General features: G+C 43.3%; 2 protein-coding genes across 3 annotated transcripts in view; both read right to left on the bottom strand.

Annotated features, from left to right (window-relative positions):
- Positions 1–14,283, bottom strand: part of TRIM16 (tripartite motif containing 16) — a 173,761-nt gene extending 159,478 nt beyond the window's left edge. For both annotated transcript variants that reach the window (XM_044453913.1, XM_044453919.1), the window contains exon 1: positions 13,671–14,283. The gene's annotated coding sequence lies outside the window, so the exon portion shown is untranslated. The remainder of the gene's footprint in view (positions 1–13,670) is intronic.
- Positions 14,284–40,816: 26,533 nt separating this feature from the next.
- Positions 40,817–69,284, bottom strand: METRNL (meteorin like, glial cell differentiation regulator). Its single transcript, XM_044453797.1, has 4 exons — positions 68,984–69,284; positions 63,016–63,404; positions 45,223–45,282; positions 40,817–42,462 (listed from the first exon to the last, which is right to left on the bottom strand). Exons 1-4 carry the CDS (start codon positions 69,112–69,114, stop codon positions 42,146–42,148), a joined length of 897 nt encoding a protein of 298 aa, XP_044309732.1. The 5' UTR covers positions 69,115–69,284; the 3' UTR covers positions 40,817–42,145.
- Between the last annotated feature and the right edge of the window lie 2,805 nt (positions 69,285–72,089).

Below are 72,089 nucleotides of genomic sequence, written 5' to 3'. Positions count from 1 at the left end.
CCTCTCTCAACAGGAAGTGAAGGTAGATGGGATGTCCTCCCAGGCAACTGGATGTGCTGGCAGAGCAGGCTGAGACGGCAGCCTCGCTCACCCCCTCCCCTGCCCCAAGCATCTTTCTCCCAGCCTGTCACCCCACCTTCCTTTCCCATTAGAGCCCACAGTAGCCAGTGGCCAAGATGAAATTCTGGGGCCACATCCACAATTAGCTTAAGGTGACTGCCTTTTTGTTCCTCATGTCATGCCACTGCTAGGAGGCAGGGAGTTTATTTGCATAATTTGGCTAATTGGCCATTTACATTGGCACAGCTGGTGGATATGGTGTGGCCCAGAAAGATAGCAGTGTAGCATACTCAGAAGAGGCAGCCAAAGTATCGCCGGGGGAAGGGAGTTAGCCTGTTCACAGGTAGTCAGGGAGACAGGATTACTACAAGAAGCCCCCCTTAAGTTTTTATTTATTTATTTATTTATATTGCGATTTATATCCTGCCCTTTTCCTACAAAGGGCTCAAGGCAGCTTACATCATCTCTCCTCCTCCATCTTATCTCCACAACAACAACAACCCTGTGAGGTAGGTTGGGCTGAGAGTCTGTGACTGGCCCAAAGTCACCCAGTTGGCTCCATGGCTGAGCGGGGACTTGAACCCGGATCGCCTGAGTCCCAGTCCCATGCTCTTAACCACTACGCCACAAGTTCTGCCAGGTTCACCACATGCTGGAGCTATACCAATGGGGACTAATTTCAAGCCCTGGCCTAAACCTCCCCCTGGCCACACTCAAACCACTGACTGTTAGTCATCTCCTATTTCTGTGGGAAATCGTTTTCCCACCTAAAACATTGAAAAGCCCCTCCCTGGGCATAGGAAATGACATGAAAACATCTTCAGTGACAGCATGCTGGCACTTGGGCATTTTTGCTTTTATCTTGTCCCACCTTTTACCTTTGGTTCCACTATATTGGAAGGATTCCCCCCAAGAGCTTCCCCAAAATTGCATCCAGCCTTTGGGTTGAAAGAGATTCCCCAGCCCTGGGCTACATAACCATGGCACAGTGGGGCAGCCAGGGTCACCCAGCAGTCGGCCTCTTTGTGTACTGGTAAGGACAGGTGTCAGCCAGACAAAGCATCTGAAGCAAGGGCAGACTCTCCCATGGCCAAATGCTCTCCCAGTTTGTACCTGAAGAATAATGGCTGGTCCTGCAAATTAGGTAGCAAATTAGGTACCATAATGTTAGGTAGCAAACATTTCTGTTAATAGAAAGTTCCACCTGCTGAATGCCTATATGGAATTCCTGTCTTCATGCTAAATGGGTGGGTAGCAGGGGCTTCTCCTTAGTAAGTGTGCATACGTTTATGCATTAAGACAACTTTCCAGAGGGATAATATATTCTGCAAACACTGTTATTTAGCCTCAGGCCAGTGAATTCACCTCTCTCTCACCTGCCTTGCAAGCAGATTTGATCTTCCATGTGAAAGGATTTGCTGATTATACAATGGTTCTTTTGCCAACTTGGTTGCAGTCTGTGTATCCGTCACACAATGGCCAAAATAACTGTTCTAGCACCATCTGAAAATTAAATTTGTCTAACGAACACTTCCAGGAAGGTAATACTGTCTTCTGTGTGCAGTATTTAATCGTGATATGATGATGCATTTTGTCAGTTGCTTAGAAATCTCTTCTAATATCTCTTATTTTATGTATTCAGTGATATTTACGACTTCTTCTAAACCAAGTCATAAATATCACTGAATACATAAAATAAATACATAAGTAATAGCTATCTGTGTTCTGTTTCATTTTTGCATTTTGTTAAGTGCATTTCTTGTCTGGTGCTCTTTTCTTACCTGGCTTCTACCTTCAATGAAAGAAGACTGATTTCTCCCACCACTCACTGATAGTGCTTCACTTTGAATCCTAAGATCTCCTGGAGTCATGGAGACAATAATTGTGGAGTGCATAGCTCAGTTCCCTTGTTGAATATTAACAATATTACACCTGCGCAAATCTAAGACTGCAACCCATATGTGCAATCATGTTCCAGTGGGATCGGTGGGACTGCCATTTAATGCCCAAACACATTAGTGACATCCAGGTATATATTTACATGAAATTGCCATGAATGAGCCAGAAGTGAAGCCATACTTGTCCCACCCATGTCAACTTATTTCAGTTTATAACATAACTGCCCACTTAATGAGGGTCTCTAAGTGATACTGACCATGCTTCAAATATATATTCAAATATATTTTCCATAAAAAAGTATGACTTGATGACCATTTGCCCAGAATCTGAATATGTTTAATCAGGGGCAGATCACACATTTTTACATGTATTTGCATGGGATACTAGAATGCCTCCCTTTTCCTAAAATGGCCTCCATTGGATTAATCTATAGTAGAGACTCATGGTAAGGTGTTTGACACAATACTTCCAACTTCACTATTTTGCCTCTGATTTTCAAGTGAAGTCTTGCCATTTGAAATGACAAAGGCTCCAACTGGTTCAGGCTTACAGCCTGAAAGCCAAGCAGGGCCACATATCCTGAAGCACCATAAAGGCTGTGATGACAAGGTCATAAATTAAGAAAGCAGCATGGGCTACTGAAGCTTGTGTCAGAGATCAACGGGGAGCTTATAAATCATCCCCTCTCATGTCCAAAGACTTTCCTGAGCACAGTCGATAATTTAGCAGATCGTCCTCTAACCTGCCACCCTCAGAATACTTCTCCATGGGGCTGAGTTCTTGAATGCAAGAGATCCCCCTTGCCTGAAATGGGCCACCAGCTGAGTTCTTGCGCTCATTAGCAAAGACAGTTTCTTGCCTAGGCACAGCCTTAAATATAACATACTGTTTCCTTGCACAATGCTTTGCCCTGTCATCTTGGCAGGCGATTTGATATAAAACATGTGTGCTGGGAGATGAGCAGAGGCATTCCACAGAGGATTTCAGTGTTATTTCCGTTCTGAAGCTTTACCTGGTGTGTTTTCCAATGAATAAGTCTGTTCCTTCACCACTGGTTTATTTTACTTGTAATAAGGAAGGCATGCACATGCAGAGTTCATCAAAGTTGCCAAAAATGTGTCTTAGAATGATAGAAAAGCAATGTAAGAACTTGAAAGCTGAATGCATGACTGTACAGGAAGTCCACAGTGGGCCATTGATGCATCTGACACAAAGCTCCCCACGATGCACTGAGTAAATATAAATCACTCGTACAAGTTTGCTTTAGAATATTCTAGTAAACACAACTTTCATTCTGCAAACACAGATATATTTACTAGCTGCTAATGGAAAGCCTCTCAGGTTTTTTCAAGGGACAGTGAAACTCAGCTCTGATAAGAATTTAAGAGGCTCCCTGCTGGATCAGATCAAAAGTCTGCCTAGAAGCATCTTTCTTTCCTTAGTGCCAGATGACTCTAGGAAGCCCACAAGCAGAATATTCTGTTGACAGCTGATTCCCCATAGTGACATGCCAGAGAACTGGCATTCAATTGCATATTACTTCTAACATAGAGATTCCATTCACTCACCATGGGTAAAGCCACTGTGGAAGAGAACATGATCTGATGCTAAATATCCCAGGACCTATCCCATCTCTCCAGGCAGTACTGGAAAAATACCTGTCTGAAGCCCTGGGGACCTGCTGCCAGCCAGTGCTGGGGATTTTGAGCTAGATGGACCAAGGATCAAACTTAAGTAAAGGCAGTGTCCTGTGTTCCTATTTTATTCCATTTGGATGTTCATTTGAAGGATGTGAGGGCTGGAAGCAGGGATGGGGGATGTGAACTACACATGAAGCACCTGCAGCTTTCTGGTGTTGCACCATCAACCCTCCCTCCAGAATTCAGGACTGCCCCTCCCCAAATTAAAAATGCAAACAAACTGACATCTGTAGCCAGTGCAGGCTGTCCCCTTTTTTTTGGGGGGGGGGTATGTTTTAATTTCCCCTCTACCTACTTTTATCATCTGGAGAGGGGTGGGCATGTCAGTCCAGAGGAAAAAAAGTGGCTTGCAGGCATCCCAAAGTTGCCAGTTCCTGGTTGAACATGTGTAGTGGGATAAGGTCATGCATGCAAGCCCCATTCCTGCATCCCTGTGTACCTCCCTCCACTCAAGTGTTGAGCCAGTGAAGTCAGAAAGGAGCCCCCTTTTATTTATTGGATCCCATTTAAACCTATCTGTGGGCCAAAACAGATGTGACAGGGACAAAAAGCATGTTTATGCACATGCCTGTTGCATTCAAGTATAACGAAGCGGGTGGAGAGCTTTGTTTTCATAAGAGGAAGAGTGTTTGGGTGGGAGCTTTACATGTGCCCCTCCTTGCTTTGCCCTGATGCACACTGTTGCTTCGGACCATTTCCCTCCAGTCCATTATCCATGCACTTGGCTTCTAAAGGCACACGAAACTTGTCTAGGTTGAAGGAAAGCCCCAGGTAATGTTAAAAGGTCAAAAGGTGACCTGCCCACACCATGGGAAATGAAGTAGGGTTGTCACCTTTTCTGCGAGGTATATTAATTTAAATGTCTGGGAATGTAAGCTGAGGTCAAGAAAACACAGCCCAAAAAGAAAAAGGAAAAACACCCAGTTGGGCTTCTTTAAAAGCGAACAAGTGCTGATAACCATAGATAAATGTAATCCCTGGAAAATATATCCCGAGCCCCGGAGAAGACCATTTGCATGACCATTGTCTCCTTGGGTAATGCCCTTTATCCTTTCTAGATATCATTTCCTTGAAAATCCCCACTGTACCAGTTGTGGAATATATTGTGGAATATATTGTTCCAGTGTGCGGGATATATTTCTAAAGAAAAACTGGGGGACTGGTGTTGCAAACTACATATTCAAAATTATACCATTTATTTCTAACTGCATGGATCCTGAATCGCCGGAGCTTGCATATTTTCAGCCCCTGAACACAACACCCATAAATTCCTGTAAAGTGCTCCTAAGTTCTAGAAAAGTAGCAAGTCTTAGCCAGTTTGAATAAGAATCGTGGTAGGATAATAAACCTGTACTCAATAGCCTTACCTATATACACTTGGCGCTTTTATTCCTGGAAAGAGGCTGAGCTGCGGACTTCACTGTCTTTAACATGCCCAGTTCTCCCTTACTCAGGAGAAGAATACTATTCCTTGGTGGCTGAACTCCTTGGCTCTCTTTTAGCCAGTCTGGGCTTTAAAACCTGAACTGGAGGCACTATTTAAGGGGGATTTGCCCTCCTATGAAACGGAAAATGCCTGCCATTGTGTCCAGCCTGCATTTGAAGTGGTAGGAGAGCACTAAGCGACTCCGACTGAGGCTGTGCCCCCGTGGCTCGTCTTGTCCCTCTTGTCAGCCTGTAATTAATAACAGATACCCATTTCTGTCACTTGTGATGTTATCATCAGGAGTCTTGTGTTTCAAAGTGAAGAGAAACATGTAAATTAGGGGCAATTTGGGTTCTGAAATGGTCTTTATGGGGTGGAGATTTTAATGTTGTCAAGGGACCAAGACGCCTGGAGTCTGTTGCAGGAAAGCTATTCAGGAAGGCACAGCAGAAGGGGGGTGGGGGAGCTGCAGAGTGGCGTGCACACACATCGTCAAGTTGTGCCAGTCATTCTCCAGTGTGTGAGTCTGTAGTTGTGTACACGTGTGTTCCGTCCCCACCCATGCACCTTCCAGATGGATTGCCCACAACTCACTTCATGCACAGCATGCAGGGCAATGCGTGTACTGGATGGAGATGACGAGAGTCACTGCTGAACACACCAGGTTCCTAGCTAGGAGGTGCTGCCTGAGAGACAAGGTTTCTGCAGTTGGGTTGTAATAGATTTAATCATTTTAAAAGCAAACAAACTTCCCAGCAGGAAATTAATTCCTTTTCTTCCAAAGAAATCAAAAATAAGGCACTCGGTCTTTCAGCTCAGTCACAGAGCTGCAACTGCATCTCATATGTAAGTTCAGCTTGAGGAAGACCAACACTGTAGTGGCTCTTGGGTGGTTTTCCCACTTTCTCCCTCCCTTGTCGGTAGGTCATGAGAGCAAGAAGTGCTAAATATTTCTGTGTGGCTCCAGCGTGACTTCCATTTGGTTGTTTGGGCCCTTCGCCAACAAGTATGCACACAGCAGATGAGATAAAATTCTCGTTCTTCCAGAGTCAGTTGCTCATTTGCGTATATTACATGTGGCCAGTCACAACCGATGGACACGTCACATCATTAGACATCCTGTCTATTTATTTAATGCTTCAGGGCAGTTTTCTATAAGCTGGTGCCCTGCAGATACCTTGGACTGCAACTCCAAGCATTCCTTGCTATTACCCATGTGGGCTGGTACTAACAGAAGATGTAGGTCCAGAACATTGTGAAAGCACCAAACTGGGAAAGGCTACCCTAGAAGGAAAGAGCAAGAGACCACCGCAGAGATGGGTTCAATTTAACTTTTAGGAAAAGTACCAAAGCTCAGTGGCAGAGCACATTGTGGAAGATCTCACGCTTCTCTTCAGCTAAAATGATCAGGCAGCATGCAAGGCCCATCTCTGGGACCACCAGCCATAACAGGTCATCCTTCACCAACTTACCCATTCCAGACCTTTTTAACTTCAGCTCTCATCAGCCCAAGCCAGCATGAGTGAGTATTGCGAATGCTGAGAGCTGTGGTCCAAATCAGTTGGAAGGCACCAACCAGGTTGGGAAAGGCTGGGTTAAATAATACTGAGCTGGGTGGGCCAACAGTGTGCGCTGGCAAAAGACAAGATCCTAACATTCCTCAGTTCCATTTTGACTCTACTTCATATGCAAGGAAATGCTTCCCTTCAGTCCCTTTACTGCCCCTGCACCCCATAACTTCCTGTTGCCAGATGTGCTTGAATTGTAGGTATCCTGTGATATATTCACCCAGTTCTATTGTCACTGTAAGCATTATATCTGTGTCATTAAAAATTACTGAAGCCAGTTTACGGATACACGCAGGCCCACACATATCCACACCAAATGTCTAGCTCTTCTCTTCATGAAATGAGTTCAGGCAGGCTTCACTCATGTTCTTTGATCATTCAATTGGCCCCTTTAAAATATTATAGATAAATGTGTTATCTTCCTCTAAATGAAATTTAAGTTATGTTTAGAAAAGAGTTAACTCTTGAACCCATTATGGTTGCAACCACATCCTCAGGGCTGTTAACCTAGAGCTGAACTTCTAGCTAAAATGGAAGGGGTGGGGGTGGGCGGGAGACAGCCTAACCTCACTCCTTTGCAGGAGTCAGTCGACAACTGTTGCTTTAACTCCTTCTTGGTTATCTTGGTTTCTTTTCAAGGATAGACAGCTATTAAATCTTAACTCCATTCCAATGTGCAGTAGCCTTCAACTTCTCCCCAGCTGCAACACTTTCCCAACATCCCCACTCTCACTTAAGCAAACATGATGACACATTTGAAGGGCTTTAAACAAACTTTATTGTTCAATGTTCCTAGGAGAGCAGAGTTTTTTCTCTTCTCTTTTCTAAAAGAAAAGGCAATAACCTTTCCTTGTCGCTTTATGGAAAGGAGGATCAGCTAGCACTATTAAGGCACAATCCTGTACATGGAAGCAAATGCCTTACCTTTGCATAGACATCTAGAAGACGTAAGAGTAAATCTTTCACATGCTATTCTTTGGCATTTCTTCTCACCTGATTTTGGACCTAGCTACACATAAAGTGTGTGAAATTGATAATATTCCCTCACAATGGTTAAGAAACTCTGCATGTTGGACATACAGATCAGTAAATGCACACCTAAATTGCTTTTGCACAGAATCCCTTTGGCTTTCTGTGTTCCTTCACAAAGAGCGTGTGAGTGAACCCAGGCTTTGGTTTCCTTGATTTTGTGGCTCCTCTCAGATGCAAACCAAAACTTCCATGCGGAAAAATGATCAAGATGCTAATATGTTGGAAGAAATTATAAGTTACCTCAACATGGGAATCATCCTGCAATCACCTTGAACTTTAGCATTCCATTGGAGAAAATGCACCAATTCAACAATTTAGGGTAAAATGAAGCCAGCAGACCCAACTCTTCATCACCCTCCTGACAAAAGCAGCTCCAAAAAGCCAGTGCAACCTCTCTCCTGGGTGACTTTCTCAAGAGCAGGTGCCAGCAATGTGGTTTACTTCTGGGTAATTACCATTAAAGATAATGTGACTTACTTCTGAGTAGATATGACTAAAGACAAGTTTTAATCTTGGGGCCCTTCTTTTCAAGGAAGATAAATTTACATTTCTTTTAGCTCACAGCTTAGCACCCACTGAAAAATATCCGCTAGGAAAAGTACAAGAGCTGTGATATAGCTCATCTGAAAACAGGCAGGACATAATGGCAGGAATGGTGCATGGAGGATGGTTTGGGACCCGACACACCAGTGAGCCAGGCATTACAGTGCCAATAAATATGCTCATCCAGACTCCCCTGGGACTAGTCTGTGAAAATACGGGGCAGCTCTTTGTGCCAACTACATGCTAACCATGCTTCTAGCCTAACTTCCAAGTCAATTTTCTCAGGGCCTTCATTTAAATGTTTGAAAAGTATAAGTCCTGTTGGAGGGGGCACATGCTCTCCTGGAAGACTTTCCCCACAAAAGGAGAAGTCTCCAAGCATGTCCTTCTGGTCCTGCCCACAGCAGCAGTGACCCTGCAAGGGGTGCCCAACATTGCCACGCCTTGCCGATCCCCCCAACAGGGAAACAGTGCTGTTTCCCCAGCGGATCACTAAACTTGAACACTGGGCTGAAAGCAACAGAATGAGATTCAGTAAGGACAAGTGCCAAGTCCTCCACCAAGGAAAAAGAAATCAAATGCATCAATACATGACGGGGAATACGTGGCTCAACAGAACTGAAAAAGAAAAAGATCTCGGAGTAATTGTGGACAACAGGCTAAATATGAGTCAACAATGCAATGCAGCTGCCAAAAGGGCAAATGCTACTTTGGGATGCATTAACAGAAGTATTCCTTCCAAATCACAAGAAGTAGAAGCTCCCTTATATTCCTTACTAGTCAGACCTCATCTGGAATATTATGTCCAGTTCTGGGCACCGAGATTTAAGAAATTAGAAAGGGTCCAGTGGAGGGCAACAAAAATGATCCAGGGCTTGGAAACACTGCCCTATGAGGAGTTTCTGAGGGAACTGGGCATGTTCAGCCTTGAGAGGAGAAGACTGAGGGGCAACTTGACATACTCTATAAGTACGTCAAAGGCTGTTCCAAAGAGCGGAACCAGTTGCCTAGAGAGGTTGAGGATTCTCCTACACTAAAGACATTCAAAGCAAAACTGGACAGTCATCTGAGTGGGATGGTGTATCGTGGTGTCCTGCAACAGCAGGGGGTTGGAGTCAGTGACCTTCATGGCCTCTTCCAACTCTACTATCTATGATTCTATGATTCCTCATGTGCAGTAGAAACCAGATCATTTTTTAGACAGCCATTCACCACCTTTAAGACCCAGGTAAGTCCAACCCTGATAATATTAATAGTCAGGAGAGGTCTGATCCAAAGAACAGGAGGAAAGTCTCAAACGAACAAGAAATGTGTCCCTATCACAAGGATGCACAAGGCTGAAAGTTACCCAAAATGAGTGTAGTGTAGTGGTTAGAATGTTGGATTGGTACTTGGGAGAGCCTAGTTCAAGTCCTCATTCAGCCATGAAACTCACTTTGGACTACTTTCAGACTCTCAGCCTCAGCCTAGACTCTCAGGGTTGTTGTGAGGATAAGATTGAGAGCACAAAGAGAATTATTTAAGACACTTTGAGTTCCTTGCAAGGTTATAAATGCAATGCTATCATCATCATCATTTAACAATCAAAATACCTAGAAGGAATGCTGGGCTCATCCATTTCTTGCTCTGCCAAAACAATGGCATTCTAACCAGAACAGATAAATTATTTTGTTCATGAAATGTAATGCAGAGTAAACATAGGGAGACTCTCAGGGTTCAATCTTACCCTTTTATCCCACAGAAAATAAACTGTTCAGACATAATGAGAGCAGAGAAATAAAATAATTGTGTGCCAGCATCAATGTAACAAAAATAAGCCCTAAGATGGTTTCTCACACCTGTGTCATCATGAGGGTTTCTGCATTTTTGCCACCTATGTTCTAGCTGCCGTGCCAACTCAGCTATTTCATAATCACCAGTTTCTCAAAATACCAGTGTTGCTCTTTGATTAGATTGAGGATGCTTGGGAATGATCCTGATGATGCCCTAGGTCTCCCCATTCCAAGCAAAAAGCAAGACCTTAGCTAAGACTGAAAGAAGGCCTTCAGGAGATGTCAGAAAACTATACAATACTCATTTGTCCATAAGGAAAGCTATTAACATGTGGCCACTACCCCTGCAAGGGCTAAGTGTAGCCAGTAGGTGCAACTTGGCATGTCCAGAAAAGGGATCCATCTTAGTGGTAGCATGAAACAAAGCAGCAGATGAAGGCCAATGTCACTCCATTCCAGAGTGATGTTTCCAACTTGAGTGCATCCAACTCACTAAACTGGACAATTCCCTACTATTCCTTCTATTGCAGTTAGGGAAACTATTGTTACTCCCCAGCCTCTGTTTCTGAAAAGTTGTTTCCATACTCAAGAAGCAGGATAGCTTCGACAAACACTCATAAAGTGGTTTCAAATATTTCAGATTATATATTAGGAAGAACTTCCCAATGGCCCACTGTTTGAAGGGGACCAGATCCAGAAGGAGATGGACTGTCCTTCATTAAATCAAATTTTTAAAGCAAAGATGGAATGGTCATCTATCAGGGCTGCCATAGCAGGGGATTTCTGCAGCAGACAGTTGGACCAGATGTCCAGATGAGGTCTTTTCGAGTCATCATTCTATAGAAGAACCTTTAAGAAGTCAATAAACTGATCCTCCAAACTGTGGAGGGAAGACATGGAGCAGGTATCTGTGTAGGAACAGATAGATTTTGGTAATATCTACTGGGGAAACTGTTCTTATCATGCATCATACAACAAAATTCATAGAACTTTCCAAAAGAAAATGAAGAATTGGTGTTTTAGTGACTTACACTGATACAACTTTAACTTTATTCTGGATGTTGTGTCCATGTGCAATCAAATCTTATGCATGCTTGCTCACAAGCAAGTCCCACAGAGATCAACAGGAACTGTGAGGGGCAAGGAGCCAAAGTATATAACCAATAGGTGGATTGTGCTAAATGCAATTCGGGTGATAGCTCTGTCCAGTATTAAATCTTGCAATCTCACCTGGTGGATTCCTTGTAACCTCAATTTCTTTATCATTCTTAAGAGATTGTATGAACGGGGAAAGAAGCCAAGCTGCCAACAAATCAGCTGCATTAACAAAGATACACGGATCATCCTTTGCTTTGGTCCTGGTATTTTGAAAGCAATAATGTTATGCCTAAAAAGCAAAGCAGCAGGCCACGTGCCCCTCTTCACACAGAGCAGGAGCATGGGAGGTTGGGCAGCGCACACAGAGGGAGGCTGCTGGAACAAGAGGAGCAGTGATAGCTGATGAGATGTGTCACTTCGTACGCAAAGGGAGCAGATGAAAACCATCTGCTTTTCACCAGCTCTTAAAAAAAAGATGGGTGGGGGTGGAATAAGACGGGCTTGGAATGGACTGTTATCTGGATTTACTGAGAGCATCTGACCCACAATGGGGACTTTTTCTTCTGAAATTTATGATTTTATGTCTCATCATGTCATGACATCATCCAGCATGATAAATTTTAAGCAAGATGCATTCACATCTTGCTGGAAGCCAGTAAAAGACATCCTTGCAGCACTGGGTCAGCCCTCCCGACTCCCCCATTTCTGAGACTCACTCAGCACATCTGTCAGAGATAAGCCTGGAGGAAGCTGCCTGCCTCCCAGGCTGCACTGCATCTAAAAGAGCGTGTGTGCTGCATTTGCTGTTGTGTCTGTTTGCTCCACCCTGAATCTAGACTTTTCTTGCAAGGCAGCCAGACAGATTTGGGATCATGCATATGATTTGTATTGTTTTTCTCTTGGCAGCAAAGTGCAACCCTTCTGAGACTGGGAGGGAATCTGAAACACCATTTCTCCATCGCTCACAAAGAACTTGGAATCAGAAGGGCAATGGGGTAAAGCATTTGACACATGTTCTGATTAAAGAAGCCATTCAGGCCAAGATGGGACAATGCAAAGTTCTCAGGAGCCTAGAAACTAAAGACATCTTGACAGTGGCTAACAATGTTTTCTGTAACTTTTCTGAACCTCACACAAAGTTGACAAGTAAAACTGGAAATCATTTATGGAAGAACAATAAATGATGAAGAATTTGGAACACACAATATATGAAGAAGTGGGGAGGAAACTGAAGGCCAGTTTCACTTGACACAGAAAGTTGCCTCTGTGAGATGCCCCATCTCAGTCACTGGGACATGATGTTGCGCCAGTAGACATAGGACTAGGTGAGACCTTGCTGCCTCAGCATTTCTGGAGGGAGTGAAAAAGAGGGAGCTTCTATTACTAGATAACTGTGGCTTATCATCAGTCAAGTCTCCATTCTCTTTTTGGAGTCATGTCCTGGAGCAGCTGGTGATCGCTCAGCTCCAGGCATTCATAGATGAAGCTGATTATCTGCATCCTTTCCAATCTGAGTTCAGGCCCACTTTTGGAATGGAAGCAACTTTGGCTAGCTTGGTGAGGGGGAGTCCATTCCAGTTGGTCCTGCTAGACTTCTCAGCAGCATTTAATATCATCAGGCATAGGATTTATTTATCTATTTATTTATTTTATTAAGACATGGTCTAGAAGGATCCTTCTAGACCATCTGGCAAATATGGGGCTTGGGATCACCATGTTGTGGTAGTTCTGTTCCTATATGGTTGAATGTTCCCATAATGTGGTGCTGAGCAATTATTGCTCAGCCAGTTTGTCTATGAGTTCCCTCAGGGATCTATACTCATATTATCTACTTGACTTCTTAACATTGGCATTAAGTTCATAGAATGCCTATCACCAACAAGTTATTTTCCTGTAATCAATCATCCTTTTGTGGTTCTTGTGTGATAAATTAGCCAACCCCTTTTGGAATACACTTCCTGTGCCTGCAGAAGATACTTATTAACAGCCTTATGAACTTGCAACTGATTACGTTCTCCTTCTGAAATCCTGCTATATGTCAAACCACCAAAAGAGATTAAGTTGGTGGGAATGTGAAACATGGGTCTTTTCCGTGTAGCACCCCAAATGTAGAATTTCCCCCAAAGGAGACTGCACTGGTTTCTATTTAGATTCAGGCTAGCAGCAAAAACATCTTTATTCTTACTAATGTACAGCCATTTGGAGTTAGCAGGCCTGGCTAACATCCAGACACAGGTCATGTGTGTTAGCAAAGCTAGTAGCCTATCCATGCCAATTTCTATCATGTCGTTGTAAAATTATAAGTTTGGATTGTAACAGGAGGAATGCTGAAATTCACTGAAATTCCTATGCATGGTCCAGTCCTGTTCATCATGGTTAGGCTGGTTGACCCAACCTTTTACTTGTTTACTTAGAACTATACCCTGTATTGTTTAGTGGTTCAATACATTTTAATACATTCCACTTCAGCTGATTTTCAAGACAACTGTTTATAATTTTGCAGATACATAGTGCATATTATTGCATCTGCATTGACAAGGGGATACCTTCTGAGAACGTTATATTCACCTACCTGAATGATGAACCTGAAGTACATCAAGTCCATAGATCTGTGGAAAAAACATTATCTGTCATAAGTCACTTGCACTAAGTTCTGTAACTGATCACAGTTATGTTTCACGCTTCCTCAAAAGGTCTCTGGTTGTACAGAGCTACCCCATGGAAGGTGAGAGGCAGACATAGAGTGACTCAGCCCCATGAAAGAGAGGCCCACTTCCCTTGAAGATGTCACACTATGAGTGATGGGATGACATGGAGCTCTTCTAATACGAAAAGCTCTGCTGTATTTACTTTCAGTTTTGTTGCAGCACTGAGGACAGGGCTTTACATGAAGAACATTTCCTTTCCTGCTTTCCTACTACATAGCCCCTCTTTAAAAGCAGAAGCAAAACTGGACAGTCACGATGATGGCTAAAGAAACTGCAAAACAACCCATGAGCAGGCAGTGACCAGAGCACAATAAATGCCTCGTATAAAAAGCTCGTGACTAAGTACTCCTGCCTGCTCAGAGTAAACTAGCATACCAGGAAGGAATTCTAGAATCTTCTCTCTCACATGCTGGTTTTCTACATGAAGGAATATTTGTTTAATAGAGAAGCACTGAATCATGTGAGCTCCCACAAAGGTCAGGGGTGGGAATCACATGATTCAATGATTCTCTATTTAAACAAATATTCCTGCACATAGAAAACCAGCATGTGGGAGAACCAGACCAATGACTTGCTGAAACAGCAACCTTCATGTTGAGCAGGAACAGGGACCTGGGCTTCTGAAACCCCAGACCAAGGGTCCCTCTGCTGTAAAAGAGTGGCCCTCTTTTGGTGGAATTCTAATCTTCCAGTTCAGACTTCCAGTTCTAAAAATGTTTTTTTTTTTCTATCTAAATATTTCCAAGATGGAACTTGGTCCTTGGTGAGCTGAAAAACCTTGAAACCATAGATGGAATTATGCAAAGCAACTATACTTTTCAGTGCCAAGGGAACCCTAGAACTGCAATGAAGCAACTAGGGTGAAGTAACTTTGTGGGAAAGTGAATAGTCTCAAAAAATTAGGGGAAAAATTGTAATTTCCAGAATGGCAGGGGTGTCCTTGTATTTAAGCTTCTGGGTGGAAAGCACGGCACTCCCATCTTTGTGGCTGATTGCCTGAAGAGGAAATATTTGGATGACAAACTTCAAGAGACCCAGTGAACTATTTTAATCCAGTATATAGCTCTGTCACAGATGCAGAACCTGGCCTTTGTTTGCAGAAAGTCCCATATTTGATCTCCAGCTAAAAGGATCTCAGGTAGGTAGGCTGCAAAAGATAAGAGAGTCCAGGGTTAAATTGCAAGTGGCATGAATCAGATGAAGCAGCATTGCATGTCAGTATGAAAGGCTATTTCTGCCTGATCCCATCTGATAGAGATCTCTTAGAAACAAGAGCCTTCCCGCTGCAAGTGTTGGAGGGAATGAGATGGGCTTCTGCAGGCTTTTCCTACATGGCCTCATTTCCATGGCCTCCTTGAGGGAGGAACAAACCCTTTTAGTTCATGCACCAGTTCACAACCTCAGGATTTACAAGACATTATTAAATTTTAGCAGATGAATTACAGCATTATAGATGAACTTCTGCCTAAGCATTTGACCCAAATATAGCATCATAATCAAAGACACAAAGGCTTCTTTTTCCCTTCAAATCTGGCTCACTTCCATCTTGTTCCCAGGTCAATAAACATGGTGAATATAAACACTGAGTTGCTTTTTTTCAGAGTGTGTGGCAGGGGAAATAGCGTAACTACAAAAAAAAAAAAAAAAGTCATCTTCTACTCTCACATCATTAATGGCCACAGAGAAAACAAGTTCATGCAGCTTCCAATCGGTGCTGTAGTAGTAGTAGTTCTGCTGTTGTTGTTTGTTGTTGTCTTATGAATTAGTTTCACATTATAAATTAGTTGCATACCACATAGTAGTAATACTTCTTAGATTACATTACACAGGCTGCTAAAGCAGCAGGGGTGGTATAATACAGCCTGTGTCAAGTCATTAAATTCTCTGCATTCCTTGATTTCCCAGGCTGTGCCAAATGTCAGATTTCTTGCTGCACTAACCCAAGCAAGATCCAGAGTTAGAATTATGTGGCCTTCAGCCAGCTTGGGGCATTTATTCAGCTTTATTCATGGCTGAATAAGGATGATAACCCCAATCTGACATAAACAATCATGATCTTCCTTCACAGAGTGGAGTCTCATTTCATATCTAAACCCCCACCCAGCTTAAGATTGCTTGTGTGACCTAGCAGGAAACTCTTGCTTCTCTTATGAAGCATCATCAACAAATTGCTTTGGATTTTTAGGGACCCCTCTATGACCTTTGATCCTGGCCATGCTGATGGCAAACCAATGAAATCAGTTATCTGGAGAGAGTTGTGGAGTGGTTAAGCACATACATTGCAACAGCTTGGCTGTGAACTCATGCATGAGTTTCTTTTCTTACACAAGGTATTTGTTTCATTGTTGTTGTGTATTTAGGAAGCAGATTCATTTCTTAAATGACTTCATAACTGTAGGTGGAAACACTGCACTATTCCATATTGTCAATAGGTATGAGAAGTTCAGATTGAAATATATATGTACGTTCATATAGAATTTTTCTAAATCAGACCACTGAGGATGGCCACTGGATGAAACATATTTAGTTATTTCAGGCACTGAATGATATGATTGTAACAACTTGATTTTACTCTTCCGTTGCTTAATGACTGCAAGTTTGCAGCCTGTATAGATAAAGTAGCATTACCAGACTTCTTGGATATTATTGCTCTTCCCCAGTTTACTCATCTGAATTGGTTTATTGCTTGCTACTTTGTAGTGCCATGTCAGAAGCAATGCTCAGTGCCTGTATATCTTCAGGATCTGCAGGTAGCAGGAAACTTAAGTCGCATCCCACCCTCATCCAAGCTGTCTCACCAAGCATAGCATTCCTCCATGAATCATCTGTAGCTCTCTATATTTGTCATGCATTAGGGCTGGAACACGACTTACCATGTTGTTCTGGTTTTCCCCTCTAGCAAAAATCTGATGGTCCAGAAAAACACAAATGAATGCTTGAAGTCTTACTTTATTTCAGACCAAATGGTGTTTAATTATTTCAGTATGTGTGTGTGTGGGGGGGGGGTTAGGGGGGAAGTCCTATGAAATAATCACACTGCCAGATTTCAAAACTTTCCAAAAAAAATGGCCCAATAATTCATGATATTGAGATTCTTTGTGTCAAGAGCTGGAGAACAAGATCGCAAAGAGCACAAGGGAAGACTACATTTAAATCTAGTCGCAATATCAAGGCAAGTACCTCTGCTTCAGATTGCTGTTCTCCTTAAGATCCCAGGGTGCCTGTACTGCATTTTCGGCCAATAACCACAGAAGGCTAGAGTGGCCGTGTCTCTTCTTCTCTGGAGGGATGCCAGGGTACTATCTTCTGTTTGGAGGTATTTTCTGTTTGAAAGGCTGTCCTGTCCAAGTGCAACAAAGAACCGTAAGAACAGTTGCCCATCCACACTTAGCTCCTGGGCTAAGCTGGACTGAGGAGGCAGGCACACAGGTCATCTGGTGACAGGCTTCATCCGTAGGGTGAGATGTACTATATTTTGACTTAAATTACAATAATAATTTATAAATTGGCATCTATACATATATAACTTAGCAGATGCCAATTTTATGCAAAAAGGTCTCCTTTTGTGATGTTTTCCTTCTTCTTTTTGGCACTGCATAAATGGCCATTCTGCTGCTTACAGCTGGAAGGATGGTATGATGAGTTCAGTGGTTACCTTATTCTGGGCTTCTTTCCTACAAATGCATTCATGAGGATGGGGTGGCAGGAAAGACAATATATGAAGAAAGCATGGAGAATCTAGTTATATCTGAGCCATTTCATTCATTACATGACTTATTTGGACCGGCACTGCAACTAAATATTGCTTGCAGTGAATGCTGTTTGTTTTTATTGATGATGATGATGATGATGATGATGATGATGATGATGATTGAATAGTATTTTCCACTGGCCTAAAATTCAGCCACTTTGGATTTTGATTCCAAAAGAGAGAGGGTGAAGTAATGCTGCCATTAGAAATGAAATAGGTAGGCAGTGCATTCCTTAAGACTTTCCCCCTTGCGTTCTTTTTTTCAGAAAAGAAACCTTGCATCATAAACCTTTGGTGCAATCAAGGCAAGGGTGGGGAGAACTGTATTTGCCTCTTTTCATTTACTCATTCAGGAAATGCAACTAAGGGACAGCTAATGCACTATATCAGCTACATTTCAAGAAGCTTAAGAAACCGCAAATAAGGCCTGTGGATTTAGACTTCAAGGACTCTGACCAGCTGTGGCCAAAAGGAAACATCTGCAGGGAAAGAACTGCCCATGTACTTTCTGAAATGGTAGTGAAACCCAAGAGTTTCAGAGTGTAGCAGTTCTGCATACCTCATGTAACCCGGCTGGTGCAGCTCTCCAACATAACTGATTTGCACTGCTTCACTGCCATATTTAAACGCTTACTCAGCTCACAGGAAGTACACTTGCATGCATGAGAGAATTGTCGTCATTCCCTCAAAAGAATCAGACTTCAGTTAACCAAGACATGTGAAACCATCACACATTGGAAGGAGGAGTGGAAGTGTAACGAGGAGGAGAAACTACCCTAGAGCCCCATCTCTTCCTCAGGCCATGCTGTCATGGTGTTTATGCCAAAGGCAGGCATGGTGTTGGGGCACATGCCAATGAACACAGCCCACTTTCCACTGTGTTAAAACGTGATCTAGCGTCACACACAAATTCCATTGCAGAAGTGGGAGGAGTGGGGAAAGGGAACTGTGCAGGGAAATGGCCCTTTAAGGGTTGTTCCTTTTTGTTTTGCTTTGCTTTGCTTATGTACAAAGGTTCCCTGGTGTGCAGGAGCAAAGAGTTAGCAAAAAGTAACATACAGTTCCTTCCTGAAAGCCAAAGCAACACCCCCTCTCCCCCACGCTGACCTTTAGAGGACCTCTGAGTAGACATGTATATCACAGTATTTTTGGCTGGTTGTTCCTTGCAGGCCTTCTCCCATGCTGAGTTTTGCAGGAGTACGTGCCATAGGAAGACAGTGTGATTTACCCTGGGTGGATGTGTATGTCAGGGCATTTTTAGCTAGCATTTTTAGCAACATGAGAGGTTTGTGCTATTCAGCAACTCCGACCTCTGAGCATGCATGCTGGCAAAAAGAGAACCCTTCCACATTGCGGCCCCAAGCCCCTCCACTCCCAGTCAGAACAACAGTGCAAGATCAGCACCCAGGGAATGTATGCTGCAGAAAAATGCAACACAGAAACAAGTTGAAACATAGCTGGTGTGAAGAAAACTGGGATATAATAGCAGAAATGGTGCAAAGAAAATGGTTTGGGGTCTCCGTTGTATGACACACGATCAGATATTACATTACCAGAAAAATCCCCAGTGTAGATCTCCTCCACATTTGATGAGAGCCAAACTGGATTGTGTAACAGAAATAAAAGGAGAATTGGCTCCTGTCCCCCTACCTGTATCTCTCTGAATGAGGAAACATCTGGTTTTTCAAAGAAAGTGATCTATAGGTTAATCACATTTTTCATTTTGTTTCCCTTAATTAAGAAACATATACTAAATTCCCTCTCAAATGTACTTGAGCATCCTTAATATTAAGGAAATAATAATCAGACATTAGAAAAGCATATCAGAAATGGGAGGTATTCTTTTAAAAAATAGATACTGTGACCCATAGCATATCCACTCTGTGTTTTATGTTTTATGACTATAACATGCCAGTTCGCATGAACTGTGCTCTCACACCTTCACAGTGTTGAGCAAAATTTACCTGCAATAGGCAGAATGAACCAGAGTCACCTAGAGAGCCGGTCCCTTGCTCCCTCCCTCCCTGTGTGTGTTTGTGTGTGTGTTGGAGGGATGTTGAGAGTGCTGAACTAGGTACCTAGAACATTCAGGTTCTGGTCCACGCTCAGCCATGAAGCTTCCTGGGTGACTTTGGGCCAGTCACTCACTCTCAGCCAAAACCACCTCACAAGTTTGTTGTTGCAAGGATAACACTGAGTTCTATAAGCTGCCTTGTGCTCTTCACAAGAGGAAGGAAGGTGGGGTAGAAATGTACTCCGATAATGATAACCAGGGTCCACAAAGGATGGAACAAGAGATGAAGAGACAACGCGAGCAGCCACTGCTGTTTTAATCTTGCATCTAGGCAGACAATTTTCTTTTCCTTGGGAAGGGGGAAGCTGCGCACAGAAAATGCCAATCTTGAAGCCAGAAAAATTAAAAGAAAAAAAGCAGAGGATATCAAGGCTGTGTAAGACTGCAGCTGTTATGTTGGGCTCAGATAAACATCTAAAGAAGCCCTCAGAGAAAAAGGAACAGTCTTGAAACTAATCTGTCCACAATGGCCACTGTACCTCATTTTTCTAGCAAAATTGTCCCAGGCATCAGAGCAGGGAAAGAAAGGATTATTAATATTATATCAGTTTACAGAAGGTGAAATTTGACCAGTTTTTCTGCCACTTAGCCTTGTTCCCTAGAACAATCTATTTATAGAGAATAATCAAGTGTTTTGAAATGAACTCACCAGCAGAAATAAATAATGAAATAACTGATCAGGCTACTATTAAACATCCTTCACACATACGCTCTTTCTTTCCCTAAAAGAAATGACAAAGCATATATTCAGGAACTTGAAAAACTCCTGCTCCACATTTTACTGTTAAATATAATGGTTGACCCTATACGTAGTACAAAACAGAGGATCCTGTGACTTTTGTATAATGCAAGATAACATTATTTACACCAGGAGTAATGCAGGGGAGGCTTTCGTGGGCCTAGGCCGCCTTGCCCTTACATGGGCCACCCTGACACGGTAAAGGGAGTCAGCGGCTGTGCTGAGAACTACCATGGGGTTGACCAGCTTCTGGGTGCTGAGAAGTTTGTTCACAACCAGTTTCACACCCTCCATCCAGATGGGGAACAACTGGGGGCGACACTCTTGAAAGATGCCCAGGCTGGGAAGCTGGTCACACGTGCCTTCTGGGGTGTGATCTTGTGCTAGGGGAACCAACCCACTGACGGGCGGCATAAAGAACGAGGTGGCACTGATGCCAGGCCAGCCAGCCCTGGCACTGCAGGGGTGGGCTCAGGGAGCTGGCAGCCCGGGCATTGCCCTTGGGGAGAAAGTGGTAGAAGCTGCCACAGCAAGGCAGGAGCACATTTGGAGAGCGCCAGTGACGCCTCCTCCATGAGGTCACATTAGCCACTCTTCACCAGAGTACTCAGGCAAGCCCACTTGAGTGATAGATGGTGTTCTCAAGAGCAGAGGAGAAGAAAGGAAAGAACAGGATGAGGCCAAACAAACCTGCCTGCATCAAACTCCACCTGCTTCCCCCAGTGAGTATCACCCTTAGGGCAGAATCCAGTGCTGCACGTCTGCTAGCCAAGCCAGCAGCGGATTCACATAAGGGAGTTCTCACAACCTGTTGCCTCCCAGAAATGAGCGTTTCGGCTTGTTTGGGGCTTCCACTTGCAGAACAGAATTGGTGGGACCAGCCATGCACATGTGGGCAGCTTCTGATTCTGCTCTGAATTTGCTACTGTGCTGGCTGGAAATGTTCTCTCTCCAACTGGAATTTGCTTTCATTAGAGTTAAGGGAATTAAATATGCTGGCTGATGGTTAGTCATTTGACAGGCCAATTACACTGCAATGGGATACCTCATATTTAAAGTTGGCACTATAGGAGATTTGCTTGATTGCTTGATAAGCATTGCAACTAACCTCCCAGAGATGGCTTCCAACATGATTTGCTGGCCAACCCATCTCGATTAGCACTAGAATTGGTGATGTGCCCTAACAGCTTTGTCTATTAGGTGGTAAAAATATCGTAATGGAGATTATGTTGATTATAAGTGGATGTTCACATCTGCTTTAAAAAATGGAGCTCAGTTCCTAGGTCTGGCTGCGTTAATGCTGGGAACATATTCTGACACAGGGGTTGGCTTGGGAAGATCTGCATATAGGAACTTACCTTGTTTCAATTGTGGAAAAAGCAGGACTCACAGCAAAAGTGATTGCCTTGCACTTGCTTTACAATATTTAATATCTCTTGCTTATCCACTCCTAGACGGTAGATGTAACTCTCTTAGGCAATTTGTAAGCCTTGTATGAACACGCCTTAAGTGCTAAGAACTGAAATATCGAAGCATATAAGGCCTATAGATTACCTAATATCTGCCTCTGCAAGAAATTTACATAGTGTGAACCACCACCCTATCAAGGCGCCAAGAAATTACCATATTCAAATTAGGAATAAAGCAATACCATTATGTGAGTAATGGAACAGGCTGCCAAAAGACAGGGTGGATTATTATTACTTTATTTCTATTACATTGGGCTGGCCATCATTCTGCATCCTCCATATTAAGTCTGAATGGCATTACAAAACTGACTTTAGATATATTAGGCAGTACATCTCCCCCCCAATCGCCAAGGCACTTTAATGTCACTTATGGCTCTTGAGAATCTCAGTATTTAAAACAAGATGGAAATTTGTAGTCCTATTTCCTGGAAAGATTTGTTTGAAAATGAGGCAACAATTGTGATGGTTCACCAAAAAGAGAAAAAATAAACCCCAGAAAGATGCTGTGTTCTGACAAACAAAATCCTATTTTGAAACCTTATTCGTACATGTGTGTCAAGTCTCAAAAGGATCTTAGTGATATCTTCAAACTTAACCCCAATGGTTGAGTCTCTCTATGCCATAAATTCTTGACAGACTGTCACAAGCCAGCTGTACTAAATTAAAAATTCTTCTTGTCCTCTGCACAGCTGTAGCTCTTGCACTGGCAGCAGCTTCCCACTCTGGGCACTTCTCCAGTCCTGCTCTTTTCTCAAGGTAGCAGCTCCTATTTAATAGATTTCTCCCCTCCGTGGAATGCCTCAGATCAAAAGAACTTTTGCACTTGCCCTTCAGCTTCCACTGCTTGTGTTGAGAGACTTTATGATTGAACACCAGTATTGGTAAAGTCTATTTTGTTGTGATTCTCCAAAAGAAAGCAAATTTCATGCAGTGCCTCTGGGAACCAGTCCTTTCATTGCTGAAACTCACTAAATATGAATATGAATTCCCTTACAGAGAATTTTAACTTTTTCTTCTTCCATGAGCATCACCACAAAAATGCAACATTTGTTTAGTCATAGCCATGTTTTTTTCTTTGTTAAACCAATTAAAATAATGTAGTGGTGGTTTGTTCGTGGATGTGCAAAGGAACAATGCCTCTACGTACACAACTTAAGATAAAGTAAATATACTAATAGAGAAATACTACAATGCACCAGTGAACCTGGAAGGGAATGTAGCGTGCATTGCCTTAATTGTGTAGCATGGAGCTAATGCTAATCTTTCCTGCTGTAGAGTAAGTACACACAGCTCCGATTGAAATTTAGCCCAGCAGACACCAGGAGTGGAAGATTCACACACACACCCTATTGGCATTCCAAAGTCCCAGCCTGGCAGACACTTGGACCAGTTCCTATGCTGGACCTACCAGTGGTACAACAGGAAGCTCACAGTTCCTCAAATGAGTGGAAATGCTTGTTTCTGGGACACAGCGGTCACCACAAAAGGGAACCTCATTTCTAAGGAAGTGGTAATTCCAGCTGTATTAGCAGCGGGTCATGCAAGCACAACTGAACGAGCCAACATGCAGCCACAGTACAGGATACTGCCCATGGGGGTTAAGAAAAGCCTCTATCGTTGCCAAGGGCCATTTGGTTCTGTTTTGAACCCCAGTGGGGTTTGGTATGAATTTCTAGAAGTACCTGGAGGAAATGTTTGACTCTCCCCTCCTGGTATGCAGCGCTCCCAGTCCAAATTAGGGCTGTACAGTGACGGTGGAGGAGAAGGGAGAGAGAGGAAGAGAGAGGGAGGCCTCGACGGCACAGTACACAATTAATGTAAGATGTAGTATGACCTCTCTCAGCACCACCCACGCAGCGTACAGGTGGAGGAACTGGCTGGCCTCCACCTTGCCGCTCCCAGCAGTGTCAGGAAGGAACAACCCTATAGCCAATGATCGGCCTCCAAGAGCATCAATAAGGGGCCCGTGGAGCTTACAGTTAAACTCTTCTAGTCCTCTCCTGGTAACAGCTTCCAGATGGGAAAGCTGTACTGTTGCAGTGAAAACAGCAAAGGATCTTGAGGTAGCAAATTGATTATGTATGGCCTCTAGTCTCCCAAAGCCTACATGGTACTCAGTTTGTTAGCCTTTAAGGCACTATAAGACTTTTAGCACACAGAATCATTTAGGCAAGGAAGTCACCGGAATGGCTAGTTTGGGTCATACGAGAAGGTCCATCTCACCTATTACTCTGGCTGGAGCGGGTTACCTTTTGAGTAAATGCAAGGCAGCGAAAGGAGATAAGGGGTGATTGTTTCTTGCTCATTACGTACTTCTACTCTCTAGATATTCTTACCTGCAGCATATTCCTAGCAAAATAAAGGACAAAAAATTGAGGTGGGAGTAGATTAGATTTACACCAAACAAGAGCCTTTCTGCCTGTAGCAACCTCCCTGAAGAAGGCAGTGTGGGAAAGGGAAGTGAGAGGAAGGCCGCACTGGTGCCAACAAACACAGCCTTGGAGCACCTACCAAATATAGCACAACCGTCAGCACAGCAAATGCAAATTCCCACTGTTTATGCAAGCTGACAGAGAGAAGCATCCTGGCATTGGGCGACTAGAACCAGATGGCTCTCAAGCCCGCCCTGGAGGAGTAGCTGGCTTCTTGCCTGCCTTTACCTGCCTTTTCAGCTCAAGAGGAACATGAATGGAAAAACCTGAATTCCCTGTATTATGTTTGAGCCTGATTCGACATGAGGTCATCTAATGGCAGTTCAGAGAGCTTATCATATTGAGGCATTGGCTTACAGTTACCTTCCAAACTTGGCTGCTGGTACTAAAACTTGTACTCTAGCATATCTGGAAGGCAGCAGTTTGGGGAAGGCTGCTTTATATTCTAATGATGCCTACATCACGGGTGGTCAATTTGTGTCCCGACAGATGTTATGGCCTACAATTCCCATTATCCTTTCCCACAGGCTAAGGTGGGTTGGGCTAATGGGAGCTCTGGCAATATATTTTGAGGACTCTTGGTCTGCTTAAGAGGCATGCTGGATTGGTGGGTTTTCACAAACATCATCTGCAAACACGATGCAGACAACCAGTGTGCTATTTTTCATTGTCTCTCAACGTTGGCACAAGATATTTTGTTGCTTGAAGAGAAGAATATGGCCATCATCCGAGACCATTTTCCAGGTGCTCTTGTCAAATTAAGCATGGAGGCAGATTATGAGAGAGAGCCTTTCCATTGTTGGCATCCTTTTAGGGTCATCTGGTGCCTATGCTGTGGTATTTTCATACTCAGGATAAAGCCTTTCCCCAGACATTTAGGATCCATTTTAGCAGACTGCAATCTACACACTGTTTTATTCCTGCTGATTTCTGGTTTTATTATGAGCTGCTATTTTTATCTGGCTTGGTTTGCTTTGACTTGTGTGGCAGGAGGGGTAGTCTATTGTTTATGGCTAGTAGTTTTATGTTTTAATATGTGAACTACCCAGAGAATTTAGAGAAGCTTTCTCTTTCATTGTGGCCAACACCTTAGAACATGGGTCCTCAAACTATGGCCCACGGGCCAGATCCAGCCCGCCATGCCCATTTATCCAGCCCGCCTCAGAGGTTTTGCACTCGCTCAGAGAACACGATCTCCAGGCGAGTCCAAAATCTCTGAGCCGGTGCAGAAACTGAGCAGAGAGAGCTGGCGCATGGCAGCTTTGCAACAGCTCAACTGTGTGTGCGCCGGCTTTCACCCCCCTCCCCCATTGCACACATATACAGAGCGGGAATACGGAGTGGGAAACAGAAGAGAGACGGGTGGAAGAGACGAAGATGGCAGAGGCAAAGACAAAGAAACTAAAAATGTTTGAAAGTAAGTAAAATATAACTTTTAAATTCTATTTTTAATTATGCGAGCTCTGGAGCGGCCAGCCGCCGCCTCACCGAGCCCTGGGGCAGCCAGGAGCACAGCCTTGTCCTCACAAGAAAGCCGCTGCCTCGCTGAGCCGGCCTGTGCCCGCCGCTGCTGCCTTTCAACTCTCCCTCTGTTGAAAAGGTTTGAGGACCCCTGCCTTAGAAAGTCTTGCTACACCATTAAGACACAACTCATACCTTCACATATACCCTCTTTGGGGTGCCAATTGAAGCAGTTGCTTCACCTGCCGCATGATGGGACTGACCCTGCAGCTCCTGATAAATGAGCTAGTGACGAAAAAGGCAGATCTCACCAAATAAAAGTCATATCTTTGCATATTTAGAAAAGACAAGAACATAACCTTATCTGGAGCAGAAATGCCAAATCAAGGTTTTTAGGGTCCCTTGGACAAGATATTTGCAGTGAGTGCTGTTGCTGCTCCTCCTTGCCCATCATTGTCGCCGCTCACTTGCTGAATAAGCAACAAGCCAATGAGGAAGTGCCACTGGCAGCTTCTTCTCTCCAATGCTATTGCCAAGCTGGAGCAAGAGGTAGGTAAACAAGCAGGTTGCCACGGTGAAGAGGAGGTGCACTTCCTGGACCCTGGCTAGGCACAAGCACTTGGCAGGTGCCCAAACATGCCAACTCCTGATGGTGGCCTGTATAACAACCAAGAACATGTGGCCTATTCCTTCCTTCCTTCCTTCCTTCCTTCCTTCCTTCCTTCCTTCCTTCCTTCCTAGAAGAAATAAATTATGAAGTAAAGAATGATTCGTTCTGGAGGGCATCATTTTGATTTATCTCTTTTTTGCATCAGTCATTTATCATCTGATAATGTTTCCAGCAGGACTGGATCCCTCAAGCTGTTTTGTAGGAAACTATATGGTATCTGCTTTAGAATTCTAATTTTGGGAGATCTAAAATTTTGGAATGGGTGAATTTTGCAAGTAATGTGGTACATTTTTATCTTCAGCTCAGCTTTGCTGGACTACAATGAGGAGTGCGGTGCTGTGTTGCTCTCTGCATCCAGCTGAGGGAAGGAGCACTCTAACATGGAAACAAGCAATGGCATTAATCTACAGACACTTACCCTAGAGATACATAAATTCTGTATTCAGTGTGAGAGTGGATATGTGCCCTAGATTTCAAATTTACTTTTGCATTTTGTGGGTACCTGAGAAATAAAAAAAGCTGTGTGTCTCAAAACATTAAACCTTTGAATTCACAATCGTGTGGCCAGCAATGTAGCATTATGCAGTCCTCCATTCAAAGGGCTTTCAGAGCACAGTCTTCTTCTTTCTGAAGGACTGTCCAGTCCAAATCCCATACAGAGATAAAAAAAACCATCAATAGAAAGAGCTGGGCCTTGCAAATTAACATCAGTAATTAGCTTCTGGACAGCAAACTGAGCAAAGCACATGGGTAACCTGTACATAATCTTTTACACTCTGGTGATAAGTACCATAATTGGTTTTGAATTATAATTGCTATTTTAAAAAATCACATCTATAATATACATTAGAGATGACAATCTTATTCAAATAGGTATCTTCATTTGCCCTTTCATTGGTGAAATAAGTCTTCTTCTTTGGTGACTCACAAGTGGCCTCCCTAATCCAAAGTCCAATGCTTATTTAGATACATCCAGAATAAGAACTTTTCATTGCAAATATCAGATTATGTTGGCAGTGAATATGAATTGCACTATCATTACCTACATTAGACATTATTAGCATTTGGTGGAGATAATAATCAATTGTACTTCTGTTCCACATTAATCTGCATTGTTTTCCATCTCATTCAAGTTCTAGCTTTTCCAAATCTTCCTTCAACACTTCTCCACCTCTATTACATCTAATGATTATTTCCTGCTCACTTGTAAATATAATTATGGCCCTTCCTTTCAGTATGTAAAGCATAGGCTTCACATTGTTATCAACTGGCAACAACAACTTATTCAGAGCTTGGACTTTCCTAGCACAAAACTGGTCTGGGGGTTTGTTTGTTTGTTGATTACTTATAGAAGCTCTGATTATGACAAATATTTTTAAAAGCCCTTTGCTTGAACATTCCTAGATAGGGAGTGGTGGATGAATTTTGCTGTGCAGAGATTCTGCATAGACAAAAGCAAAATGTGAAAAATGTTACACCAGCATTGCACCTTGCTACAATTAAAGCATTTGGAACCTTTCATAGCCGGGGTGGGGAGTATGAGGCTCTCCATTGGCTATGCTAGTTAGAACTGATGGGAGTTGCCGTCAAAGGCCACAGGTTGTCCACACCTGTTTTGTAGCATCTTGAAAATGGCATACTGGTACTCCTGTGAGTTTACAACTTCAGAGTCCCGGCTTTGATGTCAGAGCAAGTTTCCAAGGTTGGAGCTGGGACCCCAAAGGCTCCTATGGCTGTCTGAACATAATCCAACATCTGTAGAATTGCACCTTAAAATATGAACGACCTGGTACATGAGTACACTTGTATTTCCTATCCCAATCCTTCCCCCCACCTTTTGTATCAAGTCTCTTAGATTTTAAGCCATTGTTTTACACTGAAAGCTGCACTTTCTTTTAAAGCAGTAAGGTGGTATGTAAATCAAAAAAATAAACAAAAAGTAAGTAAGAGTATTTCCGCTTTGAGGCAAGTTTGACCTCCTATTTCAAAAGTATGTTGATGGATCTCTGTCACATCCCATTTGGATCCTGGTTGCTCATTATCTTTTGAACAAAAGAAAGTAAATCCCATTAACTCAGTGGAGTTACTTTTTCCTTAAACAAATCTGCTCAAGAAAAGCTGGATTCAGAAAAGCTGGACTGCTACAAGATTGGCTTTATAAAAGCCAAGAGAAGACTATTGCAGAGTGCAGGCTAGGAGAGGCAGGGGCTTATGTGTAACGCTATGTAAGCAGATATTTACTTGTGTTATGGAGCTTGCCCTTGTCCTCATCCTCTTCTCAGGAAGGCTAAAGCTGGTTATGAACTGAGGCTAGTGAGGCTTGCTAAAAACAACAAAAAAGCCTTCTTCCGTTGTGTCTAAAACTAAAGACAAATGAAAGAGAGGGGAGTTCAACAATTCAACATGGATTGCAAAAAGATAACAGATGACAGGGAAAAAGCAGAGGTGCTTAACTCCTATTTCAGTTCAGTTTTCTCCCAGAAGAGAAAATACAACCTACCTACAGAGGAGGGAGTACAAGATGAAAGGGCAGGATGGCAGCCTAAGATCAACAGACCAAAAGCCAAGGAGCACTTTGATGAGCTTGATGCATTCATATCTCCAGGACCTAATGAGCTCCCTCCTAGAGTCCTAAAGGAACTGGCAGCAGAACTCTCTGAACCGCAAACTATAATCTTTGAGAAATCTTGGGAAATAGGGGAAGTGCCGAATGACTGGAGAAGAGCTGATGTTCTCAAGGTAAAAGACGAATCAGGGAACTATAGACCAGTCACTCTAACATCAATCCATGGGGAAATACTGGAGCAAGTTATTTTAAAAAATCAGTCTGCAAGCACCTTGTAGAAAAGGAAGTGATAAACAGAAGCCAGCATGGATTTCTTAAGAATAAGTCATGCCAAACTAACCTAATCCCATTTTTTGACTGGGTAAACTCTCAAAAAGACAGCAGTGGACATAATTTACTTAGACTTAGCAAAGCATTCAGTAAAGTTCCTTATGGCACCCTGATAAACAACCTAGCAAAAAGTGTGCTCAACAGGACTACTATTAGGTGGATCTACAACTGGATGCAAAATTGGTCACAGAGAGTGCTCATCAATGGCACCATCTCAAGCTAGAGTGAAGTAATGAGTGGATTGCCACAGGGCTCAGCTCTGGGCCCAGTGCTCTTCAAAATCTTTATCAATGATCTAGATGAGGAAGTCCAGGAAAGGATAATTAAATTTGCAGACAACACAAATCTGGGTGGAATAGCTAACACCCTGGAAGACAACAAGATCCAGGGTGACTTAGACAAGCTAGAACGCTGGGTGGAAAGCAACAGAATGAAATTCAACAGGGACAATTGCCAAGTTCTCCACCTAGGGTAAAAAAAAATCCAAATGCATCAATACAAGATGGGGAATACTTGTCACAACAGCACTGAAAAAGACCTCGAAGTTGTTGTAGACAGCAAGCTAAAAATGAGCCCATATTACAATGCAGCTGCAAAAAGGGCAAATGCTACTTTGGGATGCATAAATTATTATTATTATTATTATTATTATTATATTATTATTATTATAACATTTCTATGCCGCCCCTTGCCGAAACCTCGGGGCGGCTTATAAATAGCAGCATCATTTCCAGAACACAATAAGTAATTATTCCTCTTTACTCTTCACTAGTCAGACCACACCTGGAATACTGCGTTCAGTTCTGGGCACTTAGGTTTTAAAAAGATGCAGAAAAACTAGAAAGGGTTCAGCGGAGGGCAATGAAGATGATCAGGGTCTGAAAACTAAGCCCTGTGGTGAGCGGCTGAAAGACCTGGGCATGTTTAGCCTTGAGAAGAGAAGACTATGAGGGGATATGATAGCACTCTACAAGCACCTTAAAGGCTGTCACAAAGAGGAAGGAAAAGACCTCTTCTCACTCATCCCCAAGTACAAGACATGGAACAACAAACTGAAACTGCAGCACACCCGCTTCAGGCTAGACAGCAGGGAAATCTTCCTCACTGTCAGAGAAATGCAGCAGTGGAACCAGTTGCCAAGACAGGACATGGGCTCTCACTCCCACACTAGAGACATTCAAGGCGAAACTGAACAGTCATCTGAGTGGGATGGTATGACTTGGCATCCTGCACCAGCAGGGAGTTGGACCCAGTGGTCTTTTGGGCCCCTTCCAGCCCTACTGTTCTATGACTCATCCCCACCATAACTCCCTTCGCGCCTTTCAGATCTGCTTCGGAGGGCTCCCCAGACCTCAGAATCGGATTGCAGGGGAGGAGGGCAGCAGAGGAGAGGGAAAAGCTGCGCCGCCAGTGTGTTCCATCCTTCTGGCAAACGGTCAGAGCTTTCATGATATTAGATCAACAACTGATTCATACTTGCATTTAGAATGTGTAAGGCAATTTTTAAAATCACACAAAGTAAGCTTTTGATTTGTGTAAAAGAGGGACAGTCATCGTTGCTGCCTCTGCCGTTGTTTGCATATGCTCTCCTAACTGAAAAGTTGAATTTGCTTTTTTAAAACTAAAAAGATCCAAATAAATGCAAATAAAACCTTGGTTGAAACTGCGTTGACTTTGTTTGACTCAGCAGTTGCCTAATTAACTGGACAGACCTGCTTTGCGAACTGGCTCTGGCAACTGGCAAATCCCACCTACCTACTCACCCACCTCTTCTCCCTGGCATTTTAATTATTGCTGTCAACAGACATGACCACACAGGAAAGGTGGTACTACTTACTCTAAGCATAGCACATCATCATTATATTTTCTTTTCTGTAAAGCCAGAGTCTGCTTTTTATGCATCTGCTAAAGGAGCAGAAGCTTCTGAGCCAGCCAGAAATAGGACATTTTCTTTCATCTGTCTACTGCCAGTGGGTTCAGCCTCTAATGCCCATTTAATGCTAGTGGTGTCAATGCCCAGAATGCCTGATAATCTTTAGATATAAACTAGATGGCTGCATGCAGAGTAGATCCACACCACGTTGAGCTGTACATTTTGTCAAGGAAACATTATGCAATAAGTCGTACATTAACAATGGTTCCTTCCAAGATAAGTGTTCCGTGGGACTTGTCCATAAAGACAGAGAGGTGTTGTGACCCAACTTCAGCAATCTTCTGTTCTGCATAAGATGTTGAGGAAAACAATCTGGAAATCTGAGATAATTCAGGAAAAAGCATGAATGGTGTCCTATTGATAGCTCACTGATCACAAAGATAACATTCTTCTCAGAAATGATATATGAACCAGGCTGCGCTGGGAAGAGAGCCAATTAAAGATACTGTCCACTGCCTCCCAGTGCCTCACCAAAACCAACCCTGTCAGCCCCTCTTGCTCACAGCTGCATGATTCCACATGATCACACACTTGCCATTTCAGATGTAGGGATCCTCCTAACCTTGTGGTTTTGCTGTGACTCGTGCTTGCTGCCTCTCATCTCCCTAAATGAAACTGGGTGGTTCCACCAAGCTTTGCAAATCAAAGAGAAAACTTGTTGTCCTGATCCACTCATTTGTTTTAGGGCATGTTACATCACTCAGTATATTGCTCCAACCCTGACTTGCTCAGTAATTAAAGTTACTGCGGGGTGGGTGGTGTGTGCTTCTCCATACAACTGTAATGTCTGCTGAAGTCCTGAATATTTTGCGACAAGCCTTTTGCAGCACCTGCCTGGGATGTTCTGCTCTTTTTCTATTACAGCTGTATCCCATCTCTCATGACAGATCCAAGTTTACAGAACCATGGAACAGTTTACTACTACAGTTTTCTATTATCTTTATTCAGTAGGACAGATAAGCCTCTGTCTAAAAACAACAAAAGTGACACACTTGACATGTAGTACCTACCTGGGATTCTCCCAGTCCCTTCAGAAAGAGCGCAAGTATTTTGCTTCCACATACATCAGAGATGTGGAAAGATTCATATCTATAATGGGATTTCTGTGCCGCGTGTTTGATGGGACAATCACTCATCAAATATACAACTCAGTAATCCCATTGGACAGATCCCCATTTGAGAATCCCAGAAAGACAGTCTATGGTTTTAGAATGCCTTACAGAACTTCTGGGTTTAATTCTGCTTTTTTTTAAACAGAACTAAGTTCTTCTAGAGCCAGCAACACCCATCTTCTGAGTGGGGGTAAGTCTTTATGCTGCCTCCCATGACTGTATGGAATTGCCTCGTCCCCTGCGCTACTACAATTACTAGGGCATCCACTAATGCAAAGTATTCCATTCTTCTCAGGCAATCGGGTGCAGAACTTCTTCCAACCCAAGGGCCAAATCCTATTTTGGAAAAGCCAGAGGTGGCTGGTGACACCAGTGTCAGTGGGGTGGAGTATCCTTTCTGGGTTTTGGTCTGGACCTTTAAAAGAGCTAGCCATAGCGCTGACCTCATGCTTTAGAAGTGAGACTCAGGACCACACAAAGCTCCTTAAAAGTTCAGAATGGAACCTGAAGGGGAAGCAGTGCCTCAGAGACATTGGAGCCAACCTCCTCCACTGGTCAAGCTCTTTCCTTGCTAGACAGGGCCAAAAGCAAAAGGGGTGGGCCAAAGCACCAAAAAAAAAAAAAAAAAAAGCCTACTTTTTAAGCTTTAAGCTCTTTCTACCAGTAACCAAGTCTTGGGGGACTCATTTCGATTTTTAGAATGGATAAAGACATACAAATGCCAGACATACAAATGGAACCTCCAAAGCATCGGTGGTTGGGAGAGAGGAGGCATAGCCATCTGGGGACCCTGAAGAGATAAATGTCACTCCCAGGTGGGCCAGATGTGGTCCTCGGGATTGGGATGCTGCACCTCTGATCTGCAGTGATTGTCCCGTTTTACCTTTACCACCATGTGAGGAAGGGTAGGCAAAAAGAGTGAAGCTGGCTTCCTGTTGGTGCAGTCATCCAGACCCAGTTTTTCCTTCTCTCTTGGGTTCTGTTCCTTTTCTGCTACACCTCACTGCTTTAGTTTCATGCTACTGGAGACTTTTTCAGAGGCATGATAATCAATGCATAGATGAATATGGTATCAAACAGGTGGAAATGGAATGGATAAGGACTTCATTCATCCACTCATTTTCTGTGCTATTCTATATCTGGCATGCTCTTGGATCAGAGCTGGTCCTGCCTCCCGGTCTCCCACTTTCATCATTTTCCCTTCCAATGCAAGTGCTAAGAAGCACGGGGGGGGGGGGGACACACAAAGCAGCCAGGCCTGCATCTGTAGAAGTGGGCCAGTTTTCGTTTGTTATGCAGGAATCTACAGAGGTTTGTCATAGTAATGAGCTAGACGTTACAGTCATGATGGCCTTCCTGCTTCAGGCAGAATTGCAGGTAGAGAGACACATCTTAGCAGCAGCAGCCAGGAGGTTCTCTGTTGTGTAACAAGGCTAGGACAGAATTGCTTGCATCTTTGGCTGCTTGCAACTTGCACTGATATCATGGTGCACATCTCAATCACCTCTACTCAGCAGACTCTGGCCCGCATAGACTAAAGGGCAATGAAGACCGTGAGTGTCAGTTCTCAGTTCTTGGCAACAGCTGCCAGTCAGAGGTGAGAACTGAAGAAAGTTGTGACTTTCCACTCTTGCAGGTTTATCTAAGCTAATAAGCAACAGGCTGGATTTTTAAGCTAACCAGTATGTCCATGCTGCAAAATTTGTGGGGGGATTCGTCTTCCAAAATCACTCTGAAAGGGAGGACTGTGCTGCCTGAGTTCTCCATTCTCTTCCTTCTCGCTACAGCTGCTTCAGAAAGGAAGGGAGAGTTCAGCCTCCCCTGCCCCAAAGGCAGCTGCAGAGGTAGGATTGGGGCTCCTCCCAGAGTGGACATGTCAGTCCGGATATTTCTCAAGCAGCAGAATGTAAGTGCACATGCTCAGTGCATCCAATTCCTTGCTGGAATTGTATTTGATAAAGAGATGGGACTCCCCATACACCCCCTCAATGCAGGATTGTTCTCTGTATTTCAGAGGTTCTGCGTGGTCCTCTTTTGCCTGTTCACATGTCTGGTGCATTTGCCCAATAGGGACCCAGTTTATTAATAGGCTAGTTGAACATTATTTTGCTCATTTTTTCGCACAGACATTCCCATCCCTAATATTAGAGCAGAGTTGCTCTAATATTAGTCTAGCTGAACTTTCATGCATTTCAATGGGCCTACTCTAAGTAGGACAAACATTGGATTCAACCTATAGGCTTCTGGCAACATGTACTATCTGGGTTTTTTGGCTACTGCACCGGGATTTTTCCTGTAATTATGTTCACACAATTTCAACGGCATTTCAAAATATTTTTTGAAGAAAGCCTGGATCCTGTCAAATTAAACATAGCACTAAACCAGGCTTTCATTTTCATGGCCTGAACCTCCATTACTGCCCCAGTATTTTTGCTTAATGGGTAGAATGGGCACCTTTTTAAGTACCCTTGGTCCAACGCCAATTTTATGCTCACCTAGAAATAAACCCCACTGACTTCAATGGGATTTACTTCTGATCAGCAGACCTATATAGATTTGCGTTGCAATACATTAAGCATGTGCTGCCTTTCTGATCATGCCCCTCGCCCAAAATGGCTCCCTAATTTCTGCCTGTTGGGGGCTATTTAAAGCATGGGAGAAGAGGCAATAAAAATGGCAGCAATCCTAGGAATTATCCTCTGAAATGGATGGATGGATAGATGGATGCTACTATGCAAAGTAAATTCCAAGGTTGTACTTGTTGGCAACATCAGGTTACCCAATTTTAAGAATCCAGATTTTCTTTGAGGCAAAAGTCATGGTAGTGAATGTTCTGTAAATCGGCAGATCCTTCAGCTCTCTTGCTTTAACAACCTTATTCCTTCAGCACTTTACACAGCAGTGATTGACTATGGCTACTTAAAAAGAGACATCTGGCAAGATGAACCACACTGAGTTGATATTCAACTCTACAAAAAAATCGGGACGCTCCCCATCCATCCTGTTCTTAAGCCTTTTCCTGGTAGCAACCTTATTCCTACCAGAAACTTTACAAGAAAATTACAGAATACTAAACTCTTTGCAGAAATGCCTAGCAGTCCCTTTAGGAAAAGGTCAGAACATCTCTTAAAATTGTACGAGCTGTTTACAGTACGTGTGTCCACATTTATATCCAATTTTCTAATAACTACAGTAGTAGCTACAGCACACAAAAACAAACTCATAATGACATGTTGTAAAATGTTTTTGCCACACCCTTACTCTTCCCGCTCAGGGTGTGCCCAAGCAAGCACGCCAGTCCAGGCAATCCATTCCTCTCCAGATTCCTAATTGGAGAACTAATGAACTAAGGAGGAGGTTCTTCCTCTGAAGGGTTTGTGCAGCAGGAGCCATGTTGAATTCATTCTTCCTGCCAAGCTGCATTCTTCTTTGTTCATAGGCCATCCAAGTCAGAACAGTCGAACAGTTGCCTTTGCTTTGTCTTTGGGGAAATCACACTGTTGTAAAGGAACCTGAGGAATGCAGTTGTATGCATTCTATGCTCCCCCTTCACCCCAAATAGGATGTGTGTAGGATCAGTCTGCCCAGTCACACTGTCCTATTATAAATGGATAACCACAGTTCATCTCCAGTCAAGCACAAGTCTACAACACTGGAACACAGAGAGCAGCTGTGGACTGAAGCAGGCCATTGGTGCACTTAGCCCAGGAGGGTCCACTCTGACAGGCCTGTTACTGGCACAGTCTTGGGTCTTCTGCATGTCAAGCACGTGATATGCACTACCATCAGGCAACAACTCCTCCTATTAAGCAACCAGCTGATGAAGCACGAGCACTAACCAAGCCATTTGCAGGTCATGCTAGCAGGCATTCCCATAATGCAGCAGCAGGTCTTCCTCCTCCTCCAACATTCCCCCTGCAAACTGTCAGGGAGCCGAGTCTAGAACAGTGATGCCTACTATTAATGTGGTTGCCTTAGATTCCGTACTTTGAAGTGGATATTCAAATGAACAGCATCTTAATAATGTGTGTGTGTTTAAAAAAATCCATCAAATTCAAATTTCACAAAAGTGTAGTACATGTGAAAGATGTCCTCATTTTTAAAGCCTTAGGTTCAAAAATGTTGGCAAATTTGAAAATTCTGCAAAAAAAAATCTGTTTGACTTCCTGTATAGAACAAATAGAGAAGTTACAAAGCCTGTTTTGAATCCCTCTTAAGTTAGAGGGAGATTGAACACCATGACTGACAACTCATCCCCATTATCCTACATTTTTCAGTGATCCAAATCAGCACTTCTTATAAAAACGCAAGCTAAGACATGTGCTTGTTACCAAGCCAAATACGTAGGTAGGAGATACTGGGAATTAGAAATCACACTGTCTAAAGACAGGGTGTAGCATCACTGTCCATCCAGTATGGCCCAAGATCAAGTCCATGATACTCCCTCTAAGGAAAAGGAGGGAAACAGGCTGTGCATTAAATTGCTGTTGTCAGTTCCTCCCTCACACAGCCTGTAATTTTTGCATGTGCACCTGCCAGTGTTGTGATAATAGGCATATAGCAACGCATGTCAGCAATTTTAAAAGCTTCCCACACAAAAGAGAACTTGCCGAGTGGCAAAGCACAAGATACAAGGGAGGACAAAGACCTCAGGGATGCTGCTGGCCGCAGGTATGCAGCAGGCAGTTGAGCGTGGAGTTGGCAATGTCAGTAGGAAAGACGAATGCCAGTCAAGGCTTAGAAGATCCAGAATGGGGTCACGGTCCTTCAAGGGCCATCAATATACTCAGGATGGGCTGGAGTGTAGTGCAGAGGAGTGAAGTAACAACTTTGGGAAAGAGGTACATATTTGGGAAAAGTGTTCCTTTAAAAAGGCCAGGAATGTAATTGAGCTGGAGGCAAGTTCCATACAGAAATATTTATTTGGAAAGTATGGCAAGTGATTTAAAATAGCAGCCGGAGCAAAGAAGAGATCCGACACTGCGAGTGCATCTGATGAAGTGTGTTACAGTCCTCCAAAGCACGTGCCAGAATCAATGTGCTCGTCCTTAAGATGCCACAAGACTCGGGGTGGGTTCACACAACATGGTAAGCAGCCCTGTGCCGTTTCCACAGCCAGATGATCAGGTGTTTATCCAGGCTGCCCTCCTTGCTCCATCCTCCTGGCCTTGCCACACACCCCAGCAGCCCCCATGAGCAAAGCCCCCCTCCTTTACCCTTGCCTATGGACTGCAGCGGCTGCCTCCTCCTCCTGCCTCCTCCTCCGGACTGGTTTGCTGCAGCCCTGAGGCAGGTTCTCCCTTCCCAGTCCCAAGTGTACCTGCAGGTCAGCAGCACTTCCCAGTCTCTACAGCCCCCACAGAGATTTTTATCAAATGAAAATAAACTATTTTGTCATGATTGCCCCCTTGCCCTCTGTGTTTTGCAGTGTTTCCATTTCCAAAAGTCGCCAGGGGGATAGACACATCATTTGGCCAACGGGAATAATGTGGGCAATGATGGGTCTGTTGCTAAGGAGCTGAGGGCCACAGAGATCAAGGCCAGAAGGAGCAATTTTCACAGCCACTCTTGCTAAGGGACTTATGGTGCTTCCACCCCTACAATGGTAAAATGGTGGTGCAGGGTATGGATTACTGAAAAAGCCACAGTGAAGCAGGGAGATCTTAAAACAAACTGATTTTCCCCATGGTTTCAGACAACTAATCCTGCCATGTAGAAACTCTGGGACCGAGTCTGTACAACACAGCCGACCCACAATGGTAAGTTTTCCCCATGGCTCCTCATGTTGTGCAAACCTGTCCCCTCTGCTGTTTCATTGTAATAGGTAACATGGTTACCCTCTGGACATAGTAAGAACTCCTTTCCTTTGCCCACATCTTCAGCAGCACCAGATCTATCTTAATTATCTGCATTATCACTGAACGTTGACAGGTTGCTTATTTGCCTCTGAGAGTTTGGGGTTCTTTTTGTGTGTTATGATGGATAGTTTAAATTACATGTTGCAAGCAATCTTGGAGACCTACATCTGGTTGATAAACGCAGCTTAAATACATAGATAATTAATTCACAATTCTAGCAGAATCTGTTCTACCTACTTTTGTGAAATTGCTCCCTGCACAATATAACATGGCACTTTAGAGGGATCCAAGATTACACAGCCCCATAAGGTCTTGACTATGCTAGTTCCAGGGCTTTAACTGCCACCTTGGAAGCCACACTGCTTCCTCTGGAAAGCACACTAGCAATGCTCCTTCTCCAGTCAATATAACACAAATAAAGAATTACAGCACATATGCACACTACAGTGTGTTGGTATCGGAAGATTCTGAGAAGCCTTCTCAGATCAGTCGTTACTTATGCTTTTATAGTTACTGAAGTGGTCAGACAGAAATAGCCAAAAGATTTTGGGCTGGTTCACATCGCAATTACACCTGAGGATCAGGCATTACGTGGCTTGCTATAGCATGTTCCCCTAGTCATCCGCCTTCCCCGCTATGGCACATAGCCCATGGGCCATTGCAGTACAACCCCACTCCTATCTTCATCTCTAGAGAGGAAACATATTTCATTTTCTGTCACTTGGAAGTGCACAAATTCACCTGCCGGCTTTTTACATTCTTTAGCAGTACAGATCAGTATCCCCTCTGTACAGCTTGAAATGCCTCTAGTCAATGTTATTCTCTCATGCTTTATGTCTTCAACTGACAACTTTGCTTGTCAGTCCCTTCCTCTACTTTAGTGCTCCCCTTGACCCTGAACTCTGAAAGTTGCTGCAGGACCATGAACTTACTGCAGCAGTTTGGGTGATCTTATCATGAAAATGGGTTAATTTGTGTGCGCACACTTCTGAAGGACAGTACAAAACACACATTCCTTGTGTAACTACACATTCCACTTTGACACTTGGCAGCTTTCAGTGCTTGCTGTCAAGGGATGTGTCAAAGCAGAATAGGTAACTTACAAGAAAACTGACAACTGTACTATTATGGACTATAAATCACAGACAGGTGAATCTATATAATTGCACACCTGCAATGAACCAAACCAGGATAGAAAAAAACATTATGAATGCATTTGCATACTTCTGAAGCATCAAAAATGATAACTTACAAGTGAGTCACAGTCCTTCCGAAGTACCATTTTGATATTGTTGGGGAGCAGCATAGTCTTTTTGGCAGGTGGCTCTGTGGCTCATGCCGAGAAGCTGCTGACCACACACTGGCTGGTTTTGGATGTCAGATGAGCCACCTGGAGAGCAAGCAACTCTCAGCTGCCAAACAAGAAGTCATGTGTTCTCAGGGTGTCCGTTGCATCGTTCAGCCATGATGAATTGTCCATGCCAGCCTCAACTGCATTCACAGATCACAGTAGAAAAGACTGTGTCGTTCTCACAATGCATAGATTTTTTTCACCAACCTTACTGGTCAGACAATCACATGGGTCCCTGAGCAACACAGTCCCCCCCACCCCACCCCACACACACACACTATTGCTTCCTATGGACCTCAGCAGACTTGTCTTCACTGGTCCATTAAGGTTTTGAGTAACATTCTCCATCTTCTCCCTTCCAAGTCTGCCTGCATCTTTGCAATGCTTTGTACTTTGTAGTCACTCGAGACCCCAAAGGACTTTTTAAATAAAATATAACATTTGTGCTGCAATTCCCCCTTCTCCCTCCAAAAGTAAACAGGGAAACGGACACATCATCTGATCAACAGGAATAAAGCAGGTGATGTTGTGTGTATTGCTAGGAAGCCGAGTATAGTAGAGAATGGACAGCTAGGCAACCACTTCTACAGCTGGGCTTTCCACAGGACTATGGTGTTCCCATATGAACAATGGTAAATTGAGATCTTGGTCCAGATGACCAGAGATGACACAGTAATGCATGGAAACGTTAGAAAAGACCATTGATTCCCTCTGTGGATTCAGGGAACTAAAGGCACCAAACAGAAATGCCACAACTGGGTCCAGATGACACAACAGACCAACAAGAATAAGAAATCTCCATGGCTCTCATGATGTGTGAACCTGGCCATCAGGGTAAGACACATGGACACAAACTCACCAGTGGTTTATCATATCATGCAAACCCACAACTACCAGACAAGAGCTGGTGTAGGCACCCCATTCTATCACACTGAGCTGCATTCCAATGGTTTAAACTCTCTTGGTTATTTGTGTAAATTTAGAAGATGTAAATGGAGGGGAAATTTCCAAAATTCTCACAGCACGGCAGAAAAACAGAACATTTTCTCTCAATTGCCCACCCCTTGCCCTAGCAGTAATTCCACCCAACACACTGGGGTGCCATTTGCTTTGCCTCATGTAGCTTCCTTCTAAGGAGAAGGTGGGAGCGGGAGGCAATACTAACCGAAGATTAGAAAGTTGGGGAAGAGAGAAAGGTTGGTGTTGTGTGGCCAGATGTAAGCAGTGATATACCTGTGCAGGTGAGGTAACCTAGGACTCCATGTGAACAATGGAATTTCATTTTATTAACTTGTGTGACACACTGCAATGGCAGTTCAAGGCTAGTAATGGGATATTGAAAATGTCACAACTAGGCACAAGAAGCCAAGACACTGAACCCCCATCTACAAGCTGTCTCCTCAAGCCAAATATACTCAGACTAAGAATATGACCAATATCCATGGGAAGGTGAATTCTGTAAAAGTGGAGCAACTAACTGAGAGTATTTTTCACATGCCCCCCCTCCCCCCCCAGCAACCAGGAGGGCCTTCTCTGCTATGCTGAGGAATGTTTTGTGGCAAATACAGAGGTGGCCCCTCAAGTTTGCTGAGCATTCTAAGAAGCCACTGTCTGAGACTAGGACCTTGCCTTATACCTGTAAGGAATTAGGGTTGACCCTGGAGCATGTATGAAAACTGTGCAGAAATAAACAGAACCAGAAGGTTAAAGTAGTTTCATCACAATCCTGACACTGGCACCTGCACATTCGGAACCATGTGCCTTAAACTGTGGGAGACAAAACCCTATGGAAGTCATGATAACATTAGCTCAAGTCCAGGAACATTTTATTTCTCTGGAATGGAAACAACTCACCAGCCTGAGAAAAAACTGCAGGTGGCAATTGTACATTCTCTCTCTCTCTCTCTTTCTCTCTCTGTTTTGTTTTTTTTAAGGAAAGCAAGTGTTTGGTTTCATAAATTTCTGTCATAAGAAACAATTTCAAAAATTTGTACACCAAGCTTTTTACAAAGCATCAATGTTAAGAAGGTTTCACCGGCTTCTACCACGCTGTTGTCCATTTATACCATGCAAAATGCTACATCTGCTTAACACATTTTAAAACATTAGTATTACAAAGATACAAAGGTTCATCAGTTGCCTGATATTTTTAAGACATGAAGATTGTGATGCATTTCTTTTTAATTGTTCCCCACCCCCTAAGGAAGTTACAAAAATAATTTAGTTCACATGGACAAGGTGTGGGATTCCATTCCAGCCTTAGATCCTTAACTCGTACCTTAGATACTTCTGCTAGTGTGACACTGGCCACAAGGACTGGCGTGTGTGGTTCCTGTACTGGTAAGATCACAGAGTTAGAAGGTACCTCAAGGGTTCCTGAGTCTAGTCTCTGGTAGCAACAGGAGTCCCTAGACTTAAACCCTGCCTGATAGAAGCTAATCCAGTCTCCTCTGATGAATCTCCAAAGTAGAAAAATCTTTCATTCTGGCATCAGGTTGTTCCACTCTCTGTTATTAGTTCCACTTAGATCAAGGCATCTGCAGCAACTAAAAATTATTTCTGGCTGAGTGATCTACCGATGAAGAATGCAGTTTCAGTCTGGGCCGATTTCACATGGATTCATCCCTTTGTCCTTGGCCTCTTTATACATCCTTTGGAAGTCTTTGAAACGAGGAGCACAGCCTAGCCTGGCCTCCCCAAAGTGCATGCGGCCTGTGAAGAGGAACTCTCCTTCCCCTGGTTTCACCCCACACTGGAGAAGGGTCTTGATCGGTCCGTGCCAGTTACCATTCTCCTCTGCCGGTTTGAAGTTCTTTGTCTTCTGCCTGTAGATTCTATTCGCGCTCACTTCAATGATGGAATCTTGCTCTTCTTCCTTATTAATTACATTTTGGATCGTACCTCTGACAACTGGTGGGGGAAAACATATATACAATTAGATTGAGGGATTATAAAGGCATATACTTTCATGGTACACACAGACACGAAGTGCAATTTTAATGTCAATGGATTCCTTGATAATGAATATTTAGGGCTGCTGATTCAATGTCATTTCAGAAGAAGAAAATAATGGCAACCTAGATTCTAAAATTCAACAGGAATTGAATTCTCATTGTATGTTTTGATTATTTTCATTGTATTTTTTTTTTTTTTTTTGGTTTTGGTTTTTTTTCCAATTTGTATCCTGCCTTTTTCCTACAAAGGGCTCAAGGCAGCTTACATCATTCTCCTCCTCCATCTTATCCCCACAACAACAACCCTGTGAGGTAGGTTGGCCTGAGAGGCTGTGACTGGCCCAAAGTCACGCAGTTGGCTCCATGGCCGAGTGGGGACTCAAACCCGGATCGCCTGAGTCCCAGTCCCATGCTCTTAACCACTGCACCACACTGGCTCTCAGTATGTTACTGAACTGTTGTAAGATTTCTATGTGTTTAGGATTTGATTTATGATATGATGCCAAACTTGTCTTTTAATAAGTTGCTTGTGATACAGCATCAAAATATATCAAACATAGCAAATGTTTTGCAGTGCTTAAATAAATAGCTCTATTAGCTTTTTTTCAGGTTTATCTCATTGTTTTTGGCCAGTGACATCCTGGGTCACAATGAAGAGCAATCACTTTTTTAAATGATCAAAGCCCACAGTGTCATTTCATAATCAGAATTTAGAGTAGTCTATTTTAAACTCAGATCCCAAAACAAAGCAAACCAAAACATGAACTTAAATTATGAACTAACTTCATGAGTTTCAGAAGAAGTAAGCTGCAGAAGATGCATCATGATCACCATTTTTAATAACCTAATGAATTGTTCGGGAATTTTTCTGGCCCTTTTTAGAACCTAGAAATCCCGTGGCCACATAAGACAAGTACATAGGTGAGGTTGGTCTGTCGTTATGGGTAGTTCAAATTACTTTCCCCATACAACTCAGAACTAGCGTAAGAACGAGATACATACTGAGAATATATATATATATATATATATATATATATATATTAATTTTCACCCAGTAGGGTTACCATGGCAACTCATGGATTATTCATATATACTAATGGAAGTTTATCTGCTAAAACCCTATAATTATAACCTTATTGTTTATGAAACATGGGAGCTCTAGTCCTCCGTATATTTGGTCCTCAACTGTACTCCCAATTACTGAAGGCTTCTTCCTGCTACAAAAAAACTACAAAATGGATTTCCTTCTTTTGCATAGCACTAGGAATTCATTCTACAAAAGGAACATCAAATAGAGTAAGCATTGTCAATATAATTAGATGCCCACACCAAATCTCAGAAGTGACATTTTGATCACATTCTATTAATGGCTCAGTAATACTTAACTTGAATTCCATGGCACTCTGCCACAGAGAAACACTCACAGCAAGTCAGCACCTGTCTGGATAACATTTTCCATCAATACAAACCTAGTCCAATCCCACTGCAATTACTGTATGTTGTGTCCTCTTGCCCATTATGTTCACAATAACAGTAGACTGTATTTATATCTGTAGCAAATGTCCAAGATCAGACATGCCCAGCTGTTTCATTACAACATTTACTTGACATTCCAAGCGTGGGAAAATTGCTTTAATGCTGTTTAACCATCACGGAGAGGTAAACAGTTACCCCACAAGTGACACTGGGCAAAGCCACTTGTCTCTTTGGGGGAGGCAGAACAGAAAAGGGTACCTTTTATTTCCTTAGCTATAAGTGGGTTTTGTTTTGTAAGTTTGAAAATGTCAGACTTCCACTCTTTCTGGCAAAAGATGTTCAGAGCAAAATAAAATTAAAGAGCTCACAGGACCCTGCTTGCTCTTTCACTTTGAACCCAATTAGGATCACGTCCACCCATGGCTCTATAGGACAACTCCAGTAGATGCATAAAGAACTGAGGCTTTTTAATGGCTCATGGCTCAAAGATAATTGTCTGAATGGCTTTCCACTTTTCTGAATCCAGTTTTTAGCCCACACAGTAGTCTTCCATGATGTGGAAAGGTAATCTTAATGTGGAACTAGCCTGTGATCAATAGCTCAGTTTGGTAAATCAATTTAAATTGCAACAGCAGAAGGATCAAAAATTTACCCTACTCCTAACAAAGCATCCATCTCATACTTCATTGTACTTTGTGCACATATCCTCTATGTTCTTCTCAAACACAAAGTCTTATAGGGTGGTAAAAACTTTACTCAACCTGCACAATAGTGGGATTATATGTACAACTCCCCCCCCCTTTAAAAACAACAACAACTTTAGATGAAGACAGGCTTTTTTGAATTGAGGCTTTGCTCAAGGGTCTATTTAGGAACATCAAGAGGATAATTCCTTACTGCTTGCCCTTAAAAACCTTTGAACTTCTACCTCTATTATTGCCGCCTGCCTCTCTTTGTCCATTGGAAAAAAGAGTTGTCAAATACAATGGCTTTAATTGAAGCTCTTCAGAGCTAAAACCCATAAAGACTTTTCCTCCCTTGTTCCCTTTGTACTTCTGGACACACTTTGTTTACTCCAAAACGGGGAGAAAAGGACTCCCTTGTTTGTTGCAATCTGGGCCTTTCAGTTTGTTCACTGTTTACTGAAGTTTCTGCAGGCCAAATCTAGCAGATTATAATAAAAGGGGAAGAACGGAGTTTTACAGAGTGACAGAGTACACAGCAGTAGCAGAGAACTTACCAAAGTCACTAGTGCAGACAGCCAACAGCACTTCTGTGTCACTGCAAGGTCGACAGGGAGCTGCGGAAGAAGAATGACATTTCAGTGTCGCACCAATGTAAATGACACATACATTTTTACCCAGAAAGGCACATGCCCCACTTTAAGGGTTAAAGCTGAAAACTGCTGAAAACTGTAGGAAGATAGCAAGTTCACATGCTCAGACTGGCATTCTCCAAAAAGGCTTTCCATCCTTTACATGCTGAACATACAACTGTAATCTTCGTATTTCTTCACACATATGTGGATACAAACTTACATGGGAGAAAACCCACTGAAAACGTGAAAAATCAACCCTTAATTACTGTGGTGACTTTTTGGATCAAACACAAATGCCCTGTAAAACAGTTTAGAAAATGAAGCTATAGTCTATTTTAAAAATCCACATAGAGGAGTCCTGTGTAGTTGGGCTGATTCATTAGTCTAAAAAATGGATTGAAGCATGTTACAAGAAACAAGAGTCAAAACATGTGTTGGAGGACAGGAAGATCAAGTGGAAACTCAAGGCCAGATCTGTTACAATTACAAGAACTGGGCTGGCTGGAAACAGTAGAGAGACCTTAGGCTAATCTAATCAAAGCAAGAATGTAGCTGTTCTTTGTACTGGGCCAGCTACTTCTGCTGAGAAGGTAGTGCTGTTAGAAGTGCAGATGTTTCCATAATACCCCATTCAGTTAAGGAATTTATTTTCTCTCAGAGGTCTGCCCTATCTAGCAACATGCTAATTAAATCTAACCACTGAAGAGCCAGCCTTTGGGAGTGGGTGCGGGGGAGAAGAGATCACAACTTTCTTTCTCATACCAACCATCCTTTCTGAAACTGAAAATCCATTAAATGTGCCAAGCACCTAATGCTAATCTCAGTGGTGCCTACAATAAGGGAGAAATATTAAAGCCCTTAGTGGGGAGTGAGAGAACTGGAAAACTCATAATATATACCCCTAGTCCCCACATCACAAACTACAGCATTTACTTTAAAAAAATGTGCAAGCAGCCAATTCACTGAATACAGCAGTAGCAGCTTCTATGGACTCATTTTATCCTGTGAGTTGCTAAGCTAACTCAAGGGGCTCTTACAAGGATGACCTTTCACTCCAGAGAGTAACATCTGTCTAGAGACCAGTGCAGAAAACCCTTAACGGCTTAGCTGGTGTCTACAGTAGTTTATGTTTGCTTCAATTCAGATGGCATCTTTAGATACCTTCTGTACCATTAGATATGAAAATCCATATACTGATCCCACGTCATTTTCCAATCCATGCAATTGTACCAAATCAGATAATATATATTCAGTTCATTAATTCATGTAATAGGATTCTCATCAAAGGAGGTGTGTGTGGGGGGGGGGCGGGATTGACAGAAGCCTATTTCCGAAAAAGAGAAATCTGAATGGGAAAACTTGCCATGGTTCAGTGCAATGCTAATTTCCTGATTGGCATAAGGAATTAATAAGGAAACCACATCCTGAATGCATGGGTGGAGGGTCCTGCATATATATTTGAAAACACACACATACAACATCACATCACTTTCTGTGGCTCTTGAAGGATGGATTTAGACAATACAAGGAGATACTTAGAAGTCTGAGAGATTTATGTCCCGTCCCATCCCGTCCCCCCAATGTGCAACATCCAAAGCATCCATAGAAAATTTGTGCACATCCTCTTAACAATTACTGCTCCAGATAATGCAATGGACTAGCAATCAGAAGATACAGAAAATGCTTCCATAGCATCTTGGATGTCTTTAGTTTCCAGCATAACTTTAACTCACAACAGGTGGGTTTTGGCATCCTCAATGCTTTAATTGAAACCACTTCTAGAAAGCCAACAAACATGCAAAAGCAAATTCCCACAAATCATATAACCATGAATAAAAATCTGTAGCACACCAGGTCCTATTTGCATCAATGTATGGTGTGGGAAGAGATGAAAATGTAGGGGCAAAGACTTTCTAAGACATTCCAACTCCAAAGCCATTCAGACTGTTGTAAGTATACTGCTTTAAGCATTCACATAAGAAAGAATTCCTATGAAGAATATGTTTCTGTACTTTCATTTTCTAATCAGTGTATTGCTGTGAAAAATGTCTCTTATAACTATAATTTATGGAAAAAATATTTTATGAGCAAAACTTCTGCATGTGTATGAAAGGAAATCCCTATTTTTCACAATGTTGGGCCACTATCCAAAAAATAATTCTCCTTACTTCATTATCAAGGAAAAGCAATTCCACTGAATTTTCAAAGCATGGATGCTAACATTGCTAAACAGACCATGGCATAATGCCGGCATTGTGCATGCTTACTGTCAAATCAACTGGGAATTCCTTTCATGGAGTGTCATGACCTGAAGTAACCCAAGGCAGCCTTTACCCTCAGTTGCCACCCATTGACCTCTCTGCCAGCCAGTGTCTCTGAAGGCCCTCTATTTACTTCTCTACAATGCTGAGGGAAGGGGGAAATGTTGTATTTTTACACCCTGCCAGTGCAGGTCCAGATGCCTTCAATAATTTGCCTTCTAGCTTCTGCTATTATTGAGGAAAGCATGGCAACTGGTATGGATCACAGTTAGCTATCAAACTTGCACAGCAGTTCTTTTCTTCAATTGGTACAGGACAAAAAGATATGGAAGTATCACAGGAACACCTCTTTCCAGGATTAAGTGATCAAACTTTGCATATTTCTTGTATTTTCATTCTTGAGGTTATTAGATTCACACGGAAAAGATGTGGGTCTTCATTCCAGCCTTGGATACTTCAATTCATACTTTAGTCTCTTCCATTACTGTGTCATTACCCACAAGAGTTGACTTGTGTGGTTCCTGCAGTCATAAGATTTAGGAGGAGGAGGTACCTCAAGGGTCAATGAGTCTGGTCTCTTGCAATTGGCTAGAGGTAAGCTAACACTTACCTCTAGCCAATACCTGCCATTACATCCTCAAACAGCAACCTACGTGAAAGCTGTATATTATAAGTTTTTGAATTCCAGTAGGTCCACAGAGGATGAAAATAATTTGCCTAGCCAGTAGGTCCACCAATTTTCTTCAAACAAGTATTTTATGATTATACAGAAAAACAAGAGAAGTGGATTTACTGGATCGTAACTCAGTTCCACCTAAATCACTACTATCTCCTAAAAGCACAACATCAGCACCCATCAGGCAGTGGCTGAGGACCCAGCAGCCCCATCAAACCAGTGCTGGTGCTCATCTAAATACTGGCCACTCTGAGTCAATATTTAATGTTTTCTATAATACCAAACAAACATAAGAAAAGCCATCCTGGATCAAACCAGTGGTCCATGCAGTCCAGCAGTCCATTCACATGGTGGCAAACCAGAAGCCCACAGAATCCCACAGACTAGATGGGTACAAGAGTTCCTCCAGCCCAGGCTCCTCAGCAGCCAGTGTATGCAGGCATACCACCTCTGCGAACAGAGGTAGCACATAGCTGATGAGGCTAGTAGCTGCTGATAGCCTTCTCCTCTATGAATCTGTCCAATATCCTTTAAGGTCATCCAAACTGGTGACCATCACTACTTCCTGTGGCAGTGAATTCTGTAATTTAATTGTATGCTGTGTGAAGAGGAGTCATTTTATTTGTCTTGAATCTCCTACCAATCAACCTTATGGGATGACCCTGGGTTCTTGTATTATCGGGTGGGAATAAAAATGTCACTCTCCACTTTCTCCCCATGATGCATAATTTTAAACACCTCTATCACCTCTCCCCTTACATGCTTCCCCCTCCCCCGAATTAAATCCTCATTGTTATAAGTGTTCATCACAGGTGAGTTGTTCCAACAATTTCATTATATTAGGTGCCTTGCGCTGCAGTTTTTTCAACTCAATAATGTCCTTTCTCAGGTGTGAGAACCAGAACTACACACAATATTCTAAGTGCAGAAGTGTAAAATATTTGTATAAAAAGAGTACAACCTTGGCAGTTTTATTTTCCATTCCTTTCCTAATTATGCCTAACATACAGTTTGCCTTTTTCACAGCAATTGTGTACTGGGTTGACATTTTCACTGAGTTCTCCACCACAATGCCAAGATCCCTTTCTTGACTAGACACTGCTAGCTCAGATCCCATCGGTCTATATTTGAAGCTGGGAATTTTTACTCAAGCATGCATTCCTTTACACTTGCTTACACGGGACTGCATTTGCCATTTGATGCACATTCTCCCCCTTGGAGCTCCTCAGAACCTGTGTTGGTATTAACCACCTGGAATAATGTGGTGTCATCAGCAAACTTGGCCATTTCACTGCTTCAGCTACCCTCAGCATGGAGTCAGCTCTCATTTTCTCTCTCATCAATAGGCACTTTCTGATGCTACAAAGGGAGTGCTAAGAAAACAGTGGAAAGGACTGTTGTTATTATCTCTGTGGTCTGACAAGACAAGGTTAGAGACACACTAAACTCTTGGCCCTCCACTGTTTTTATTCCATTACTGTATATTTGTCTGTTCCATAACCACATAATTAAGGAAAACATCCAATCTAGTGAACAAAATAAATGAATTTATCTCACAATGTTTATAAAGAAAAGCTGTGTAAATTATAGGGAATGTCAGTCGGGGACAAACACTCTGGTAGTTTGAGATAAGGAGACTTAAAATGTTCCCCACATTCTAAAAACTGCTTTTAGAAAGCCGAGGTGGAGATCCTACACCTCTTTACACATGTCCCAGTTCCACTAAAATAAAAGCAATGTATGCTTCTATTGCATCCTTTTAAACTAACATGGAGCAGCTTTCAATCCAAATGTTAGGCAAAGGCAATCTGGTTGCTGAACTTGCAGTAATTTGGATACCAGTGGTCAGGACTTGATTATATTCATTGTGGAAAGAAATCTGTTCCACGACTAGCAATTCTTTTATAATTATAGATGGGCTCAGAAAGTCCAATTTTCTCCAAGGCTGACAACAGTTATGATGTGACTGAACTGCAAACCATAGAAGGGGGAACTAGGAACAGCTGGGAATTGTTGAAGTGAGGGTGTAACTCAAGGGCCAAAAGGCCACAACTGCAGGAACAAATAAAAGTCGATGCTCCCCCTGTAATCAAAAACAGGAAAAAGTACGCTCCCTGGATAGTTCTAGTGACAGAATCCAGAAGTGTGTTTCACTGTGCAAGACCAAGTGGATGGATTCACTCAGACTAAGTCAAATGATACTGATATTTGTCACAGATAAAAGATAAGCAAAGCATTAATTCAATTCGAATGTCTAGCTTGATGTTTTGGAAACATCTGAATTGCTTCAAAGGCCAGCTTTCAAGACTCATAAAACTGAATGAATAAATAAATGAAGTTGTACATAGCTGCTATGGCTGCAATCAGGGTGAAACCCAGTCAAAATGCCCATAAGCCCCCACCCCCAGCCAGCTGCAGGCATCACATGCAGAGCAGGAAGAACAAGGAAGGTGATTGCCTCCATGCACCTCTCACTCTGTATTTCCTTTAAATCGAGCTGGTGCGCCTAGCAGAAGAAGGGAATCAGGTTGCAGAGGACCCAGGATGCCTCATGTTCTGGCCTCTGCAGTCTCTTCCACTCCCTGCATCCATAAAAGTCCCATTCACCCACTCTCTGAAGCAGAGACCCCAGTCTAAGAGAGGCAGCTGGCACAGTTCTTTCGGTATGAGCTGAAGTGGGCAGAGGGACTAGAATGGGGAAACCCAGCTTTCCTAGGGATCAGAGCTCTGTCTTCAACCCCAGATCTAGGCATCCAAAGTCTCCTGTGGTTCCCCAGAAGATCGGGGTGGCTTGGATGAGTCTTCCTTACAAAGTTCAGAGAACACTTAATGGGTGGATAAAGCATTCTAAGTCGTCAGAATTCTCCTGAGCAGCAGCAAACTCCCGCAACTCCTGAGGAAGGCTCCAAACAGCACTTTCTTTCCCATCAGGGAAAACCCTTACAAAGCGCAGCTCTCCTGAACACTTCAGGTAAGGACACCGTGTTCAGCATTTCAACAAATGATAGGCCTATGTCATACAGGAGCTTGAAATCAGCACATGAGAACATAGAGATGTAAAGGGTGAATGAGCTGGAAGGTTGCCAGACTCTGGCATTATTCCCCTGAAAACCAGACCCATGCAGACCTGAAGAAAGTGTAAAGTTTCACTTCTGGAAGCCTAGGGTTTGCTGCTACAACTGGGGCCTGACCAAATCAAATGCATTAACAGAAACTAAGAGCTCTCAGTAGGTCTGGATTTGAAAGATGTATTAATATCCCATTTCCTCTCATTTCTGTTAGGGGTTGTGGGTAAGTGACATAAAAAGAAAAGGCTAAAAACCAAGCAAATAGATGAAAATGTTTAGCATAAACAGCCATCCCAGCATTTGCAGACAGACTATGCTTGCTAGGACCACAGCATTTCATTAAAATCAAGTCAGGAATCCCCTAAGTAGTGTCTTGGCCTTGTCAAGAAAATGGAACCCTGTTCTCTCTTTCTTTGTCTTTTGCTAGAGAGATTGCTTTATAGCATGAGGAAAGGCAGGGCAATAGCCCTTGGATTAAGGAAATCCAGGTTCCGTTTCTGCCTTCATATAGTGATCTAGGACATGCCACTATAAGCCCTTTCAGGCATAATTCCAAGCCAACACCTAACAAGGACTTGAGCACTCCTTCTACCTCCGTTTCTGAGTGTACGGAAAAACAGTTTGCTCAATTCAGAGGGAAGGCAGTGTGATTTAACTTGCCCTCTGAAGCCGCGAAATCAGAGCACACAAAGCAAGGAAGGAAAGCATAAACCCCAGCTTCATTCATGTCATGCCAAACCAAGGCATCAAGACTGATTCGTTAAGCTAACATACCTCAGAGGTGTTGCCATAAAGAGTAAGTGGTATAACCCCATGTATGCCACCCTCCATGTGTTCTGGCCTACAACTCCCATCATCCCTCATCATTGGCTATGCTAGCTTGGTCACTGTAAGTTGAACCAGCTAGCTGCAAATTGCCAACCCTCACCTTAAAGGAATACAAATTCAACAAATGAATTTAAACCCTAATGCTGCCCTCCCACAACCTGGCACCTTTCAGATGTGCTGGACTACTACTCCCATAATCCTCAGCTGCCTAATGGAGATGTTTATCATATTGTTTATCCTTGTACAGCATTATTAAAAGCACAATCATGCATAGATAGAGGTAGAAAGGAGCTGTAGCACATGGGTATTTAACCCTTTGCTCTCTCTGATGCCCCAATTACAACTGGGTTCCCTCCTTCCACACATCTGCTACTGGGCACTGGGACAAAAGCTCCCATTGGAGCAACACAGCTAAGGAAGGGCAAATTACACAACATAACATCTAGTTTGGCCCTGGCCTCCAAACATGTGGTTTTCATAAAGCAATTCCCCACTACCAGTTTGCTGTGTCTCCCCCTACACCCCTCCACTAGGTCATGTAGTCTATCAATGCATATAAGAGGATGCTTTGTCAGGCAGGAACTATCTGTTCTATCTTAGTCTATCCACATGACCATTCTGAGGTGGCAACGCCATGAAGGCAGCCCAAGATAAATTTCCCTTATCGTGCACCAAATACTCCAAAATTTGAGGTTACCTCTCATCACTTTCTGGCTCAAACAACCTCCATTACAGAAATTAGGATCGTCTGTCTATTCTAAATTATATGTCCTTTTTTATATGGTTTGACGGAAGAAGGGCGAAAGCCTCCAATAAAATTTTTGTTCCAAGAAGGCTGTTCACCACAAGTATCCTGTACTCTTTTAGTTGTAAGTTCTTATCTGATATTCTGCTGGCGCACAAGAATAACTTTTCCTTGCCCTCTGGTATCAGGACAATAAAATCAAGAGCTGGTATACATTAACCCAGGCTGGAATGCTGCCAGGAAAGTGTCTCAACCCCATATGGAATCCAGATTGGAGTGGAATTGAATTAAATGACTAGGAGCTGGTTAAAGTTAAACTTGGAAAGCAAGTTAGTGAAAAAGATCAAAGTTTAAGGAAGCCTTTAAAAATAACCTAAGCAATACTTTATGACTTGTTTCTAAAAGAGGGTATTGGAGTGAGAAGACATGGATTCTGGTTCATTTCAGATTTTCTTCCTTGCTGTAATGCTTCAGGTTGAAACATCTGGAATGGCAACATGCAAAACTATAGGCAACAATGGCAAGTTTATTCCTTTGAAACATAGCATAGCCACAGTCAGTTAAAAAAGCACAATCTTCCAAGTAGCCTCTCCCATGTAAATCTCGGTGAAGTGAATGGGAACCGCTGGTGAACTGTCTCCAATAGCCTCTTATGAGTCGCAAGCTGCAAAGGGTGTGCTCACGCCAGACCATTTTCTTGTCTGAAATACGTAGTAGGCTGTTTTTCGTGTTAGATCAGAATCTCAAAGAAACCACCACTGAGCCCAATGCTGCCTCACATAATTATTTCAAACTGCTGCTAGCTTGCTATAGCTCTAAGTGAGGCACGCCTGCATGTACTCTGTGCCCAAACAATCAAAATTTTGGTGCAGAGCAGTCCAAATTCTGGAATCTGAGTAAGTTATAAAATTAAGCAAGCCTGCATGGATTTCCACATTATGCTGTTTCTGCAACACTGGGGAGCAATAAAAAGAGCTGTGCTGAACACTGAAGTTACACACGCCTGGCAGTTCTGTGCAAGTGCTTCCTTCATTCTAGAAAGTGTGTGCCTTCGAACTAAACTCTGCAATCATTTACGTTAGGAACTGGCTTTCTTAACAGTACAATCTTACACATGCCTACTCAAAAGTGAGCATCATTGGCTTCAGTGGGATTTAAGAATGTGAGTATAGGTTTGCCATCTAAGGCAATCTGCCCTATTAAAATTCCACGCATGGTGAAGCAACCAGGCAGCCAAGTGTCTACAGTTTGGAGAAATCCAGTGAGGCACCTAAGGCTTCATCCATCCTCAATTAAAACATCTTGGATTGCCAAGTTTTCTTAATGCCAGCTCTATGTGAATTGATGTATTCATCCTGCATGTGGGACTTGCTGCTGCTCAAGGAAAACCACAACTATAAATACTGTTGGACTTTCATCAGAAGCGTGGATATGGACGGACTTTCATGAAGAAACCAGCACAGTTCTATGAAGCAATGGGATCCACACACTACATTCAGAATAGAGGCAGGTGCTACAACAATAGAAGGAGATGCATAGCCCATGCATGCTCACATAGAATTCAGACCTATCAAGCTTGATGGGGGTTACTCCCAGAAAAATGTGTCTTAGGGAAGTTGATTAAAAGACTGAGGCAGAGGAATGATAAACATTTCAGTTCACAACTGTTTTTCTTCCTAAGATTATCTTAACTGATGGGTTCACACAACAGGTCAAATCCTAATAGAAGATTTAACCACACACTGGATCAGACAAAGCATGGTTCATGTGTCTCCTCCTTTCCCTACTCAGTCCTTCCTGGGGACACTGCATGAAGATGTGACCGCAGCCATGGCTGTCCCCAGATGCAGCTTTGCCAGCTTGAGGTGCCTGGAAGGGGCAGTCACCTGCTAGCCCGTTGGCTGGAGAAGCAAGCCTTTCTACTTTCTCACAAAGGGGCTCTATGTTGTTGTTTTTTTAATTTGACCTTGGCTTATTTCGCTGCCTGGATTCACACAACACAATAAGCCATGCTAGGTTTATTTAGCCCAACTACAAGCTAGTCTAGTGGGTGCGGTTTGTAAGACATGCCAGGGTGGCTTATAAACCACCCTATGGGAAGAGTGTTGGGTTCAGACAACATGGCTTAATGTGTTGTGAGACCCACTCAGATATATGTTTTTTCCATTTTTTTTCTCCAGTGTTGACACCAGTGCAAAACAGCTGCAAATATATTTGAGGTATCTCCTTAATCTCCATAACTTCCCACCTTCTCTCTGAGACATTGGTCCTCACACGACCTCATGCAGAATCATCTTTCTACCAAGAGCAGAAGGCCCCTTCTCTCCCACCCCCATAGAGGATACCTTTCTCCACCCGTGCTAAATTTGTTAGATGAAGTGCCAAAGAAAAGCAAATGGAAGAAGAATGGGTCACATGCATGTCCTCTCTGCCCTCATAAATGCCAGTGCAAGGTGAATCAGAATCAGCCAGCATAATACAGTACTTACTTGCTTTTGAGCTCTTTTGATTAACAGCACAGTCTGGCAACACAGCAGCTTCTTATAACCCACTCCCTGCAATGATTTTATCATTACATTTTTACTGTCACTGCCGAGATCTTCTGAAGCAGTATGTTTCCTGATGTACAATTACATAAGCAGGAATCTGTCGGGGACACTCCAGTCCACAGGTGCTGGTTGCAAGCCACCTAACTAGCACAATTGCCCTGAAACTGATGACTTATACAGCAGTTTCAGAGCAGTTTGTAAACTACCCTAGTCAGCCAGCCAGCCTCACTAGGGTCCAAAGGAAGGTAATTATGCTAATTAGGCAGCTTGCCACCACCATGTGCAGGGAGGAAAAGTAAGTCACCGTGGCCTATTTTCCTTCTGTGTTTCTGTGAACCTACCCAGTAAGTTGATTATAACCCACAAAACAAATCTGGTGGTATTTTATGAATCACCAGATACTTTGCAGCTCTTGGAACTGTCAATGCTCCTTTTTGGTAGCCTGTGTTGTTATTGTTTTGTCTGACTAATAACATTCATATGATTCTCCAACAAAATGAAGTTCACATTATGTATGGCATTCAGTTCACTGTTTGAAGTAAAAAGGTGGTGTTCCATTTGTTTACCTGGTATTCACCTGGTGTTTTTCTCTAGCAGAAGGGTGGGAAACCTGTAGCCCTTGGCCCAATCTCATGTGGAACTCAAGTTCTTTAAAACCCTCTGAAAACAATGGGTTCAGACTTCTAGCAAGAGCCATCTACCTCTCCCACAGCAACCTGAAAGGTTGAGCATGCAAGAAAAAAGACTGGGTGTGTAAAAAAGGGATGGCCCAGCAGACTGTCCCTGAGGAAATGAGGCCCTCAGCAGAAGGAAGTCTCCCTTACCCTGCTCTAGTATACTCCACCCAAGCGTGTTTCTCTTTAACTCCACACTTCTCCATTTTATATATCCCACAAAGTCAGTCCCACAATAAACCAAGCAGAGTACAACCCTATGTTTACACCAAAGCCAACCCCACTGAGATTAATATTAGGATTGAATATTGATTGAGGCAATCAAATGAAGTGCTACCCTCTTCCCACTTCATAAGCTCTACCCAAGGATATGGGTGGATTCCTTTTAAAGGACTCATAAAAACATTCTGTTACCCCAGGTATCCTTACTCTTGGCTAAACAGTCCAAAAAACTGGACTTAAATTTACCTTCCACAATAGCAGTACTAAGGAAATCACACATCCTACCATCCAGTCAAGGAAAGAAACACACATACTGGCTTAGAACTGACTGGGCTCCTTAAACAAAGACACCAAGTTTTGTTTCCCGTAATCTGCACTGCATTATTCTGAGTACTGGCAGAACCAGCTAACCCCCTTTTTAAAATGCACATGTAAAGGATTAGTAAGAGAGAGAAAGCATTCATTTCTTAATTTTAATAACCTGTTTTGTTTCTATAGAATCAGATGCAACGCTGCTGGCTTTACTCTGATCTCCTCCCCACTTCTGCCACTGTTTTTGGGTGTAACCGTGCCTTTGGCTCTGAAAATGTCGCTTTTCTGTGAACAGGTCATTATGTCCCTTTTGGCATCCAGAACTCCGTAAAGCAGGTTCCAGAGGCCTGCACAGCTTCAAATAAGTGAGAGCAAGCAACTCTCTGCTCACACATCCTTCCGCCCTTTCCTTTCCTGCCAACAACATTTAATCCTAGACGAACAGGGAGGGGGGGATGTTGAATAATAAAATAAGTTTCCAACAAATGTCTACTTGACATTCAAAAGAAAAGCCAGGACAAAAAGTGTGTGTGTGTGGGGGGGGGCATGATCAGCTTCATTAACTGACAGAATTGTAGGGCATAGAGTGACTGGAAGGTCACCTGGGACCCATCCAGACTGCATCCCCTAGCCCAGCCTGTGTGTGGAAAGAAAAGAAACTTTTAAGTTCTTGCAGTCTCCTGCCCCACCTTCATTACTTGTCAAATATAATAGCAGAGGTAAGAGAACTCCGTAGAGATGTAACCATGATGTTCTTTTAAGCAAAGCTAAGAGTTTAGGATCAGGCTGTGCATTCCTTCCTCCCACCCTTGATACCTGTGATCTCCACCCCCCACCCATCTATTATAAAAGTTAGGCATGGGGATGCATTACACTGCAGCCAGTGCTAGCAACTATCAATCTGGTCCTGAAAGGGTTGTGTAACATGGCTCCTGTCCATACAGACTGCAGACTGTCTGAAATGGCTGGATCCTGCTCATTCAGAAGGCATGATGGTGAAGCAACCAAGGTTGTTTAAGGACTCTGAAGGAGTTAAGTGAGGAAGAAAGACTTGGTTTGCTAGCTGGACAGCACCTGCACTGATAATAGGAGTGGAATGTCTTTCCTTGAGGCTGCCTTGGCTGGTGGCAGCATAACAATGATGGGAATGTGATGCAAGCAGTATTTTGTTATGAGACCAATGATAAGAAGATGGCACAGATGTGCCTAAGCCCAAAAAGGGATGCACTAGGAAGGAATGGGCCAACTAGTTAACTTCTCTAGGTATTGGGCATTCCAAGAAATTTGAAGATACTGCACTGCAGAACAAGGGAATGTGCATGGACAGAGATTATTTGCTCATAAAACAAAATGTGAGGGTAAAAAAGACAAGTGGAAACCTTGCTTTTTACATCAGCTTGTCCACATTATGCTCCTAACTCTACGCAATACAAAGCTTTAATATACCCAGTTCCTTGTGAGACTATAACCACTTGTCCAAATAATTGGCTCATGCAACCACCTTTCAAGCTGTTCTGTTTTGCATTCTTTTCCAAATAAAACATTTAATCATTCCAGTGGAATTCAGAATCTGTGACTGAAGTTTTTGTCCCTATTTGGACCTGGCTTGCTTACCTAACAGAAGCTCTGAATAGACCCAAATTCCATAACTGAGAACGGGGCTGCTTATGACTACATTTTGAGCCTTGGGAAGGAGATAGGCAGCATTACATTTCAGGGCACAGTGGCTTTCTGAGCACTGCATCCTTGGGGTGAGCAATCTATGCTCCAGTAGAAAACAGGGTTGGATCACTGGGTCAGAAGCAAATCTGGCCAACGAGTAAATGAAGAGTCTTTTACATTGCAAATTCAGTGTCATTTTACCCCTGGCCCAGGAATGTGCCCACCCAGAACCTATTCCAAGCACTATCATGCACAGATGTCAGAGAGGGAGCCATCCTTATCTGCCAGAGTCCTTCATCTCTCTTTCCACCTTTCATACACCCTTGCACCACTGCATAGAAAATGCTTTCCAAGGGCTATATTCCTGAAACATTAACAGGCAACTTATGGGAAATAGCTGGTTATTGTTCTCACTCAGCATGATCAGAGTTTGAATGTAGGCATTTATAAATGTTTTCAACTAGCTACTGGACATTAAAATATAGGAAACCCATAAAGCAGCAGAACCTGCCTTATAATGAGCAGATCCCATCAAGATAGAAGAAATGTTTGTTAAAGTTTGACTTGCCTAATGCAGAATAACCCCTGGAGGTAACAGGGGCTTATATTTCTGAATTCCAGTAAATTAAGTTTGCAGATCTTGGCTAAGGCACAGGGAAGCAATTTTGCAATGAAAACCTAGAGCCTGGAGTTTAAAGCACTTTGAGTATATGGAGAGAACTCTCATGGAGTAAAGTGCTTTTCAACATGAATAAGAGGATTGGAATCCTTGCTGAACAGCTGCAAAGGAAGATTATTCAAGCTCAGTGAGGGACCCCCAACTTTCCTTCCTTTCATTTCGAAGAAAAAGTTTTGAGGCAGGAATGTATTTTTTGTGCAGTAGTTACCTTTGAATGGTACTTTACTGAACCCTTTTTTATTTGCTTATTTGAAAGTGATTTAATAAAGCTTCTGTCCAGATTCATGAAGTTGTAAAATAGGATTGGAGAAGGAGCTCTGTTTAATTATATAGTTTTCTTCACAGTTGGCAATAGTGCCACTAACATAGTTGCTTTCACACTACTCCCTGAAGATTTCAGAGAAAGTTTATTTCTGCAAGGTGCTGCCACAGAGGCCTGCACACTGACCTCTCTTAGGACAACAATTGTTGCAAACCCATGTTTAATTTTTCCCTTCACCTCTGTAGAATTTGTTACAACTTAGCCCATGACTGGAATCATGATTGGTTCTTCCCCACTCCAATGCACAGAATATGCTCCAGTGATTGCGGCTGATGTGGGCAGAGAAATACACATCAAAATGATGTAAATGGAGGGGATACCTTGTATCAGAAATTTCAGAGGGAACATTCAACACAAGACTCCCTTTTTGGATGGCAGCACCATGTAACATGTAGTTCCTGCCTTATATCCTATACATAAAAACTTATAAGTAAAGATCCTATAAGAATTCAGGCTTGCAGGTTCTGCTTTGGCTAGGGCTAGAACCAGAAGACTCATCAGTCACAGTCAGGTACAAAATATCTCTATTTAGAACTCTGACCTCAGGAATTCATTCTGAGTGCCAGAATGGAACTGAGATCCTGTCACACACAAAAAAACCTCCTTATTTCCCCACCCCACTTTATTTCAGCCATATGATTTTGGGTGAGAGAGAATAATATTGTTACTTCTGTTGCTAAACGCTGGAGAGTCAGAAATCCTTGCTTAGTTGGGGAAATGCCCCTTGTTGTGATTCCTTTTCTAGTCCTCAGCTAGAGGAGGCAAGAGAAAATACAGGTCAATAGGGCCACCACAGTGGCTGGCTAAGCATCCTGGGACTACATGACTAAACCAGCAGAATGAGCTTTACAGCACAATGCTCATTCCCTGGTCCAAGAAGCTTGCTCAGGAACTTTTCTTAGCATTATTTGTAACCCCCAGATTGTGTAGAAAGGAGAATGTAAACTAATAAAATGCTGGATCCTCTCATTAAAACTCTGGCACTCAGAGTGCATCAGCACATGAGTAAGTAGTGTCATGATCTGGCAGTACAGCAGGTTTTTGAAGTACTAATGACTGGTGATCTTTGAACACAGCTAGGTTAGGAAAGAGCAAAAGGAATTAAGACAACTGTTTAAAAATATCACTGGATTTTTTATCATTTTCAAACCATCATTTTGCTAATGAGATGCCACGACAGCAGAAAAAGGTTCTCAAGAAATGGCAAAGCTTGTTACATGTTATCTCAGAGCTTTCAGTCCTTCTTTCCAGTTCAATATCCATAAAAAGAGAAAAACTGGGTATATATTTTTCAGGCCATGTCCAGATGAACACAAACTGTTTTTTCACAGTTGAACTGGGCCTATCCGCTTCTCTTCAGTAAGACAGTCTAAGCCTGCAGCCCTACCAATTTACCTGGGACTCAACCCCACTGAATGTAATGGGGCCCTGTTATAGATAAAAACACATACAAATGTGCCACAAATGTGGGATTTGAATCTATTATATCAGCACCCAATTCTTTAGAGCAGCCTTCTCCTACTGAGTGCCCTCCAGATGTTTTGGACTGTAATCCCCTGCATGTCTGACTATTGGTCATGCTGGCTTGGACCAATGGAGAGTTGTAGTTCAAAACATCTGGAAGGCTGCTCTAGAATTTTGCCAAAGAATTGTACCCACTTCCCCCAAACCACACACACCCCTTTAAAACAGTATCTGCAGAACTGTGACACATAACTAAGCTATAACTTGGACTTAAATAAATGCCTTCAAGTCTATCTTCCAAGATACTAAGCTCCGCCCAGCATTGCTAATGGTTTGTAATTTGAATTTTCACAATGAGGTAACAAAACATCGATCTTATTAACATGCTGCTTGCAAATGCCCAAAATGATATGGGACAGCTATCCCACACTTAGGACAGCTGGCAGTTAAAGAAATAAAGCCATCAGATTTCTCTAATGCACTGGGACATTTAGCCAGATAAGAGAGAGCCACAATGATAAATCATATCTAGAATGGCATTTTTACACATTGTGGTATGTTAAGGAAGGAAATGACCACGAATTAGATTCTTAACGCAGAACCTGCATGAAATATAGGACTGTGCTGCAGTTGTGGATTATCCACTTACTTAGGGGCACAAATTATGCATTAACCTATATATTTAGAATACAGTACGTAAGATGAACTCTAAATTATTTTGTTGTAGTTAAGCTCTAAAGAGCAATTTTATCCTCTAAAAATATCCCAGTGTGAAATACCATAGACAATACAGAGATGTACATATTCTTGGAAGAAAAACATTGTAAACTTTGGTCGTAATGGCAAATGCGCCACCTATCAACTGCTGTGCAGAACTGCCGCTGCTTCAGCAGCTGAAGCCGACTGGGATGCTACACATGAAAGGACACCGGAAAGCAACCATCTACACTGTGAAATCATGGAGAGCAACAACTACTTTGCAGGACAAAGTACCTGCTTGCAGAAGGCAACATGCTTGTGCACACACACATATGCACAGGAATTCAAACTAAGTTTGAAACACCAATTACTGAGTGGTATTGAAGTCGGCACACCTACAGACAGCTTCTAGTACAATAAATGTGTTAGTCTCTTCATTATTTTGGCTGCAAGAAACTGCCAATAGAGAATATTTATATTATATCACATCAGGCTCATGAGACACCTGGTGACTGAGCAGGTGGCCGACTCTGAGCTCCCAGGTGCAACTCTACCAACCTGTCTCTGCACAACCATCCAGTTTTGGATTGTCTCAAAGTAGACAACAATACCTGGAGGCTCCCCGAACTTTCCCCATTTGCTGCAAGGGCCATTCGTGTCCCCTTGGTTTGGCTCAACTGCTTAAAAGGTGTGCTTTGGAAAAAGTTGCTGTTTTGAGCAAGAAAGGAATCTAGACTTAACGCCACAAAATGTCATGCAGACAAGATGTGTACCTAGATGTGAGCTGGACCTACAGATGTACCATGAATTGCACTGCGTAACAAAGTACTATCACTGTACCACTGTGACAGAATCACTACAAGAAGGTCACTACAAGAGGTAGGGGAGAACACCACCACTCCTTCATAACATTAAGTAATTAGGTCAATTAATATGTACACCAACAAGAGGAACAAAAAACAACAGGAGTAGAATAAGTGAGGGAGTCTCATATGGTCCACTTGTCTGCCATCCAACAACCTCTGTACACATGGCACAACAGGATAATGCAATTCTTACATTACTAGCTAGTTTGTTTTTAAATTTCTTCCTAGCTAAAAGGAACTCATCTTCACTATGGCCACATCTGAAGAGTGTAGCCTCCTTTTTAAGCAGAGTGCAATGTGATGCCGTCAGTCACTTGAGACTAATGCAGGACCAGCCCTACCATTAAGAAGATTGAGTAGCTGCCCCAAGTGGATTTTTGGCAGCATGAGAATGTAGCAAATTATCATTTATTTTTTATTGTGAGTGAGATAAAGGTAGTTTCTGCCTCTTGGGCAGGATGCACCTTGACCTAGGAGTGGGCAGTCCCATTTGTTGCTCCATCTCAGGCAGAAAAACGTCTTCAGCCAGCACTGGAACAAAGCTTCCTTACCTTTCCAACTAAGATGTACAGCCAGAAAACCGACAGAGTGCAGACCCCAGCATACTATTCTGATGTATTTATTTTGGCATGCACGAAGCTAGTAAAACCATGACTGTCCAATTGTAGGCTATCATGTCATAACTCACCAGAAATCATGTGCAAATCAGATGCTGTCCCCTTGTTTATCAGTTCATACTGGAAGCCTGTAATCTTCCGACTAATGTCCTGCTGAGGGGTAGCCTCGACAAAGAGTCCGCCCTGATCAAAGCTGAAGCAACGCACTCTAGTGGGGTTGTGATCTCCATCTTGGATGAGCAGTTTCAGTTCTCCAGTTTTTTCCAAATAAATATTTGCTCCTGCAGAGTCCTTGAAAGGCTTTATGCAAACAGTCCAATGTTTGGAAGAGGAAGTAACAACATTGGGTCGCAGATTGACTATCAGCGCTCCTGTGGGATACATCCACTCTATGGATCCTTCAGAACAGCGGAGGTAGACCTGTTCCACATCTTTTTTGTGGGACTCATGTGTTAATCCACTAAGAAAAAGAATAAAGATTGAGAAGTTATTATAAAAATTCCTTCATTTATTTTAGGACAATATAGCTTTAGACATATTTAAGGGCTATTGTGCTAAACAGTACTGGTACTTATCTCAGACTTATCACAACCACAATGGCCATTAACTGAAGCTATGCAGGATGTCACCAATGTTCAAATTATTCACTTACATAAACAGTTTATAAGCTATAAGTTTTAGTATGCATTGAGTATAAACCTATACTTTATGTGTTAAGTAACATGTCCAGAAACACTTTGAAGATCTGTGGATGAGGATAAATGTTGAAACCCAAGTTCAGCCCTACACCAACCAACATAATCTCCCTGTGCTTATTTAAATCATCTTCTCTCGTGTCATAGTCAAGACAGAATCCAGATTTCCAGCAGACCTTGACATAAAATGAAACTGATACTAAAAACCCCACCCGTGTAAGTCAAATGCCTTTATGGCTATGCAAGAAAGCAATACATTAGCTTCAGGATCAGCCACTATTTAAATGAGTTGTGGGAGAGAAGATTGGGGTAGAAGAGAGGGATGGAGGCGTGGGGAGAGGAAATGAAGAGACATACAGACCAACATATGGTTTCCATTTCAGGGTGAAGTGGCTGACATTACTGGGGATGTCAGCATAACATACTGTTCATAGGTTACATGAGGAAGCTCCAAGAAACTCAAATTTTAATAATAATCATCATAATGCTGTCTACAAACAGACGTTGCTAAATAATCCTGAAAACCACATCAAAAGCATGGAGGCTTGTGGGAGAAGGAGCTGGTTCTTGACCTCTGCGCTTTCGCCCTCCTCCACAAGGAAACACTTGACATATCGGAGAAATACAACTCTCAATAGGACATTTGATGCAGACTATGTTTGTGGTAAGCACAGGGGAAAGAGTCCTGGTGATCTGCTTGCATGTACAGCGTTGGCCTTCACTACTGTTCTCAGTGCCCATGTAATATGATGGCAGCATGTTAAATTCGGAGTTGCATTCAAACCACCCAAAAGCAGCAGCTGACTGGCCTGAGGAAGTCTGTGCCCCTCAGCACTTCCATGTATAAAATGGGACCTGCAGCTACAGCCTATTTCACATGTTTGTTGTGCAAATGAATCAGATAAGGAAGGTACAACAATTCTGCCAGGAGATTTAATTTAGAAAGTCACCCAAACCTACTGGAAAGCCCCACTCTCTGTCGCTTATCATTGATGAGAGCAAAGCAACTGAGGCATGCTCAGGGGCACTCTTTTTATGGATACATATGAATTCTACACTGGAAGTAAAATGTCTAAAATCCTAAATCCCCAAAACCCATTAAGTTCCACATAGCATACACTTTAGTAATAATTTTATTGCTATTCTATCAAATGAAAAAAACCCACTTCCTGCTAAAATAAAGTGCATTATTAACAACATATCAGTGAATTAACAGTGCAAAGACCAAATATACAGCTTGAAACAACTCTAGCTATTGAGAGATTAAAGCCATTCGAAAGGGAAAGTATAAAGGTACTAGAGAAGAGAATACTACTTCTGTTTTCCGCAATAGGTACCTTTAGGACAATGGATTTTTCTATGCACAGAGTTTTGTGAGCTTTTCTTACTGTGAAAGTAAAGTAGATATATTGTAAAATGTTACACTGAAGACAGTTATACGAGCCATAAAGCAGGAGAAGTAGAACCGGGAGGAAAAAAGGTGTTTGGGGAATGCATCAAGCTCCTATCAGAATTTAGAAGTCAGTGTATGTTGTTGTTGTTGTTGTTGTTGTTGTTGTTATTATAACATTTCTATGCCGCCCCTTGCCGAATATGTTAAGATATGCTGGAGTGACTTGGCTGAATACTCATAGTTAAAGGTGTCACTCTGTACATGGGGAAAGACATCACTGCACTGGGGGGTGAGATGGACCGAATGAATCGAGAACTGATCCATCTTCTGACACTCCCCCCCCCCGCCCCCCAAAGCCACACAAGCTGACTCCAAAGAGAATCTTATTACTACAGAGAACCAGCCTGCACCCACAGCACAAATTCTACATGGTAACAGCCAAGGTGATGTGATGGCCAATCCTTTTTGCCATTGGGATGATATAAGTTGTGGTCTCCATGTCTTGTCTCGTGGCCCAAGCCCTTTAAACTATGAAGGAGGACCACCAAATGCAAAATAGCATTGGCATCAATACAGTGCAGCTGTTCACAAGATGTAGGCAGCTCCTTCTACCTCCTTTGATGCCAGAGTGAGAAATAACTTTTCCTAGGGCAGTCGTCCCCAACCGGGTACCTCTCTGTGTGTTGGACTGTAAGACTCTTTATGGCCAATCCCAGGGACCTATCAGAAAGCAAATGATTTTCCCACTACTATCCTGTATGCGATGGGAGTATGTAGGGAATTCAGCTGCTTTTTGAGTCTAAGAAAAGCCTGAAGCGGTCTATAGAAATCACCATCTTATAGAAGCAGACAAAGAAGGATGTAGCCCGATTGCATCCTAAGCTGAACACAAAGCACCTTCCTGAGTTTAAAAAAAATCTCCTAGTTGCCTAAGGAGATGCAAGGCTCACATGCCTCAAGCTTTTAAAGATGACTAGGTTAAAAATCTGTAACTGACTGCCTGTCAGGGGCTTCATCAAAGGAGCATTTGCTCTCAACAGCCCTGTTGCAGCCCAGGCTCAGCTCAGCGTCACCTGTTTTGGTCAGTTCCACCTATTTTTCAGGAGCCAGACATTTTCTGCTTGCCCAATCGCAAGCGTCAGCTAGAATGTGCAATGTGTCATTCCCCGAAACAAAAATGCTTGATGACAGACTTGGGGGGTGGAGAGAGCAAGAGGGAACTGTTGGGTCAGCCTTGCAAGAGGGAAGTGACTCATGTTGCTCACACACAAGCCTTGTGGCTGGCACTCAGTACACAGTCAAGTCGAGAAGAGAGACTCCATTCATGGGGAGGATAGTATATTGATGAAAGCTAGTCTAGGGTAATGGCCGAAAGGGCAGAGACACAAACCAGGAAGTCCTCGGTTTGAATCTTGGCTCTGCCATGTATTCATGAGGTGACCTTAGACAAGCCACTCTCTCTCTCCTCTCCCCATCACATACTGTCCCACCTTATAGAGTTGTTGGTAGAGCAAGCAACCATCTGAATTGCCATTCTATCTAAACAACTGTTCACTCAACGGTCAAAATCAAGATAGAAGATATAGGTGGATGGGTAGAAAGTTCCCCAGTTATTTCGGATTTCAGTTCCCAGCATTCCTGATCATTCTATGATCTGACTATGGCTTCTGGAAAATGAAGTCCATCACCTCTGGCAATCTACCTTCTGCACACCTTTGGTCTATGGCACTCAAATATATTTTTGGTAGTAAAGAACATTGTTGTTAATAGTTACTTCAAGACAGCAATTTGTGTTTAGAATCACAACCTAATAATTATGGTGTCTGTGCACAAGTTTATTTCAGTAAACTACACCGTCAGGGACTGCAGCAGTGAAACTGTTAACAACAGGGCACCACTGACAGTTTTAGGCACAGGCCTTCCAAAGTTATCTGATGGCATTCAATAAATGTCCCCTGTCATTTTCAGCCATTATCATTGTAGATAATGCACTGTGGCAAAATATTTGCATGTGACAGTTCTTGACACTTGAGATAATTCATAACTAGCTGTGTCCCCTCCTGCAAAGCCTTACAAACAATGTTTGGCTTCTCTCCCTAACCCCTACAAACAAAAGTTGAAAAGAAAGTAACAAAATCCAACTTCCACCACTCTCATCTTTTGCAGTTCCTAAAATATAGTCTGCTATTCCAAGCCCTCACTCAAACCATCCAGTGTAAAGCAAACATAAATCTAATAAAATCTAATAAGTGCTTCACTCTCAAAAGTTACCCAAAAGAAGCCAAATATAAATTGCAGATGCACTTCATTTAGCAATGGTTTCATGTCTGGATGGAAACCCTTTTTCAAAGTCATGGGCTATAAAAGACTTTGAAAACCATAAAGCCATATTAAAATTATTACTGCAGATTAAAGCGGGGGGGGTGGAAAGGAGGAATTTTGGAGCCAAGGAGTTTTACAGATTTCACAACCACAACGATTAGCATAGCTGTGGCAGCCAAGGAATTACTGGGCAAGAGCTTGCCATCAGCAGGGCTGATTTAAATCCAAAGTAACAGCAGTGACGTTATGCCACAGGTGTAACAGAGACCAGACTGACTCCAGACCAGTATCTTTCAAGATCAGTATTGTAGAACAGCAGGTGAACTCCAGAGGAAGTCATGGAAATGTTAACCACCCCCTCAAACCCTTCACACACGCACACACACTCTCTTTACCATTTTCATGGAAAAGCTACTGACTGCACACCACAAGTATTAGGCCTCAAGTCTTGATTCGGATTTGCTCCCCCCTCCGTGAAGAGGAGGAGGAGAGGCCCAATGAGCCTAACTAAACAAACATCTCCCACCCCGATCTAATCAAGTGTCTCAAAGTAAACACATCCAGCCCAGAGAAAGGGAAGTCCACTTGGGCGACCCGCACAAAAAGCTTAAACAACCAAAATAAAGTCCCAGGGCTCCAGCAATGCACCCAAGCTATTGTCAACTTTCTTCCTAAAAGAGAACTTCCAAGCCTATTGTGTTACAGTGAAGTTAATGCTTGCGCGCAGGAGGTCACCGAGCCAGCAGTTACGAGAGCGTGTTATTCGGGTGTTGGGTTGCACGGATGAGGGGAGGGCGCTGCTGTGGTCAGTAGGAACCGCTCTACACCTTTGTCTGCGAAGCGCCAACCGCCCTGCGCCCTCCCTCGCCCGTTGCTTTGGCAATATACGCATCCCGAACAGTCCTGGAATGTTAATCAAAGTGTCCCCTCCTTCCCCGTCCAATAAATCAGAGCAAACAGCCGAGGAACGAGGGATTTCTTTCCCCCCCTTCGCAGCAATCCAACCCATGTGCGCCTGAGTCGCTGGAACACGGGACCAGGCGCCCCCGCCGCCTCCCTTCCAGAACGAAACTTCACACCGCAAAATTGGGAAGAAGATAACTAAGACCATCCCCCGCCCCCATAAGGCGACGCTCGGAAGAAGCGGGGAGAAGGACGAGTCCTCCTTCTCCCGAGCCAGGATCGCCCGCGCGGCCAACCCGACCCAAGCCACCGCGGCCGAACACCAAGCGCTGCGAAACCGAGAAGGCTCAACGAAAGGCAGTATGAGGGAGACACGGAGAGAAAGAGAGGGAGAGAAAAGCAAGCCCGTAGAAGTAGCATGAGGGGAAAACTTGAGAGCAGATCAGCATCTCCCCCAAAACGAAAAGGGCAGCGTTTAAAGGGCGCGTTAACCCCCTCCCATCTGGCGCAAAAAGCAGCCCACCCAGCAGTAGAAGGGCAGGCGAGGTCGGGCACAGGAGGGCGCAGAACCTGCCGGACGGGCGCCCCTTGGGGAGCGAATCCGAGGCGCGGGGATATGCCCGGACAAAGACCGAAGCCTCGGCAACGCTCACGGAGCGGCGGCAGCGCCGCTTCTGCGCCCCGCGAGGATTCCCGGAGCGCCCCGCCGCGCCAGAGAGCGCTTACCTCCCCTTCCAGCTGCACAGGTCACTCGAGTACTGCGCCGTGCAGCCCCTGTCCAGCATCAGGAGCCCGAGCAGCAGGAGCAGCGGCGACGGCGGCGGGAGCAGCAGCCCGGGTGCCGGGGCTCTCCGCATGGTCCCCGCCGGGCTGCAATGGAACGGATCCACCAGGCCAGCGAGAGAGCGCCCGCAGGTCGCGCTACATGGCGAGAAGAGAGCCGCCCGAGGCAAGCCGCTAGCGCCAGCCCATCCCGCCCGGCCACTCGCCTCAGCAGTGCGCTCGTCGTCCGAGCCGGCGCTCGCTCTGCGTTCCAGGCTTAGGCGAGGGCGGGGAGGCCGCGCGCCTCGGGAGCCGCCCACTCCAGTCAGCGGCGAAAACCCGCACTGGCATCCGCACGGAGCGGACTGCGTGCCGGCCCGGCCCTCTGAAGAGGGCTTGGTTTCAGAGCCTCACAGCCAGGGCAGCGGTGCCGGCTTTCCTCCTCTGAAAACGTCTTCAGCCCTAAAGTCTCGAGAGGGTAGCAATCTTCCCTCAGCTGTAGATCTGAAAGCATCTGACAGACTAACTCATGTTAGTTAGTTAGTCTCTAGTCATGTTAGTGCATGAGCTTTCATGGCACTGCCTGTTTCACACCTTTGAGTTATCACAAGGCTGCTGTTCAGGTGCTAAAGACCAACCTCCCCACCGTTCTGTTTCCATTCCCATCCACCCTAGCCAAACAGCCAATTGTGTAGAATTATGGGAGTTCAGGTGGCAAGGCTTGTGCACAGGCCGGGGTTTCTGCAGTTTTTTAATGTGCACCTTGCAGGGCATGAGGTTAGAAAAGAGAATTCAAGCCAGCTCACAAATGAAAACATCATCTATAAAAAGCAGCAGGGAATCTTTTTTGGTTCAAGGATGATGGTCCCTGGGCAAGGACACTGAGGACTACAGACCAGCAGTGGACATGGTAATGGTGACAGAAGTGGGCAGCACCATTGCTGGAAGAGACACCCCCCCCCCCCATGGCTCTTCCTCAGCTTTTGCACTGGGGATGAGCAGAACCCCAGGGAGTGAGCTCCCAAGTAACCTGGGAGGCAAAGTGGCTTCAGGGACAGGGTGCAAGCTTATGGGGGAAGGGACATTATCAGAGGCCTTTGTAGACCAGATGGTGCGTGAAGTTCCTCATTCCTGATATAAAAGGATGGTAACTCATTATATCAAGCAACATGTCCCAAATCAGCAGCCACAAAAGAACAGTGTAAATATAGTAAGTCAAAGAAAATTAACCATGAAAAGTAATGCATAAAATATCAATAATAAAAACAACCATCAGAATGGTTGCACAATGGCTGTATTCACACATAAAGACAAGCCATAGCAGATATGGCTTGTTATGTGTGAATACTGGAAGCATGGTGAAACATGGCAGATTTGGTTACTGTGAAACCACCAAAGAGAAAAACTGGATTTCCACATTTCAGCATTACTTATCATTATGTGTGAAATAAGTTACACTTTTTTTCTGCAGTTTCCCTGTTTCCACCAGTGAGCTCAGTGCCAAGAGCGAATCCAGCCACCATTTTCCACTGCCCTGTTCACCTAGTTGAGTGGCTGGTGAACAAGGCACTGATTGGCTTCCCAGGGCTCCCTATCATCCTTCCCAACACGCATTTGCCAGTGCTTGGCCACCCTGCCTCTGCCATGTGCATCACTTTGCCCCTCATCTCTTTTCCATTTTGCCGCCATGACAGCCTAACACATGCCTCCCAAGAGGGTCATCTCTTTCGCATGTGTGAGAGAGATGCCAGCCTCACAAGGCATGCACACATGACAGAAATGTCTGTCTTGTGAGGCATGTTTGAGGCTGGCATGGTGGCAAGCCATGAAGTGGTGAGGGGGTGGAGTGGCAGGTGTGGCAGTTGTAGGATAGACAAGCACCAAAGGCACGTGCCAGGAAGAAAAAAGGAGAGCACCTCCAGCAGAGCAACTGTGTGTGTAGCCCTGCGTGACACTCCTGCCTGGTCGTTGCTGTGCTGTTCGTGTGGAGCCATCATCTTACTCAAAGGAGTCAATGGGGGCTCTGCAAGAAGAGAGCCAGTGTGGTGCAGTGGTTAAGAGCCTGGGACTGGGACTCAGACGACCTGGGTTCTAGTCCCCGCTCAGCCATGGAGCCAACTGGGTGACTTTGGGCCAGTCACAGACTCTCAGCACAACCTACCTCACAGTGTTGTTGTTGTGGAGATAAGATGGAGGAGGAGAGATGATGTAAGCTGCCTTGCGCTCTTTGTAGGAAAAAGGCAGGATATAAAGTGCAATATTCTTTTCTTTTATAACTTTTCTAACTTCATTTATATTGTTTATATTTTTATTTATTTTATATTATTAATTTTAATTTTATATTGTTATTTTTGTATTGTGTTGTAAGCCGCCCCGAGGCTTCGGCAAGGGGCGGCATAGAAATGTTCTAATAATAATAATAATAATAATAATAATAATAATAATAATAATAATAAATTTGCAGGAAGAAAGGGGCAGCTGAGAACACACCCAGGGCAGTGTGCTGACCAATGGGGAAAGGCAGGCGGCGTGGGCAGGAGAGGTGCATGCTGAGATTGGTTCCCAGCCACAGGGACTTATGGGATACCTGCTGCCACTTGGAGGGAAGATGAAGGCACAGGGAAGCTGCTCAGGAGTAGTAACCTCATGAATATGGGAACCCAGGACAGAAGGTAAGAAAGGTAACTTCATGATATCTAATGCAACGTCTCCTCCTGCAAACTCCTGCCTTGACCCTAAGGTCATCAGCAGAGGCCCTTCTTTGGGAGCCTTCTGTCAAGGGTGACTACCCAGAGAAGGGCCTTTTCTGCCACGGCGCCCTGGTTACGGAACCAGCTCCTCAGAGAAGTGTGCCTGACGCCCACACTAAAGACTTTTCAGCACCAGGCCAAAACGTTTTTATTTTCACAGTATTCTAACTATTATTTATATGTATGTGTGCGCGTCTTATTTATTTTATATGACACTGGGGTTGTTTGCCTGTTTAATCTGTTTTGACTCCATTCATTTTATAATTATTCCTACCAGATTATATTTTGCTTTTATAATTTCTTAAAACTAATGCGACTTT

Source organism: Varanus komodoensis, unplaced genomic scaffold, assembly GCF_004798865.1.
Source record: "Varanus komodoensis strain SLA01 unplaced genomic scaffold, ASM479886v1 scaffold7_1, whole genome shotgun sequence".
NCBI classification, from domain to species: Eukaryota; Metazoa; Chordata; class Lepidosauria; order Squamata; family Varanidae; genus Varanus; species Varanus komodoensis.
This window is presented reverse-complemented; position numbering and strand designations above follow the sequence as displayed.

Bases quoted from the DNA above. Each gene is read 5' to 3' on its own strand.
- METRNL (XM_044453797.1), bottom strand. From the start codon at position 69,114: ATGCGGAGAGCCCCGGCACCCGGGCTGCTGCTCCCGCCGCCGTCGCCG. The intron at 63,405-68,983 runs GTAAGCGCTCTC...TCTTTTTCTTAG, and splicing joins CTGTGCAGCTGGAAGGGGAG to TGGATTAACACATGAGTCCC. The intron at 45,283-63,015 runs GTGAGTTATGAC...CTTCTTCCGCAG, and splicing joins TGATTTGCACATGATTTCTG to CTCCCTGTCGACCTTGCAGT.